The sequence below is a fragment of the Hyalella azteca genome, unplaced genomic scaffold (genome assembly GCF_000764305.2).
Source record: "Hyalella azteca isolate HAZT.00-mixed unplaced genomic scaffold, Hazt_2.0.2 contig17590, whole genome shotgun sequence".
In the NCBI taxonomy this organism is placed as follows: domain Eukaryota; kingdom Metazoa; phylum Arthropoda; class Malacostraca; order Amphipoda; family Hyalellidae; genus Hyalella; species Hyalella azteca.
The window spans coordinates 307,533-379,621 of NW_025947367.1; the positions used below are offsets into that span (position 1 = coordinate 307,533).

Consider the following 72,089-nt stretch of genomic DNA (forward strand, 5'->3'; position numbering starts at 1 on the left):
AGGTACGGGGCTCAGCGTCCTGAGCGGGACTGTGTTGCGGCCAAACTTGTACGGGACTCAGCGTCCTGCGCGGGACTGTGTTGCGGCCAAACAGGTACGGGCCTCAGCGTCCTGAGCGGGACTGTGTTGCGGCCAAACAGGTACGAGGCTCAGCGTTCTGCGCGGGACTGTGTTGCGGCCAAACAGGTACGGGGCTCAGCGTTCTGCGCGGGACTGTGTTGCTAAACTCTGATGCAAAAGTTTGAGGTCATTGAAGTTAGTTGGATATTACCTCAAAAAGGCGTGATTTTCTGGTGCGCAGGAGTGCGCTGTGTGGGCTTCTCCTGGGGCAGAGCCCAGCAGAGCTGCCAACTCTACAGCGACGTGCTGCTGCAGCCCGGCACCGACGCCAATGCTTCCTGCTACTATGACGGTACAAAGCAAATTAATCTGATAAATTTAATGTGGAGTATTCTCAAAGGAACTGTCTCCTCATATGATGCAAATATGATTGTCATTACATAATATGATTTACGCCCACAGGTCCGGTAATATCGACCACAACTTCAGAACCTACTAGTACAGGTAATTGACATTGCATCGTGATTATTTTCCCAAATATGTGAATAAAATTCAATATTATTCTGCTAAAATTAATAGTGGATTCATTTAACTTACTAATCAAAGTTTAAAAACTCGTTCTATGTGCTTTTTCATTTATATGCTGCATGTATCTCTATTTATTTCTTCAAGTATTAATTGTAATACTTCAATACTACATGTATCTCTTCAAGTATTTAAAATAATTGCAATTATATTAAAAAATCGTAGCAATGACTCAGCGCGACGAGCTGCTGCGCAGGCTAAGTCCTGTTTCCTCCTTATTGATTAGGTGAACACGTTTGAAAACTAATTAATAATCTAATACTAATAATCTAAACCTGTCATTTGAACATATTCGACAACTAATTAATGATCTGATAATATCAAGTAATTGATCTTAGGCAACAAAGTTCAGTACAATTCTATGAATATATATATTTTTAAATAATTAATTCTTATTCGAAGTAAAAATTTCTTCCAAAATAACTATGGTCACTCTATGAGCTGTCATCTGTTAGCTTTCTCTGTATGGTTTGAACTTTTTTGTGCATTTTTATGTAATCTTCTGAGTTTAAAGGACACTTCAATTTGAGGGCTTACATTATATAAATCCTGTATTTTGCTAGCATTTCGAGAGGCCAACTCCTTAGTAAGTTTTATAGTGGGACTCAGTTTAAGTACTTATATCATTAGTCTGCTTATATCGCAAGTTCACAAGGAATTTAAAAGCAAAGAAAACGCCAAGAAAATTCACCATATCGATATTGAAAACGTTTCGGAGTCCAGCTCCATCNTTCATTTTTAGTTTAGTCGAACTGATGATGGAGCTGGACTCCGAAACGTTTTCAATATCGATATGGTGAATTTTCTTGGCGTTTTCTTTGCTTTTAAATTCCTTGTGACTCAGTTTAAATTATACATCGAGAAATAAATAACATGAAAACCAACCTACATTTAAAGCTATATTGGGCTAGCATTCTCTTAAATGGGCTCAAACTACAGACAAGCGAATGTCCTCCCGGGTCAACCAATTAACAATGGTAGCGGTTTCAGCGTTTATTAGGCCTGTAGCCGATTCTGAACATTCACAGCTTGTTGCGGTCTCGAACACGCAACTCACTGCTCCAATTTAGATTTGCTGAACCGCCTGGCCTCCTCGCCAATTGTGACCAGAAACTGGCGTATATAGCTGGGTTCGAACCCGCACCTCTCTGCTCCAATCCTGACACTCTTATCTGTAACCAGTGGGCCACCCTGCCGTGATTTTTATTCGAAATCTTTTCGTTGCGAAACTTCCGCCTGGCGATGACAGTATAAACGGATATGTCATCGCACGTGACGATAGTGCAATATTTTGATACTATAATGGATGAGGGTTGTATAATGTATATATCGCTAAACAACCGTTGTACCTATATTTTTGTAGATTGCGAGGCTTTGTCAGACAGGCGACTTGACGTAAATTCTCTTAGGCTGATATAAGAGTCGTTTTAAACTAGATCACGCGTCTGGTGCTTCAAAAAAACTCGTAGCTCGTACTCGAGTTTTCATGGTGTATTATTCCTCTCCTAGCCAGGAGAGGAAGAATACATTTGTGTTACACGTGCTTGAATAAAACACTTGTGTTACACTTTTGTGAATTATTCACTTGTGTTACACTTTTGTGAATTATTCACTTGTGTTACACTTTTGTGAATTATTCACTTGTGTTACACTTAAGTGAATAATACTTTGTGTAGGAATAAAACAATTGTGTTCCTGTTTTCTGTTTTCGTTCGTCGTGAGATTCTCGTCTGGCGGTAAATTCCTGTGATTGACTACAACTAAAAACCACAATAACCATAGGAGAGAATCAAGTCCTGGAAAAAAGTTATAAATCGGATAAATAATTGTGTTCCGGGTATTAATAAACTTTACGAGAAATGTTTATATGAAACGAGTCGCGGCAGTGGTATTTGGAGATGTGAAAACTGGTAAGCATGGGAAAAGGCGATTCTATTTTAATAAAAAATAAATTTCGATGGAATGTTTTTTTTTAATATCGCTTCACTTGGTTGCAATCAGATCAGCGAATGAGATAAAAATTATGACAATATATCCAACGTAATTTCCAAGTCTCTATTCCAAGCCCCTATTTCCTCTATTATACATGGGAACGAGTAACCATGTGCGAACTCATACGGTCGGTCTGAAGTCGGCAGTAGCGAGTCGTACGGCAATTCGACTGTTTGTCAAATTCTACAATAGGTTTCCGAATGAATTAAAAAAAATAATAGTATTACAACAACAGCAGGTCCCCCGGTCACCCTGCCACCGCTGCAGCCCGGCCTCCACCCTGCAGGTAACGAGAGCTGCGGGGCAACACAGCGGCCTGTGGGGGCGTACGCAGTGCAAGTGATGTTACCGACCGGTGACCTCAGGAAGGATCACTTCCTCGTGTACGTGCGAGAACACCCCCACCACCTTCCGAGGAGCCCTGACTGGTGCGTAGGCACAACGAACCCATTCTCAAATTTATATTTTGAGGATGGAAACGAGAATTTGAGTGCTATTAAATTATCTTTCCGATTGAAGCGAGGAACTCTAATTTGCTGACACATTTATTCTAAATCCATAATAATTATTTCCATGGCAGGAACTGCCACGGCCCGAACGTGGAACTGCACAGCTTCCGGCAGCGTCTACGCAGGTAATCGCCACCCAATCTCGCGCTGAAGCAACAAAAATTGCTGATATGATATCCACCACCAAAGTGCGATGTTCATGTAAATAAGACTGCAAATTTTGTGCCATGTGAAGCCGATATATGACTTTGGCTTGCAGGTTTCTCAGGAGGCTCAGGCCCGTGCGCTCCCCCAGCGTCCCCATGTGCGCTCAACACCACCAAATGCTTCGCAGGTGACGCTCGGCTACACACTATGCTGAAAACCCTTGTTTTGATTGACTGACAGAATATTTAATTTCATAACTAATGGCACACTGGCGATGAGATAAACTGCAATTAAAATATTATGAAAGAAGATTGTCTTATCATGAGGAAAATTCGGGTCAAATAGTTGCGTAAATCACAATAAAATGTATAAAAAAATTTTTAAAGACCACGTTTTTCATGTGGACTCAAAAGTAGAAAATAATTTTTCGGCAGCTACTGATCTCTGTTTGCTTTCATTCTCTTGGTCTTTTGTATTTCAGTTAAAATATTTTACAACATCTAAAACGAAAAACGTGGGGCTTACACATGAAAAACGTTGTTGCGAGCCAATTTACTTAACTTGACGTACGTATCGATGATACGCAACGTCAGCGACTGCTCGTCTATAACGTGAGCGGCCGCACGTCTTACTATATATAAATTATATATAGTATATACGCCTGGAAACGTGCAACAAATTATTGATAACTGTATTGTTATCGGGAGCTGAGCTTCCCTAAAAGTTTCAGAGCGCTAGCTAGTGGGAAAGTTGGTGAAATATCGATTGCAAGATTTGATCATCACAGACAGACAGACACGAAAGCGAGCTAAGAAAAACGTAGTAAAAACAGCAAAATTCCAAGAAATTTACCCTATTCTACGTAAAACTGTTTCTGGGAATAGCTCCATTGCCCGTTCGTAAGCAAGGAATGTAAGTAGGACCAATTCGTGCAATTAAATTTACGAGGTAGCAAAACATAAAATGACAATTTAGAATCGAACGAACATAGAAAATTCATGAAAGTGCATTTTCATAGTGAATAAGTACTATAGTTATATCTGAGTGTTTTCTTTAAAAAATACGGAAATGTTCCAAAAACTTTCAGACAGAGGTATCGGAGATGGAAACTAAAATTTGTAAGTAACTTTTGACCACAGGGGTGCACAACTCTGTTGCGCATGTATTATTTAAGCAGAGTTCCTCCTACTCCTGTGCTACGCCAATCTGATGCAAGAGTTTTGTGAGGTTATAGCGAAGTGCGCTGTTGCGCACTACGCACAGCTGTATTCATAAACCAAAGAAAATCGCTAATGGACTAGACTCATATGGACTCATCCTTACGCCGGAAAAGTAATAAACAAATAATAAATGATAAAGTAATAAAACATATAGTTACGCCGGAATTATATGTGCAAGTATTCCAGGTTGAGACAATTGAAGAAAAGGCAACAATTAGCGAGCCGACGTGTATTGATTAAAATTTGCTGATTTTTTTTTACTCGTTTGTAATTACGCAACTTGAAATTTGATTAAAATTGTCCGTTCCTGGAACTTGCCTACAGTGTGTACTCCTACACTTTAGCAGTATTTTTAGCATATCATACGTGTGTAAAACCTAACATTTTCAACCTTCTCCTAGACACATTCCAAACTATTCTATGCGGTTACATTTCCGAGATGCACACATTAATAATTTTCAAACAAACGAACTGAAACAAGTGCGAGCGTATAGAGTAGGGCATCTCAACTGTTTTAATTCCTGCGGTTTAGAATAAATGCGGTATTAAATGCATAAATACAAAATGCATGTCGCTTATTTCTCCTAAATCTTCATGAACGGCAGTGCTCGATTCAGCTTTGCAGCTGGGAATAAGGGCCAGCATAAGGGCATTTTATAACTGGCTGATACATCAGGGGCCATACTTTCAAAACTGGCTAAGTGAACGTAAGTACTTACGCTCTATTTCTTGACTATGATTGGTGGATTTTGCTTGAAAGACCGTCAGTGATTGGCTGATGAACTTACGATCTCTTAACTTTATTTGAAAGTATGGGCCCTGTTCTGCAATCAACTCGCATATCTTTCGAACGTAGTGCAGTGTATCCTTTTATATCCTTTTCCTGTAGTGCAGTAATTCGTAAGTTTTCAAGGAACGATGCTGTGATATCATATTTATTCAATACCTCGCAAGAACCTACTATTAAGTAAAACAACGTCGCCTTGCTGGAGGTCTTAATTAAATGAATGCTTAATTCACAAAAGACGAGTTTGATTTAATAAATACTCACCAACAGGAGACAACCAGGGCGCACAGCCAGTACTACCGTCGGGATACCTGCGCTACTTTGGCTGCCGTACGGTGAATAACCTCCTGAACTACGTGGTGACCTCCGTTATTACCTCCGCGGAGGACTCACACGCTGACCTCATGGGCATCACCTGCTGCTACGCCGGCCCGTGTTAGGTGCTCGGCTGGCAAAACTTATTGCTCTGCAACCACAGCAGACAAAGAGGTCATTGATCAGTTCCCACAAAAAATCCTCGATGTTCAGTTGATAGCCTGAACTGCGTAGGCCCGATCTAAGCTAGTAGTTTACATATATTCTACGGATATATTGTTTTTTAGCGTAGTGAAAAGGTGAAATTAACTAGACATTTGAGAAAAAACAAAAGTAATATATGTTCACGCCGTTTATTTTCAATGCAACAGTTAAGATTGAGTGGAGTTTTAACCTGTTAGAGCAGGCAATTGTAGTGCTTAAATATAGATGGTACATAGTTACGGTATATGTAAGGATATTGCAGCGATTCATTAATTCTATTTACTTGTGAGTTCATCTGCTTGACGCCATCTTTGTTGCGTTTGACGCGGCCGAAGAGCATCATAAGATAGCAGTGAAATCTTCTGTTCTGTCGCACGAGTGCAGTTAGTAAATATTAGATTTGTAAGCGCACACTGTAAGCACGAACCTCTAATATATAAAAGACTAGACGTAGCATCACAATCTTCTCCTTTCCGTAAAAAAAAAATTTCAGAGATTTTTTCTCATGGCTGCATTTAAAAAAAATTGATGTCACCTGCACCCGCTTCTTTCTACCTTACAACTCAACAATCGATATTGATCTACGCTTATTAATGGGCATCGTGAGTTTTGTTGCGACCTCATTTCGTATGGCAGATTATTAATTGAAGTAAACGATGAAAATTTCTTTGTATATAATCTAAACTCTTTAATTATGAATTTTTATAACTACCTTCACCTTAACACCCCTCAGAAAATTATTTGGCCGTTCTCCCTTCACCTCACATTACTTTGCAATTATAAAAGTTATTTAAAATAAATGTGTGATCAATAAATATTTAGTTACTTCCTGAATTTTAACAATACCCCTGTAATTGTTCGGCAGTGAGGTTGAATAAATCATTGAATTAACTGCCATCCAAATTTAGAATTACTCAACCGAGAATTACTCAAAAAACACAGCAACCTCGGTGTGTTCTGTTTGAATGAGGATAAGCTGAGCCTTTTAATTTTCTCTTATATACACCTTCCCACTAGGAATACCCACTTCAAGCTAAAATTTCGAACTATGCTATTGGAGCTGCTTTATTGACAAATGATAAGTTTTCAACATGTTTTAATACTATTTTCTTCAAGAAGCTCTCCGGTGATTAGAAAAAATATAACTCAGTACTCACTGCAGCGAGTGACAGAGAGCGCATTTTCTCGTCGACGAAAACTTGAGGTCACGGACGGACGGACAGACAGACAGACAGACAGACGGACATGGCGAGCACAATAGTGCACTTTTTCCATAAATGAGAAAATGCGCTATAAACATCCCACAGATGATAAAGGACTTATTGTAGGTCCCGTCATTGTGCTTTGCTGTGACATCCAGATGGTTTCATTGAAATTAGAGTGATTGTTACCTAAATTCGTTTAAGGAGGATATGAACACACGATTTTCTGTTCTTTTGTCTCAATAGATGCGGTTCAATTGAGAACCAAAACAATAACGATAACTTTTTATTGTAATTGTAATCCATAATGCCGAGTTAAATTCATAATTAAAAATATCCCACCCTAGAATATAGAACGTGATGTGTCGGTCAGGTCGGCTGAGGTTTTCAATATATATTAAGTGGTAAACACTCACTGTAATCTATATGTTGCTATGGAGTTGACCTTGGAAGTATGGGTTCGGCATTCAGCCTGATGCAGATTCATACATAGTTCACTAACGCAATATTCAATAGCATATATAACATAATGATGAATTTAATGTAAAAATTAAAGTAATTCAACTTAAGAGGCAGCTGTTTATTAAGTACTGATGTGGTCCGACGAACAACGAGATTGAATATATATAACATTCAATAAAAGAACATAAAGCAAACTCTTAACAAATGGTGTAATAATTAATTCAGATCTGAACGTGATTTTATGCAACGAATCGTTTTAAATTTTGGGGGTAAAAGCGCAAAAAAATTATTGGAATTATTGCAATAATATTGCTAGAGTGCCTCTAGGTAAGTTATACTGAACATCTGATATATTTCTTCAGTAAGTACTGAAGATATGCCTTAGTTGTAATATTAAACATATTAGTTATATATCAGATATATATTAATATATGGATTGATAATATTTATTAGTATATAAGCAGCGTTCACATGGAAACGCTGGAATTATGAGCACGCAAAGGGACCTACATGCTGCATGCACCTACATGCTGCATGAACCTACATGCTGCATGCACCTACATGCTGCATGAACCTACATGCTGCATGAACCTACATGCTGCATGAACCTGCACGTTGCAAAAAATAAAACCTGCTCAATTATATAACAGGAATAGTTAACTAGACCTAATATTCCGTTGAGCTCCACTATATCTTGGAAAAATTCTTCCTTCGCTCTAGACATCTCCACATTCTGTACCAATAAAATAGTTGAGTCATGGTCCCAACTGTTTACCAATTATATAGCTCAACCATGATCCCAATTGTGTACCTAGTATATAGTTCAACCATGTTCCCAATTGTATACCTATTATTTAGTTCAACCGTGCTACAAATTGTGTAACCAATTATAGAGGTATGGTCCAAATTGGTTATGGGGTCACAGAGTTCAGTCGGAACATGAACAATGGCCGACATTAGCCGTCAAGAATTAATACAGAGCAATCTATAAATAGTTAGGAGATTAATTACATAAAGTTTGTTGGTAGGTTTGGTTCATGAATTTTCCTTAATCCAGTAGGAAATGCGGATAAATATCAAACTAATGCTAGAACGATGAATTATATCAACACTAAAAACTATATTTTTTTCAGTTGCATGCAACGTAGAATTATAACCATAATCAATAAACGCTCAGATCTATACGTATTTCTATACGTATAGATCTATACGCGTACGATTAACGACTAGAGAATTCGTTGATTTAAATTATCAAAGAGTCGGACAATTCTTCAGATGACGTTGGTAGATCGAAAGGCATATATCAGGAAGTAGTTTTAGTTTATTATCGTATGAATTAATTAGTAGTAGTATTAATTAACTAAAACTACTTCCTGATATATGCCTTTCGATCTACCAACTTAATCTGAAGAATTGTCCGACTCTTTGATAGTTTAAATCAACGAATTCTCTGGTCGTTAATCGCACGCGAATAAATCAAATTCTGCCATCTAAAACTAATTTTTGCAGTATAGATCTATATATACGTATAGATCTATGCGTATAGATTTATGAGATCTATAGGTATTTATCAATATCAAACCTTTAAAAGATGCTCTGAAATTATTTTCGGTATAGCGGCATTTGGGCAGATATACATTGTTGTAACAATTTGGAAATGCTATAAAGAAATGGAAAAATTTATCATTCCAGCTTTTAGTGGATTAACTTTGTAAGGTGCATGATTTTAAGTCATTAACTTTGAAGAAATCACCAAAGGAATTCCAATATGACATCTATGAACTCCATGATCGCTGGATATGTTATAGCGAGCTATGTTTAGCGGCTTTTGGCCAGCATGTACATCATTCAGCACATGATGCCTTCATGTATTCGATAAATTAAATTCATATATAATAAAGTAAATCGTGAAAAAATAAATGCATGTGTAAATCATCGAAAAAATTCCAAAATATAACTGACTCCATGAACTGCACGGTCGTTGTATATTTTATAGTGAGCTATGTTAAGCGGCTCTTGGCTATCATACTCATCTCTCAGCACCATGACGCCTTCATGTATAAATAAATATTTAGATGAATTATTCCGAGCTTCAAGTGCAGCCCAACAATGACTCATGCCGTAATTACAATGCATTTGTATTGAAATAATGGTCAAGGTGCTGGGTCTTCGAAGAGAAAAATATGAAGGTTATTTATGATGAATTGAGCAGGAATAGTTCTAATAAATCTTTAACTGCTGACTTACTCTTATGGAAAATAATTCATAAAATTATAACATGTCATCAGTAGTCATGCTGAGTGACTGCTGTCATTTGGTGAAAACTTTTCACGGTCTTCATGTATTCTTAAAAATAAGTTATGTACGACCTCTGGCGTGACGTCCAGCTTAATGGAAGTCTGAAATATTGACGATTACGATCCTTTATAAAACTACTAGCGTTTGATATAAGTCAGGTCACGATATTGACAAGTACAATACACGCAACCTGCAGCGTTTGATGGAAGTCTGGTCACAATATTGACAATTATAATCCACCACGCAACCAGCAGCGTTTGGTGGAAGTCTGGTCACGATATTGACAATTATAATCCACCACACAACCAGCAGCGTTTGGTGGAAGTCTGGTCACGATAGTTACAATTCCCCAGGGCATTAAGAGGCTCACAATAAAACGATCGAACTCGGAATAATTTGAACTACTCAAGTCATACAAAGTACAAATATTCGACATTAATGATCATGTCTGTGCGCCGCTGTCATTATGATTGGTATCAGAATTTGAGTGAGAAATTGAGGCGAAAAGACGAAGAATGTCGGCCTTCACGTATATATTAACACGTCACGTGTGCAGACACTTACGTGATATGAAGAAACAAAGAGATGAAGAATGACGTCCTTCGCGTATCTATTAATACGGCACGTGTGCAGACACTTTCTTACGAGATGATTAAGCTTTAGAATCATAAATGAAGACAATATCAATATAATGGCGATCAAAAGATCGCTCCCTACTCTGCTTCCTGTTAATTCGGCCCCTTTTTTTTGATAATTTGGAACATTTCTCGGATGAAGCAGTACATTTTTCTGAAAATGCAGCTCAGTTTCTTAATTATTACTGCGTAATAATTAACAAGTTTTTTAATTATTACTGACATATTATTGCGACAACGAGCACGTATCTCTAAAAATAAGTTGCATTTATTCCACAATGCGGCACATTTTTCTAATAATGCTATGAATTTCTCGTAAAATGCGGTACATTTCTTTCATAATGCTAGGCATTTCTCTGATAAAGAAACGTATTTATCTGATAATGCAAATAATTTTTCTAATAATGCTAAGCATTTCTCTAACAATGCAACGCATTGCTCTGATAACGTATTGCATTTCTCCGATAATGCGACGCATTTCTCTAATAATGCGACGCATTTCTCTAATAATACAACGCATTTTTCTGATAATGCGACGCATATCTCTGATAATGCAAAGCATTTCTCTAATAATGCACCACATTTCTCTGATAATGCGACGCATTTCTTTGATATTCGCTAGCACTTCTATGATAATGGGGGCACTTTTATAATAATGGCGCCTACATCACAGAATTGCTTTTCGTAATGCCTCGATATTAGCTGGGCTAAGTGCAAGCTGCAGGCTTAAGACGAAGCACACGGTAATCCCTTTTCTTTACTCCATTATCCCTGCATTATTCATGGAACCTCATCAAGTATGAAATGATTTATTGATGATTCATAGAAGACGTCGAAATGGTAGTCATTTGTATGGCTTATAGTCTGGATATAAGCGAGGTATGAGACTTCATTTGACTGTCTGAGGTAGAACGTGATGGTTGTTGCTACTGACGGTCTTGTGAAGTTTATCTGATCACTAAATCAGTCATCACCGTTTAGGAGTTTTTATAGAAAACGAAAGAAAACCAAACAAAACTGTTGATAATTCAGAAATAATAACTTTTCAACAGGTATTTCCCTTGGGAAGCAGAGTGAGCTCATCAAGGCGGCGCATCAGCGTGACCGGAGACTTAGAATAGAAGTGTCGGCGCTGAAGAAATAGGCCCATGGCCTGTTGCCGATTCTTGAACTTTTCGTGACTTGATTCATAAGGGATCCGGCCTTTGGAACCCGATCTTTCCATAGCTGACGATTGATTGCCTTGGCACAGCAATCAGTAATAAACTCAGCATCCGGAGCATTGCTTTCGGGAACGTTAAACCAAACAAGATTAAGTTTTCTTCTCTCTCTATCAAGCAGTTCACGGGTGCTCTCGTTGGCGAGATCAGAGATGACATCTTTGCGGCCTTTACCTTCTGTGTTATCATTATTTTCTGTTGTGTGCAGATGTGTCCCGAACTCATCATAAGGTCATCTTATTTCTCACGGCGGTTGATCAAATTGAAATTTCACCAGTCTCGACAGTTTTGAAGACTTGATGGCAGATCCGCGCGTGATATTGTTGCTGCTGGGGCTGGCAAGTGTAGCGAGCATTCGCTTCAGTGCCCCACACGGGACAGGCTGCGCGGCGACCACAGCACAGCTCGTACCGCTCGACCTGTTGTGCGCCATGCAATGTGTCTTGCGCAACGGTGAGTCGTAAGTGCATTGTTTAACTATTAGCTGAACTTTTTAAACAATTATTTCTACGTTTTAAACCGTTGAATAAACGTTTTAAACCGTTGAATAATCGTTTTAAACCGTTGAATAAACGTTTAAAACCGTTGAATAAACGTTTTAAACTGTTGAATAAATGTTTTAAACCGTTAAATAAACGTTTTAGACCGTTAAATAAACGTTTTAAACCGTTAAATAAACGTTTTAAACCATTAAATAAACGTTTTAAACTGTTAAATAAACGTGTTGAACAATAAATAAACGTTTGATTGCATTGTTGGGATCAACGCTTAATGGTTTTGGGGTTGGGGTCACCCCATGGTTATGGAGGTCATCTACGTCTAAAAAATTCTGTATTTACTGATCGATCTTTCTGAAACGTCATACACATATGTAAAACACGAATACAAGGACTTTTTTTCCTATAATTTTTTCAGATAATGAAGTAGAACGTGAAATGCATGGATAAAGGAAAAAATGTACATTTTTAAATCTCCTCATTCAATTTACGCGATACAACGCCGAGAGACATATTCGATTCGTAATGCAAATATCTAACGTCTCTAGGAGCCCATTTTCCCAAAAAAGTATGGGATTTTTTCTATGTATATATAGTATACATTTTATATAGTATATATAGTGTATAGTATATAGCATATTGTATATAGTATATATAGTATATAGTATATAGTATGTAGTATATAGTATAGTATAGTATATATATTGTGTACACAGGTACACAATAGATAAATCGGAAAAGGGGCTTCTAGAGCCTGTAGACATTTGCTTTATGAATCGAATGATATAGGTAATCATAGGGAGCGATGGATTTTTAATATAGTGTTTTTTGAAAATTTTTATTGTCAAGGGGGCCAAATGAGTAAAATTGATTGAAAAAAGAAGTAAATGCTAAAAAATTGTTCGATAATGTAGCCCCAGTTGTCCCATCGCCCATTACTCGTATTGAGGATACCATCATGCGTCGCACGATACATTTCTGTCCAGTTTAACGCAAATAATAATCTATATATGCAATTTTTCAATATTTTTTGTAAAAAATTGTTATAGGCTGGTCATTTTGTGCAAAATAAAAACTGTCTCACTCAAATAATGCATGCACATACATATAAGCGTTATTTTTTATTAGACGAGCTTTTTCCGCAGCTATAAAATGAGCTCAAAAGCGCAAAAGAGACATATTTGTCGATTTTTTCTGGTAGACGACCTACTTAAATTATTAATTAGTTCAACCTTGGGTGAGTTCATCGGATAACCATTCGTTCAACTATGGGTGAGTGCACGATTTCCCCTTACTTAAAGTATCCGATTCTCAACGTTTCCCATCACTTAAAACTATCCTATTCTCAACGATCGAAACTTGAAAATCAATGAAATTTTATGTTTTTACCACGAATTAAGATTTAGAGATGAGCATTCCTTGTCACTGGTAGTTGTTTAAATGTTTCATCAGTGCAGACATGTTGTTTAGAATGTGAGTTAGCCCAAAATATTCCGTTAGTATTGTAACTAATATGTCTCAGCAGTGAAGCATCCAAGAATAATGTGCATTTAATTTTAACGTGAATGGAATGAATGTATCGACATTTCATTTGCAGCACACAGGAAACATGTCACTACACAAGTACACAGGAAACATGCTATTACGCAGGTACACAGGAAACATGTTACTACACAGGTACACAGGAAACATGTTATTACACAGGTACACAGGAAACATGTTACTACACAGGTATACAGGAAACATGTTATTACACAGGTACACAGGAAACATGTTACTACACAGGTACACAGGAAAAATGTTACTACACAGGTACACAGGAAACATGTTATTACACAGGTACACAAAACACATGTTACTATTCACGACCAGCAGCTCGTTATTATCTTTCAGTTGGCTCAGGAATTAAGATTTTTATTGCGCAGGAGCGGCATGCGCGGGCTTCTCGCTGAACAGCGCCGCGCAGAGCTGCCAAACGTACGACGTCGCGCCTGATATATACGATGCGGGACTCTGCTACTTCGACGGTGGGGCATTTAGCTACTACAAAAAAAAAAAAATTTGTAATGCTAATGTACATTGTACATGTAGCAAGGTTTACTCGAAAAAGTAGTTCCATTTATCTTATATTAATCATAGGTGCGAAAATTTGGTTCATAAAATATTGATTCGACTTTTTGCACAAACTAGAACGTTCACTGATAGTCTGAGTTTTTTTACAGGCAACTGACAGGATATCAGAGAGTCCGTTTCAAACAAATCACTAGCAATCGCAATTTTTTCCTTCATGACAGACAAATCTGACGATTCTATCATAGCTGTTAGTATTTGGGCATGCAATCGTTCTAATTAGAGAAAAGTTTGAGCAGTAAACTTTAGGCTTCTCAAGTACATGACTTTGAAGATGGTAATTAACATTCAATTAACATTCACAATTAACATTCATTAAGGTATTAATTTAAACTGTATTATATATTATCAATTAAGGTATATTTCAAATACTTCCCATAATTTTTTGAAATCTTCTCTTATACCGGAACAGAGTCAACCGAATAATTTACAAAGCCTCAGCCCATAAGAGGATTATTAATGTACAATTGTCATCGTAAAATGACGTGCGTGTAACCAACTTGGTAAACATAGAAGGTAGAGACTCGTACCTGAAATTTGTCTTTTTGATCCATCGTTATGACTGGATAGACACTTCGAACTCAACCACTAACTGGTCTACGGACTTGATTGCAAAACGCAACCGAATCGCTCATAAGTCCAATTCCTAATGTGTTTCCGTAAATTTTGGAACAGAACTAATTATTAGTGATACTCCGCAACAGGAGATATTACAGATTTTACATAATTTCGTTTCCACTAAAAGCGAAAAATTGCAACTTTTGCGCAACTCAATCGAACATCGCACAAGTCTCTAAATTCTGAACAGATTGACATGAAATTCAGAACATAACTAATTATCACTAATTTCAGATTTTACGTCATTTCGCTTCCAATTGGATGAACAAAATAACTTCAGTGCAACCGAACAGCCCACGACTCCCTCAATTTAGAACATTTTTGCATGAAATTCAAAATATAAAAAATTCATACCAATGCGCCACGGGAGAAATCATTTCGAATTTATTCGTCATTTAATTTTCGAATAGAATAAAATAACGCTTTTTTGCGCAACCCAGCAGCTCACGGCTTTCTCAATTCTAAACCGATCTGTATGAAATTTAAAAAAAATAACCAATGAATAAAAGACACTGTTGTATGAATCGTTGCAAATTCTTCTTACGTTGCTTTGTTTTAGATTAAAACGAACATTGAAAAAAGTAGTTTAGGCTAGGTCACGTTTAGATAGGATAGAATTGTTCGGGTTACGCTTTCTTCATTAAATCATAATGATCCAACCTAGCCTTAAACTATCCTAGCCAGTGATAGTTTAATCTGACATTTGTTCAAGATTCGTTTTAATTAATCAAACATGCAGCAGCGTTAAAATTTGCGACGATTCCTACCGTGGTGTCTTGCTACTAATCATGTCCTAGATTTCGTGCAGATCAGTTTATAATTGAGGGACTGAAGAGTTCTTCAGTTGCGCAAATATTTTTTTCTTTTCATTCGTAAACGAAATAACTTTAAAATATGTAATAATTTCTCCCGCTGCGCATTGGTATTAATTAGTTAGTTGGTACTCACTTGTTGAATGAGCATCAGCGTAAGCGAAAAATTTTAAGAAATAATATATAAGAATGGGAAAACTTTGTGCGTTGAATCTGACGAGTGACGAACGACGTCACTCATTTTGATAGCAGTAGAGCCATGACAACAGAGGAACAGGGTGGCGAAAAGTGGATACATTGTTAAAAAAATAATCGACCTACAAATGCAGGTCCTCCGCCTCCCCTGCCACCGCTGCAGCCCGGCCTTCACCCAGCGGGTAACGAGAACTGCGGGGCAACACAGCGGCCTGTGGGGGCGTACGCAGTGCAGGTGCAGCTACCGACCGGTTCCGTCAGGAAGGATCACTACCTCGTGTGCGAGAACACCCCCACCACCTTCCGAGGAGCCTTGACTGGTGCGTGTTAACTTGCAGCGAGGCTTATTTTGTCAGACAACTGACACAACGAACCCCGTCCCTACCGAGTCTTCCGTGCAGGGCGCCACTGTAGCTTCACTGTAAAACTCGCACAATCTTTTTATATACTGCCATCAGGCCATCGCCTCACACCTTTCTCAGTCGATAAAACAGTGCAAAAAGATTTCGATTATTGTAACTGTACAAACGATGTAGTCTTATTGTCCTCTAGACTGAATTGCAGAATTATAATTATGTTGAGTAGGAACGTGCCTGGTACGTTTCGTACCAGGTAAGTATGGAATGCATTTGGTCACGTTATTTTAAATCAAAACAATTATTTCCATGGCAGGGACTGCCACCCTGCGTTCGAAAAACTGCACGTCTTCAGGCAGCGTCTACGCAGGTAAACTCTACCTAATCTGGTGTTGCAAAGATTATGAATGAATATGAGTATAAGATACATATAAGCGTGTCATTAGTGTTTTCATAACTTCTGGTTTTTCATCTAGCAAGTAGCAGCCTGAGGCTAGTAAGTGACTAAGAATTGGTGCCGCACATTAGAAGCCAACTGCTCAAATCAACACTGGACTTTATGTTCTTTTGCGTGGGCAAGTTCGATAAAGGCCAGAGTAGCCCATGAAGTTGAGTGCTTCAAGCAATACCACCGTAATTCCAAAGCTACCGCTTAGGCATTGTCGCTCATAAGCACGCAGTTCGGCATTCGGGCTCACCTATGCTCACGTTGTCACGACTCCCTACCCACAATAAACCTGAACGGATCTGCTCAGAAGCTGTGGATGTTTTGGAGTCTGAGTAGGTGGGGCTGTATGCAAAACTCCCTGTCCATGAGCGAACGTACTTGAACAATGTCGCTTTGGGATTGCGGCACATTGGCTTTACTGATAGAATATAATAGAAGTGTCGGCATGCGAAACTGATCTGGCTTACTATGTCAGCGCGGTCTTGGGCTTCTAGCACTGAGACCGAGTGTATTCGAGGGTTTGGTGTTGCCTTAAGCGATAATTTAAGGGGAGCGTCTGGGTCCCTGAAAAACTTTTTTATTTACTGACGGATCACTATGAAACTTGTTACACATGTAAAATAGAAATCTACGACTTTTTTCTTCGTGTAGAATTTTCGAAAAAAATGAAAGAAAACGTGAAATTCTTAGATAACGGCAAAAAGGGGGTACCGTAGAAAACTATCTCCTCCTAGGATTTTTAAGCTACAACATTGAGACGCATATCATTCGATGCGTAAAAACCATATCTATCGATTGGTTTTAGCTTTTTTCGAAATTCTCATTTTTTTTGTTTTCTCCCTCCCCTTTCTGCAAAATATTTTCCAAACTATAACGAAACTGAAAAAGGCTAAGACCATCCTCAAGATCTTTTATTTGCGAATCGAATGATATATGTCTCAATTCAGTAGCTTCAAAACTGTAGGAGATAGGTTTGCAGTGCCAGGAAATGCGATGTTCAGGAATGTCCAGGAGAGCCGACAAACGGCCGGCCGGTCGCACCGCGCTAAATATAGCCATTTCCCGTAGCTATGATAGCGAAGTTACGTGTTTTTCCACTTGAAGCGAGTCAGCAATGTAGAGAACGACTGCATGAACACCTTCCCACATGACAGTACGGAGGTAACTAGGCTGAAGGCCGCACCCGTAATACCAGGCTTAAATGTGCAGGTTCCGTTAATATTCCTGGTAGGGTTTTGTGAAGGACTCGACGAAAGGTAACTCTTTCAAACGCATGAATCAACGTACAGAGATGATTTTGGTACCTTTGGATAGGCCAGAATGGCAGCTTTAAGATGGGCATAAAAACATGAAAAGCCGAAAATTTCCGATTCTGAACCCGACGCTCCCCTTAAGAGATTAATTCGTGAGTCCTAGGCTGCGCTCTCGTGATTTGCAGGTTTCTCGGGAGGCTCAGGCCCGTGCGCTCCTCCAGCGCCTCCGTGTGCACTCAACACCACCAAATGCTTCGCAGGTAACGCTCGGCTACATACAGTGTAGCAAACGCTGGTTGGGGCTAATTCATAGAACTTGTAATTACACAATAGATTGCGCATAGAGCGTATTTTAAAGATTAAAGCTGCCTCTTTCATTTGGGGAATAAGTAGCTATAAAATATCGAATAAAATCGATGTAAGTACACCACGCCTGGCTTTATACATAATACAGCAGCATTTCTTGACAAATATAAGATCAGGTTAAGATGTTTTACAAGTGGTGTGCTTTTGTAAACTTTCTGGCACTGCATGATAATAATGTATGGACAAAACTAACCATTATCAACCTCATTCATGATACGGTAGGATCCAAAACTTCTGATAGTTCCCTTCTCTAATGAAAGACAATTTATAATAAGATTGCGCTCAGCATGTATTCTCTCAAGAGAAGGAGAATTGCATTAAGTATCGTCAAATTAGTACAGTTAGGAGTCTCTAAGTCTAAGAAAATTAAACACGATTCTGATTGAATTGCAGATGTTTGCGCATATGCTTGCGATATATAAACGTAGGCAGCTCAAAGGAGATCTCGATTTTGAGTCGCCTCGTGAAGAGACAAAAAAATCAAATCCATCCGAATTTATCTTGGTTCTCAGTTCGACTTTTCATCCAATATACTTATGTGCAGATCACATTTCCTCGATCCAACTCCTATATGTTAACCACTGTCCTCAATTCGCTGAATACCCTCAACACAATTAAGATATTTGAATTACAAACAGAAACGACTAGCAGCTGATTTAACAGTTCTTCGATGCCGAGCAAGACAGCCGCTTGTTAGAACCACGATGACGAATAGCTTGAAGTTGTGAGTTTTAATGATGCATTTAACTTAAGTTCTGCCGTTGTTTCCATATAATTTATCATGCCGCTAACCAATAGGAGACAACCAGGGTACACAGCCAATACTACCAAACGGATACCTGCGCTACTTTGGCTGCCGTACAGTGCATAACCTGGACTACGTGGTGACCTCCGTCATTACCTCCGCGGAGGACTCAAACGCTGAGCTCATGGGCATCACCTGCTGCTATGCCGGCCCGTGTTAACCGCTCACAAGCAATGTCCCGGCGTATAGTTTGTTGGTCTCACAACATAGCGAACATTAAAGCAATTCACTCCTACAAATTAAAGGGCAGGCATAATATCTTCAATACCCTGCTATTTTGCAGGCTCCCCATAGCTGTGATATATGTCCGTCATTTGCTGGGAGCTACCGAAACAATTCAGTTCAGTGAGCAAACAAAGATGGAATAGTTTAAATACATCAAACACATATAGAAAGGTTCTAGTTTCATTAAATGACGTATAAAACAAACCAATAATATAATATTTACATCAATTTATTCTAATAGTTCTGAAATCGCGTTTCAACTATCAATCAAGCACGTAATCGTTTTTGGACGATACATGGCAGTGTGGAAAACAAAAAAAAATATATCTCATTATCTAACATTTATACAAGAACAATTTCTAGAAAGACGCTAATCCTATACGACGGTTGCAGAGTAATTTTTCTTTCGAGACGCACTACGAGTGAACTTAACATCAAATTTATTTAAATAATTACCTATTAACATGAAGTTAAATAGCAATTCCCCAATTTTTTTCGCTCCGGCTTAATAGTTTTTCCGTAATTTTTTAGACAAACGGCAGTTTCAAATTAGAACGTTATCACCAAAGTTAAAAGAATGAAATGTTTCTCAATGCAAGGAATGAAAATTTTCTCCTCACATTACCAATTATTAAATTAGCACTAATAATCTATTACTAATGGTAAAAATGTTTTATTTGCATTATGAAATAAAATTATTTCAAGGCACCAAGCCAGATTCGTTTTATTAAGTATGCAGAAATCCCAATTAAAATAGAAAAGCCAGAGAGCTTCAATATTTTCCATAGAGCGACGCTACTTGTGCCCTCGATGCTACGTACAACTTTATCATTAAACTCAAACACCCTTTTACTTTCAGCTACAAGTTTTTCGCGAGTTTCCTCATCTAGACCCAGAGCAATGTTATTCATTTTATCAGCAATGAGTTTCTTCATTTTGAAGACTGGCATAGATGTGACTTCAGTGACAGCAAGTCCCTCATAAGAAGCTTTTGGGTTGAACTTGAGGCGGGAGAGGAGGGCTCGCTTCTTCCTGAGTATCTGCCCACCGGATAGCAGCCCCATGTACATGTGGTAGGCATAGGCCAACAGAAGAACAGGCTCGGTGCTTTTAAGGTGCTTCAGGTGATCTTTGTACTCCTGTACACTGGGACGAATGGTGTAGTTCTTAGACCAGTCTTTGCCCAGGTAATATTCCAGGTCCTAGAGTAAAGCAAGGTCAGTAAAGCCCTGCAATTACTAACAAAGCATTGGCAAATACGAGGGCAAATTCTACACAATACTCTTCAGTCTCTTGTATTGTGTAGAATTTGGTCATAAGTAAAAACCTATTACAAATCAAATACTTGATTGCAAATTAAGCCAGTTCTTATTTTATTCATGATATTCCAACAACATTAAGAGTAGGTTAGGAAATAAGTGGAAATAAGTAATGGGTAGGAATCATTTCATAAACCTTGATCAAGGATTGTTTAAATTCGGTATAGAGTAAAGTATTGAGTAAAGCGTTGGCTTAACAAGCTTTTTCAAAAATCAGAATGACCAATAGAAAAAGACTTAAAACATTATGGATACACATTTCACATTGGAGTTTTGCCCATTACCTTTTCAAAAAGGTGTGTCCTCCTGATGCCATCAATATCAAACTGAGAGAGTTCAACCTCTGGGTGTTGGTCCATTGTCTCTTCAAGCTGTTTGAAGACTTCATAGAACACAAGCAGCCCTTCAGCCCACACATCATTGCTACCCATTGCTGTAAGATACAATCTGTTCAATAAATATGAAAATAAATCACATCAATAAAAAAATAAATTGCTGTATTTCATTTCATTCCATTGGTGATAAATTGACTTCAGTGTCAATTCAATGTTGGATTGACTTGTGAATATTGCTATTTCAACTAAATATATATTTCAAACAACAATGAAGTATTCAGATACTAACCAATACCCAGTTTGGCATTAATAAGGGCATCGCTCAAAGAATGAACTTCTCTTGTGGCTTCTCTCATTTGCTTGGTAAATAATACATCATCAGAATTTTGGACTTCTCTATGCTTTGATGCCATTTAAATAAAGCAGTAGCTTACAGGAACATGTAGCAAAGAAAGCCTTTAAATGCTTTGCTGGGGAACAGGGGGTGTGCAGCTTAGCACTAATTAGGTGGGCATGCACTCCTGACTCCTGAAACTAAAAACAATCAAATCCTTACACATTTGGCTTGCTTATGGACATGCATATATATTCATTCACACTTTGCCTTCTCAGCATTATATGACAGAACATTTTCAAAAAATATTTGGGCAAGAGGGCTATCATTACTAACTAGGCAATATAAGATATGTTCAGAATTACACCAAATAAATTCAAGTAAAATTATCAGAAGCATTTAATTTTTTACACATAACATCACTTATTACATATGAAAATGATACAACATCCTACATACACCATTAGTCCATGTAGATGCAGTAGCATTGTCCAAAATAAGTGTTAATATTAATGATTAAATGGGATAAAATTAATTTTTCTACTAAAAAGGCTTCATGAATGCTTAAAATTGATTAATTTTTAATTTTTACAATGAAATTTAATAAAGGAAAAAATTCATAGCTTTTTTGCTCTTATTAGTAGGTATTTTACTTATATTTATATGGTACTCTCTAAATTTTTTTCTCTTTTCAGAAATTCAGATGCATAATTTTCATTAAGATCAGTGGAAAACATTTTTTTTTTGTCTATATAATTTTATAAACCTACAAGTATAACATCAAGATATAAAGTAATAATAAACCAATTTCATATGTATAATAATCTCAGATAATACTGGTATCCATGTCGGGCATGTCCCATGAACGCCATGATACTTTACTCAGTTTACTGGTTTAGGTACTTTTATATCATATAGGACTTAAAAATAAATTGAGCCTTAAAGGCTCAACTGCTCAAGTTTATTTTCAAGTCCTCAAAGGCTCAGCCTTTGAGGCAAAGGGACTAGGGAGAGTCTAAAAAACTCTCTGCTTTGGCAGCTTTGCCAGTTGGCAGTTGCCACTACCAAGTCTACCACTATGTCACTCAGGGTAAATGCGGTATATTCCGACACATTAAGGACGCATCGAGAAATGAAAAACTATAAAAAAAAACCGTATGCATTACGTAAGTTCTGTTGCCTTTACATGACTCTCAAAACACTTCACTACGCGTCAGCAACGATGAAACGTCACAAAATGTTGCCATATTTATTAAAAAGCCTTTAGAATGGAAACCTACCAAATCCCTATATTCCGTCATTTTGTGTGGCAACATCCGACACTTGGTGAGTCGTATTGCATCAGCGCTTCAAATTTAACTGATACGCATTGCCGACATCCACGTGTTCGAATTCCGTTTGCTGTGTGAGCTGTATTGGGATACAACACGGCTTTGAATTAGAACACTAACGAATATTGAACACTACTTAATTACGCTTTAATTAACAGCTATTAGGCTTTTAATTAAGCAAATTTCAATTTTTGCACAAAGCTTTGAACGATCTGTGTGTGTCCAATTCAAGTTGTGTCGGAATTAGTTTTCATGTGTCTAAATTCAACATCTCAACTTAATCATCTATTAATTTATTTACGACTTGAAATCAGCAAATACAAGTATACTTAAAGGATTCCTAATATATTCACAGACGTATTTAAAAGTCTCAAACCATAATATTCTTCCTATAAAAACAGTTATTCACTATTTGGTAGAGCCATGTCAACTGTCAAATTTGACACATTTTTCGATGATCTCACCACGTGGCATGCATTGTCTCTCTTTGGATCTCAATATTTTCCCACTAGATGGCCAAGACCTAGTGTTTTGGCAGTATTTTGACTCGCAAATGCATGACATCACCATTTCAACCATCAAGTGCATCAACAAACGCATGGAACTAAAACAAAGCTTAATATAAAGGAAAAGCTGGAGAGGTGACAGAATTACCTACGATGTCGGAATATACCGCGTTTACCCCACTTTCTCTTTCTGGACCCTGTCGGCTGTCAGACAGTCAGACTCAGTGGAGGACAATTATTTATTATTACAATCTAAGTCTAGTCGGCTATTCGCTCCCGAGCCTCCCGTCAGTCAAGGCCCAAAGGTAGCCTATCTGCCTATTCACTATTCAGTATGGTGGTGTAAAGCAAGCCGCAAGGTGAAGCCAATAATATTCTAAACAAGATGATGTCATAGAATAGAAGTGCCGGCACTGAAGAAATAGGCGCCATGGCCTGTTGCCGATTCTTGTACTTTTCGTCATGGGCTGTTAACTGACGACAGGGTGGACATGCTCAATCCGCGGCTGGTTGGTGCACAAAATTGGTGGTGAACGGCTGCTTTTTCACATCCCACCACACGATCCTGAGTAAATAATGTGAAATATGTCCAGACTCCAGTCTGCAGCCGCGGAAACTTCAATCATGGACGGTTTTGTATTTGAGTTGTGGAGTTCCGGCTGTACGCACTTACGACTTCGAGAGCCTCGCAAAGTTCCATGCTTGGTTGCGTGGTAGCCAAAATCTGAAAAAATTCCCCCCGCAAACTACTGATATTATCTACTCATATTTCAAATTTGAATAAAATCTGTTCATAATTGAAGGAGTTATGAGTGCCAGAGTTGAAAATGAAGTTAGGTTTTGCATTCGAGCTCGCAGGCGAGTTCGCTGAAGTGTCGAATCGGTGGTAGACTAGCCGGATTGCACTCCTGATATAGAATAGAATAGAAAAATCGGCGCTGAGGAAATAGGCCTATGGCCTGTTGCTAATTTATGAACTTTTTGTGATTTGTTCAGAGGAAATCTGAACACTAGCCTTTTTCATAACATAATATAGTGATGTCGGCGCTGAAGAGGAGGTGTGATGTGGCCTGTCGCTGATTCTTGTACTTTTCGTGACTTGTTTACAGAAGATTTATAAGCATGCTCTTTGACCGGATCTTTTCGTGACTGACGATAGTTACAGAAGATCTTCAAGCATGACCTTTGACCGGTTCTTTTCAAGACTGACGATAGTTTGAAATAGCCACTAGAATTCCGCAGGGTTCAATATGGTGCTAGGCATTTCAAGTATGAACATATATTTTTTCCGTAGATTTATCTAGTCCGTTCTTGAACGCGTTTATACTCCGAGTGTCAACGATGTAATCGAGGAGGCTGTTCCACATGTCGGTAATTCGAAGCGAGAAGAAATGTTGCCGCGTGGATGAGTTGCAACGCAGTATTTTTTAGTTTATAGTCCTGGCTTTTGTTGTTGGTTCGTGTTTCAAATTCTAGAAAACCTTCTGGAACCTTGTATAAACCATGAGTATACTTGTAAGCTTCAATAAGGTCCGTCCCCACACAGACTTCGATAACAGAGGCTTGGAAGCTTCATAATCTTCAACCTTTCATCATAGGATCCGAAAGTCCTCCCTTCAAGCCTCTAATTATCCTTGTCGCACATCTTAAAATACTCTCTATTAAATTTTTGAAATTTGATGTCTCGGTGACTACACGGCGTTTCCAAACTATAGGTTCGGGCGCACGACAGCAACAAACAACGGCTTCATGGCGTCTGCATCTAGGAACTCGTAAGAGCGTCTGTCGTCTGATCAGTCCAAGAAGTTTGTTGGATTTATTAGATTGCGTTTCAACATGCTTAGAAAATTTCAGCTCCGTTTCGGCATAAACTCCCAAATTTCTTTCCACACTAGACTTTTCAATCATCACTCTCTCGGTGAAACCATGATAAGTCTTCTCATATTGTTATCTTGCTGTTCATTGTTTTGAAGTACTTTACACTTGTCAGCATTAAAAACTCAGCTGCCACGCACCAGCCCAGTTAACTAAACTGTTAAGATCACCTTGCAATTGCAATTTATTTGACGCATCCTTAAATGTATTATAAACTTTTGTGTCGTCAGCATACATGGAGCACACGCTTGACGCTACATATGGCAGATCGTTTAAAAAAGCAACTAACAAATAGGCCCAAGAACGCTTACTTGTGGCACGCCACTGCGCACTGAAGCCCAGTCTGACACGGTTCCGTTAATGCTGACACGTTGTCGTCTACTTACTAGAAAATCTCTGATCCATTGGAAGGGAGCGCAGCCATGGGTAACAAAATTGACTCGTAAACAGGCCCTGGGCCCAACGCCAACCATCAGCATGCAATATCTACACATGGCTGCGTTACGTTCGGGAAGGTATATGAATCGCACTGTGGACTTGGGCTATGCTGACCTCTAGCTATCCACCCCATTGGAATACGTTTCCCTAATTCCCAAAGACTTCACTTTACGTAACAGCCGCTCATGCGGAACACTGTTAAATGCGTAAGTCCAATCGTTCAACGTAGACAATAAGTAAGTGGTGCAGGATCTGCCGGCAATAAAACCATGTTGACAATCTGATAGGAGATGGTGAACAGTCAAGTGATCGATAATCCTATCCCTAACAACAGATTCCATTACCTTACAAACATAACCCTTGTCAGACTGACAGGGCGATAGTTCCCGGGGCTACTTTTGTCACCTTTCTCTTGCGGGTTGTACGATTACGATTGCTGAATACAAAATTTTTGCGATTGTAAAATTTATCATAAAAAATTAGATGTTTTTTGTTTTGTCGAATATTCCATGCTTCATCGATGAAAAATTTACTGAATGAGATTCGTTGTTGGAAATGAAATTTTTAACTAGAGTTTTAAAATTTTCCCGAGTTTGATGCATCATCGTGGCCACTTCACTGCACGGTGGATTTCTCTCTTACTGAAAAGCCGGAGTAATAGTAAATATAAGTTTTTCAGTAGATTTACGTTTGTTCAGCAACTCAAGTACTACCACTTTTACCTATATCAATAAATATACGTTGATTCACCAGCCCAATTAAACCCTCACTCTAATATGCATCAACGTACGTACATACGTCATTCATAAGGCCGTTAAAACTCCCAAATTAATAAATATAAATAAAAGTCCGTCTTTCGGGTTTTTAAACAAAAATACAACACGTTTATCAAGAAGATTCATGACTCCTACTCGGATGACGTAACTCATCTCGCAAGAATCGTAATTTATCGTTTCAGAATTTATTTCTGAAATTGATCAGAAGATGAAACGGCCAACTGCATGAATTATTATATTTTTATTGTTATCACTGGAACATTTCCTCATCAGTAAAAACACGTGTCATTTATTTAGTTAGAAATGATTTTTCTCGGACCATCAGTGGCTTTTGCATTACAATTAACTATCCAGCCTACCTGATAGCATCGTTGACGCTCCGAGTATGAACGCCTTCAAAAACAGACTAGACGAAGCTATGCAGGAGCATATGTTCAGTCTTAAAATGCCTAGCAAATTACGGACCAGGCAATAAGATTGTTATATTATCATTATTATAAAATTGGCCACTGGAGTTGATGTGACAGCACGACGCATCCGTTAAACATTGCATGACTCGAAGAAATTCAAATACATGACGAGGAAAAAATGTCCCTGTGCTCCAACAAAAGCATATTATCAACCGACAAAAATTTTCTGAAAAATATTTGCTTATTGGTAAGGGATGGCACAAGATTACCTTCAGTGATGAAAAAAGTTCAATCTTTATGATCCAGATGGACGGCAATGCTATTGGCACCACTGGAACGTGAGCCTTAATTTTTTTTCAAGCGGCAATCTGGTGTTGATTCGGTCATATTTTTTAGGGCGTTTAGCTGAAAGGGGAAATACACTCTAGCTATTTTACATGGGAGATAATATTCCGATGCTTACAAGCACACGCTGTTTTACCAACTTCTCCCTTTTGCCGATGAGAAAAATGAGGGAACATATATTTTCCAAAAAGACAATGCTTCGATTCACACCTCAAAATCAGTAAACATGCGGTTCCTAGTGCAGAATATTACTCTGTTGCCGTGGCCGGCGCTTAGTCCTGACCTCAATCCCATTTAAAACTTATGGGTCATCATGACGAGAGATGTTTACCAAAATAAGCGCCAGTTTCAATCTGTGAGTGACCTGAGCACGGCTATCCTTCGTTTTTGGGATAAAATTTCTCAAAAGACACTGGATAATATGGTAAATAGCGTGGGGAGAAGATGCATTGAGGTAATTATGGCGAAAGGAGGTGAGATTGCCTATTAAAATGAGTGTATGTGATCCACAAACGGAAAAACATATCTTGGTCTTATAACCATTTCACCTAGGTTTTTCTAATCTTCATAATTTCTTTCCTTATATTTTAAGAAATTATTTTTATCGCATTGCGTTGGAACCGTTTTTAAACGTAGTTTAACCTCGTGCAATTAGAATATCTTATATTATTGTGCAAGAAAAAATATTTGTAGAAAACTGGGTGGTCGTATAGCCATTTCCGGCACTGTATGTATGTATCATGCTGGTTTTAAAATAATATTCAATACTATTGAGTGAAATCTAAAGGCTTTGTCTATAAATGTAGCGGTAGCGCTGTAGCGGCAAAACCTCGTATCGCTACTTAAATATGTAGCGGGTGCTACCGCTACCGCTACATTGCCTTAAATGTAGCGCCGCTACCGCTACTGAAAATGTAGCGCGCTACTGCCCACCCCTGCCGTTAGGTCATAATGAATGCGTGTACCAAGTTTTATTGAGCTGCGTTCATTCGTTTGCGAGATAGTCATTGGTCATTGAATTTGGATATTGGCCGTGAGACTGGCAGCGAGTCCGGCCGTAAATTTGTCCGACACCTATAATCTATAATTGTTAGCCTTTTAACAAAAAAGCTATATTATTATGTACTTTAGGGATTTACACTTTTGAAGATGGAATATTTGATAGTATTTGTGTAAGATTTCGTTAATTAACATACATGGTATTTTAATTATTGTAAAGAGAAAGTTTGACTCATTTCGATCATAAATTTAGCGAATTTTCTCGTAAGCCTTGATTTTGTCGAAGAAATAGTGGCAACAACCTTGTAGCAATTGGAATCGTACCATCAGCCGGTGACCGAAGGCAACATCAAAACAATGGCAGGGGTTGCTACAAAAGTTTCTAATTTAATTAAACGTGAGTTCACACTATATATTTTCATGGTGATTTTCTAATATTGTGATGAAGCTGTTTTATATTTTTTTTCATTTATGGCGCTACTTGAGTCATTGCCTAGTAAATGGGTGTCAAACAGTCAGAGGCTACCTAGGCATTGAATTTTCTTCAACTTTTTGTTTCAAGTTCTTGAAACCCCAATGACAGTATGACACTAGAGCTGCATAGCAGCTAGACTGAGCTGTCATGTGTCATGAAGGCAATAGTATTCGTGTTACCTGTTCTAGTAGAGATGATCTATTTTTTGTACAAAGAATTGATTATAGTAATATTTGCTAGTAAAATTTAAACAGCTTTGCAATTTTAATGTGAAATTTGAAAATTTTTCTGTGAATTCTGTCAATTTCATATAAGTCACCACTTGCCTTGGCAGAAACTGTATAAACCTTTCCATTTATCACTTAAAACTGTATAATACTGGTCAAAAGTCAAAACTAGAATTTGTTGGTTTCAATAACTATTTAATCTAGATTCCAGACTAGTTACCAACCACAGATTTTTTAGAATTGGTCCATTTTTAATTTCCTCAGCTAATTAAGATTAAAACAAACTTCTTGTGTATGATAATGCTGGCATCCAGGATTGGAATTTTTCTACTTGTTTCTGAAATCTAACGGCTCCAACATGACAAATTTTCAATACATTTGGAATCTCGCGGCTCGATCGTGCACTTTTGTTAACAATTGGATAGGAGGTAATTCATCTGGTGGAAATCTTGCGGTTTCAGAAATGGCGGGAAACCTCTAGTCGCAGCCCTGAAGGCAGATGTTTTCCATGCTTGCTGGCATCCATGATACTTTACCCATCTACTTATAGGATGCAGAAATGAGTATCTAAAAAGTCTCCCCTTTGACACTAATTTAATAAAGACAGTAAAGTTTTGCACAATATGGGTTGTGGACACCATTCACACCAACTTCATTGCCTCAAAGAGACAAAGATGCCTAGGTCCAATTGAAGCAGACAGCATTTGCCAATAAGGCAATGAATGTCTATAAATTAGGATCAATATAGCTGATGCAAAATGATTAGTACAGGTGATTGTGCATTACAATCATTACAGCGAACACACGTTAATTGGAATGGATGAATGCACTTTCCAATATTTGCAGCCAATGGGCAATGATCAGCATGGAGGACATACAGGCATTCCAATTGTTATGGCTGATGCAAGATGATTGGCATTGTCAAATGCGCATTACAATTATTGAAAGTAACACAATCAATCAAATCAATTGAGAGATACTGGCAATGACAGCATTGTTGATTGCCCTATTAGTATTTCACAGTATGTGACTGATCATGGATGCCAATTCAAGGTCAAGATGAATGATGGAGAGCTTTAAAGACACCAATATCTAGAGCTACATCACACACAAACAAAAGACGCCAAAATCTTGAGCAACACTGAGCTACACAAACAGACTACATCATTTGTCTAGTCATCTGAACTATGTGCCATGTGCAACCCAATGGTCTAACCAAATGCAACTCAGTGTCACCTAAACCAATTCAATCCAAACCAAGCCAACTTAATTTAACCTTCTCTAATTCATCCCAACCAAATTCAACCTGACCAGATTCAATTTAACGAGGCCATTCAAGCCATACCAGCCCAATTCACACCAAGAAAGAACAAAATGTATATATGTTGATAGGGGTGGAATAAAATCAAGTTGAAATATGACTACATGCACCAGATGACATTTATAGATAGAAAAAATAACAACCTAAAGACCCACAGAGATACATGATAAAGTAAAATGCTCTGGTTAACCTTAGTGAAAGGGATGGGGTAGTGTAAGGATTTAGGTATGTAACTTAGTTGAACTTGAGTATTTAGCTAGAAAAACCTATTAGCTGCAATTAATTTGTATTTACCATATTTTGTTTTTTGATTTATAATTTGTCATTAATTACTGCCTTATCACCTCAAAAATTGTGGTTACCTTTTGAAAATTCTACATTAAAATCCAACTACGGCTGAAATTCAGGTTTTAATTTCAATCTTCAATGGCTCTGTGCCTACTATCAAAATTTTTCGTTTGGAAAATCTTTTGTAGATTTTTTTGGCAGTTATTTACCTAAAAGATTAAAAAAATGATTTTCAGTCCACCATAGTGAATATTTGATGTTTCAGTTGGAGTGGAGGGAGCAGGCCCAAGGCTTGGCACATTCCTGTCCTATGCCAAGGTGGAGCTTGTGCCTCCCACTCCCTCAGAGCTTGGAGCTGGAATTGGGGGCCTGGCTAAGCTGGTCAAGTCTGCAACCACGTTGAGCTTCATGCGCCTCACAGTTAAGGTTAGTTTCTTAGCTTTGTATATCTCTCTTTGTTTATGAATTCCAATTAAAATAGTCAGCAGGTTCATTCTGTTGTTTTTCTTTTTTATATTCCAAGTTTGTGACCAAAGAATGTTAGGCATAATTGCTTGTTAACTCCTGACTACTCTCATAAGTTGTTTGCTAGATAGCATAAAGAACGTATTGCAACCAGTTGAAAAAAAATTTTATAACCTGCTTAGCCAACGCATTTATCGTGGTAGTGAAATGTATTTTGGCAGTGAAATGTATTGTGGCTCGTGCAATCCTCTAATGCTTCATTGTTTTTTGGACATTGTAACCAAGTGCTTACTAAGCAGTAGTTTTTTTAAGTTCTATGAATAATCTGGACAATTAAGTTTCATGTGCGCTGTGTAGACAATCTACACAAATAAGTAATCGTGAGTGAGTTGATGCAGCACCGAAAAAGTCTTGGACTCTTCAGTACCGTCAACTGGGGTGACTTCGGCCGCGTTTTTTTTTTTTTTGTTTTGCAAACAAACGCGGGGTCATAAACGATGGCCAAAGTCACTCTGGCGTTTATGACCTCGTTTACGACCCTGGCGTTTATGACCCCGGCGTTTACGACCCCGCTTTAGTTTGCAAAACAAAATAAAAAACGCGGCCGAAATTACCCAGGCAGCCGAAGTCACCCCAATTGATGGTAATGAAATGAGCAAAAGCAACGATATTTTTCAATTTCAAACACTTCACTGTAAACACTTCCTCTGGATTTTTAAGGTTATTACACTAGAATTTGATGAACGATATTCAAGAAAGACGAGATATAAATTTTTTATAATTACCTAGTGTGCAAAATGCAGTTAGATAGACATAAGTTGAGATAGACAGTTAGATAGACAGCTTCGAGTAATGTAGTTTCGGTGTGCAATTATCCAATGAGGAAAGGGACGTAATAATGCCTGATTTTATTTACCCAATGAACTTCTCCGGACCTTGTATAAACACTAATTTTGATGTCCGCATTTGTGACTACATAACACAGATCAGCAACAGGACAGAACTTCAATGAGATAGTGTTTGACAATATGAATAACTCCTAACACGTTTGAAGTGGAATTAATTTTCTGGACGACAGGCGCTGTTGAAATTTATGGTTACTATTGCACTGATATAAAAAATTAGGCGCTACATTACATTGAAATAAATTCTTAAGGTGAAGTCGGTCCACGCAAAATTCAGTAGAATAAGTTCTCCTGCATTAAGATCGGCCAGACGTCAGTCAGCGAAACTTCCCCATTAATTCAAGTGATATGATACTATGACATATTTCTTGCGCAGGAGGCTTGGGTGAACACTCTGGTCGCCACTGAAGTCGCTTGCTGGTTCTTCGTCGGCGAGTGCATTGGCAAAGGATCCATCATTGGCTACCAAGTTTGAATGCGGTAGCATTTGTCGAAATCAAGAATGTAACATATATAATACAGAGTTTTCATACTTAATGATGTCCGTGTATATTTCACGCCGTAACAGAATTGAGAAGTGTAACATCAATGTCCTATAATTGAAAGCCTAAATTGTGTTGGGATCAAATGACTCAACATGTACACTTGTCAACAGTTTACTGCACGATTAGTTAATAGTTGCATAATCTGAACATATGCGATGGCATGAATGAGAAAATGGCCATGATTGCCAGCTTCTGAGTCGAATTACACTCCTGCAAGATGGCGACAGACGAGAGGGAGGAAACAAAACGAACGCCTCGAGACAATACAGTGCAGGAATGTGTCGCGCTGTAGCACCGCGCAACATTGCGTTTGGCTGAGACGACCGTACCGAGCTCGTTGCTCCACAAGGGCATTTATACATTATGCACAATTTTTACAGCGCGTTTTAAGCGGAGCCCGGAGCTCGTAGTTCAGTCAGTTTATCTTCGAGATGCAAAGAATATTAGTGGTAATCTGAACTAAGACAAACGTGCTTCATCACAAATTAGGATAAGCGGTCAGAAAATACATGGGCAGATAGCTCTATAGCCGTTTTTTTCTACTCGAAACTTAAAAAAATACGAAGGAAAAAAATCAACTACAATAAGATCTAATAACTTCGAGCTGCATCACAGGTGCGTAATATTGTAAGAGGTGAAATCCTGTAAACTCGGTTCGCCTTAATCGCTCATCAATCTCTTTCAAACTTAATGCCTTTCATATCACAAGCTGTGTATCACCGAGTTTATCCTCACGAACTTTCAAAAAACGACTAGTGAAGAAAATCGGTACTACTCAATTTGATGATCGCAAAATAGTACCGGTAATACAATCATGAGGCCAGATCTGGTACGTAGGCAAAGTCGAGCGAGGAAATGGCCGTCACAAAGAATCATAACGTATATTTCCATAAAAGCCAAACTTAAATCGCAAGATCCTCTATATTCAATTCTAGCATCGACAATCAATATTAAGCTATCAACAATCGTCGTCTGAAATAGCGCAAATGCAATCAACAATAGATCCTGTCACATGCATACAGATCTGTTAATTACATCCGCGTTTCAAGTGTAGATGCGCTAAGATATTCAAAGTATATACATTATGTCATGAACGAGCAGGCTAGTATATAAGCATATAACTACGGGACATTCTGCCGTAATGGTATGCGGTAATATCGTTAATAATGAAAGGTCTTCAGAACGTAGGAATATTATCTACGAAAAAGACTCGTTTAAATGATTGATTAAATTCTGCAGATATTGAATCAAAAGTAAAATAAATGTTAAAGGAAATATAAAAATGCACGATCTTCATATCTATATAAATGCCAAGTACTATTTATAGGCGCACATGTTCAAAAACGATCGATATAATTTAGAAAAAATTATATTAATCAGTGATTTTTTGAAAGATAGACATGCAGAATCATTGTGGTCTGATGCAAATAAGAGGACACATTGTGCTAGTATGTTGGGCAATATGTCGGTAAACATTCATTAGGAAAACAGCATACCGGCTACGGAATGACGAGCTCAGCCGTGCAGGCGACTAGAAAATATCGAGCCGACGCCTACTTTAAAGTGGCCGTATAAACGGCATGGCTACTCAACAAGTGCGGCCAATCAACGTAGTAAGGAAAAAATCGCACATATATAGTAACTTCCATTAACTGACTTCATCACATTAGATAATAGAACCTCTAGAGGCCCATAGAATCACATAACTTATACTTGAATGAAGCAGGGAACTTGTATTGCAAGGGATATGAAATTGCTGTAAAATGAACAATATCTTTTCACCGATCTAAAACACTTAATCATCATAAAGGCTGCCGCTTAAATCAACGAAATTAACACAAGGAAAGCGAAATAATTAATCAGAATGGTCCCGATAAAAAAAAATCAGTGAACTTTCCTCAACGTTGGCTGATCTTTTTAGAACAAATTAGACGAGCACAAATAGAATATATCCACATCCAAGAATAAGCTCATCCACAAAGGGGAGGCCACAAATCAAAGCCAAGGCCTATTTTAATATGTCACATAAATGGCATTAATCATGCTTAACCTACTAAAAAACTAACTGAAATTTACTCGAAAGTTGCGTTCGAAAGGATATGAGGAAAAACAAATCTCGAATGTCATGTATATCCAAAAATAAAATCAGAAAACATTCCTAATAATCCTTGAGCGTGAAACAAAGATACTACGTCAGAAGAAGGAACAGGAGCACTAGAACTGTGAGGGGCTGGGCAAGGTGATGCCGAGCCTCTGCACCACCTTGATCTGCGCCACAGCCGCGTCCCTCAGCGCGCAGTAGTGAGCCGCCTCCTGCAGACTCTTGGCCAGTGGGATCGCTCGGTTGAATAGCTCAACGCCGTCCTGCAGGTTCCCACTACAACAATAAAGCCTAATTAGAAGCAATCCGCTACAATAAATTAAGCTGATATACGGTACATTTAATGGGAAAGAAGCATTAACTGGTGGCACTGTACAGAAAACAATGGCAAAATCTGAACCGTAGAAGAGATGGAATGACAACTGCAGGTAGAATTAAATAGGAATAAATTAATTCGAAATAGAAATGAGTGCAATGACACTGGAATAATAGGCTAGACATTAAGTTATAAAAGAATAAAATGAATGATGTAACAACGTTAAATTGTAGAAACAACATACAGCTTTAGTGACTGCTTTACATTTCAACTTTAATTTTCATTCGACCAAACAGAGCCAATTTTAACAAATTTATATTCAGTTGACTGAGTGAACAGCAATTTATAATCATGGAGCGGTAAGCAAACGAAGAATCTATTACCCCAAAATATTAACTTTACATAGAGTAAAGGTTTTCGTGTCGAAAATTCAATACTTCCAGTACTTTCTTCTTTTAAATTAAAATGAGAGGTGAAAGCTATGAATGAGTTAATGCGAATTCAACCAAATTCATAATTAACTGATCATGCAGAAGATGGACTACGATTGCAATTACGCCAGTGCGTTTTCAAGCGAGTGACAACGAAGGCTCATGTCTCCTCCTTACTAGGAACCATTGGAATAAATCTCATTTTGCAAACAGACTATCGGTATCACGGCAAAGATTATTTAATCTCTCTATAAGAAGCATGGTTTGTAGCACTTACGTTTGAACGTGAATAGTAGCGAGGTTTTCTAGCGCCAGCTCGCACATGGGGTCCACTTCAAGAGCTTTCCTAATGAGCTTCTTAGCGCCGTCCAGGTCACTCTTCCACTGCACCTGCAGCATGGCGCGGTACACAATGCCTAGTGGGTTCTCCGGCTCGTTGGCAAGCAGGGTTGTGAACTGATCCTCTGCTTTGCTGTATTCCTCCTCGTCGATGTAGATCTGAAAACAACATGTGTAAATTCTACCTGCATCTCGGCGTACATCTTAACCAACGTACCTACAGGATATTTGATAACTCAAGGCGGCTATTATTCTAAGGACGAAAATAATGCATGGTTACACGATGCTTAAACGTTACTTGATGAAGAACTGAGGTGCAAAGCATCCAACAAGTATGTCTTGACTGCGTAAATAGAAGAATTCACTACATTCAATCAACTATTCATGAGTGTATTTTAGAGGACACACACCTCAAGTTACACTTCCCCCGCACTTATTTGATCCTTGGCGCTTAACTGGCAGTGGACTTGAAGAAATGTAATCCGATAACATAGTCCGTAGTTTTAAGCTTTTCCGTCAGAGCAACAATGATGTCGAAATACTACCTTACAATTCGAACATTCGTAGGGAATGTAAGCTCAATGTAGGTAAAAAATAGAAAAAAACTTTTAAAACCCGTTTTCTTACGGACAAAATAGAAAAACATTTACTCTTACATAACATTACATAGCATTTTACATAACTTAAATGTTATGTAAGAGTAAATGTTTTTCTTTTTTGTCCGTTAAGAAAACATGGTTTTTAAAAGTTTTTTTATTTGTTTTATTTTATTATTTTTAGTTTTGTAAAAAGCAGAAAAAAGTTGTTTTTAAAAATATTTTTATATTTATTTATTTTCTACTTTTTAGTTAGCAGTTTTAGCAATTCAAATCAATTTCCAGGGTTGGCACGTGTGGATGTTTGAGAAAAAACTCAATTCCAAACAGTGAAGTTTTAGTGTTTTTTTTTTGTTTTTTTTTTACAAATTAAAAAAAATTTTAATTATTATTTCTGATGATCAAATCTTTAATTGTTAGGCAGCATAAGCATGCATGCCAAATTTCAACTTACTAGGATGTTTAGAAGTGCTCTAAATACGGTTTGAATTTTTGATGACAGACAGACAGGTAAAAAAGGCTTCAGCATCAACTTAAGGCACTGAGCTCTTGCGGTAACTCACATTAGGTAAAGGTAGCATTAATGTGTCTGTTAACAAAGATATACAAACATTTCGATCACGCGTAGAAGTGAACACTTGAAAAATGAAAGTGCACACATCCAGGAGTCCCCGTTACCTGGGCGAGCAGGAGATAGAGTTCAGTGCACTTAGGGAACCTGGTCCTGGCCTTCTCGAACTCGGCGATGACTTTCTTGGCCTCAGAAAGGTCATGTTTATAACACGCATGCCTGCACAGGGAGCCTTGCATCAATGCAACTTCTCACTGTTAAGTATTCACTATCCTATCAGTAAAATACAATGCAGCATATATGTTACTTACAGTTCAGAGAAGATTTTCAACAATTCGAAGTAAACAGCAACTACTTGAATGGCAAATATTGCAAAAGATAGAAAATTTATGGATTTTTAAATTAATGATTTCTGAATGAATATTATTGATTTTAGCCTACAAAATGAACCGCAAAACTTTTTTTCAGAAATAGAAAGTTAATCAATATTTCTTCACTAAGGAGTTTCAATATTAGTGTGGGACACGATCCATAAAAATTAATTTAAAATCTCAACTAAATCATGTAATCTACAATCCGAAATTCGCGAAACAATCGAAGGCAACAGCCAATGGAAGCGTTAAACATGCAATACTAAATTCAACGAAGACATATAACTTTATGCGAAATTATTAGAGCTAAGAGTTGAAAATTTCAGCATGGTTTCTGCACCAATGGGCCGGGTGGCGGTTATTACCTGTAGTCCGTGTGAAGTTTCTGGATGAAACCTATGGCAAAGTCAGGCGCAAGCTCGACGACCTTATTGAAGTTCTCGATGGCTGCATCAATATTGCTCAACATCAGGAACATCTGCGTGTGAAGGTCACAAATTTGAAACCAAATATTGCGACGAACGACGACGTTGTTTGCTTGCACACGTTCCTTGATGTCCTTCAAACAAGGCTTATATTCACGCACAGAATTTTCCCGTGAAAAGTGCAACTAATGTTTATTCACCAGGCATAAACGGTTATATGGTTTTTAGGTTAAAGACTAAAGCAGTTGCGAAAGATCGAATACATGACATAGATATATTATTTACCTGTCCCCTCTGATGGTAGACATCAGGATTTTTGTCATCAATATTGAGGGCTCGGTTGTAGATGACGAGAGCCTCGTCGCTGTTGTTGAATGCCACCTCCATGCTCCCGAGCTTTGCAAGAGCCACGGTCCTGAACTGCGAACAAATGTAAGAGTCAAATGACTTACTCTCTTACATAGTACACCATTGTAATCACATAATACTATGTATGAAAGTAATTTGGAGTGTTCAAGTCAAAATTCAAAATTAGGCGAATGCTTACGGTATTTCTTCCATTGGAAGCTCTAACCTGCTTTCTTGACTACAAATGGAGGAAGTTTATTGGCTGGAAAATATTGAAACACAGCCATGATTAATGATGCTCTCAAGAAATGTTTAAATAAAACACAAGCATGAATCTCACCTCGGACGGAACAGACTCCATAGCAGCAATTTCATTGAAGTCCTTCTTCGCGTTGTCCCTGTCTAGCATGAGGACATACATGGAGCCCCTGAGCAGCAGTGCGCGTGCCCTGTACGGCGACAGAGGGTTGGCGAGCTCGTTGCTGCAGCACTCGAGGATTTGGTCGTAGCGCTCCTCCCGCATGTGCTGAACAGCACGCAGATACCCGCTGACGAGACAAGCAGGGAAAACAGTTAATTTATTGTCTCTGGATCTAAAAACTTTGGGACCGATCTGCTGACACTGAGAATAGTAGTTAGAATAATTCATTATTTCTGGCAGCAAATTCTCCATATATTTCTTGTTCAGAGTGAGAATATCGTTGGCTCCTTGCTGACAAACTGGATAAATTTTTCGAGTCTAAGCTAGCATTGTAACCTTGTTTGATGCGTAGTTATAGATCACACAGCAGGATACAAATCAGCTGTCTAGTTAAAAAATGTTAACGTTGGTCGTTGTATGAAGAAATAAGATGATGATTATCAGGTGATATTATTTTGTTCAAGTAACCAGTGATAAAATCTGGCATATAGCTATTAAAGGAATATTAATAGGTACATATACTGTATGAATATCAGGCACAAATTGAAAATGATTTAAAATAATTTTGAATCCTTAGCAAACTAACTGGTCGAAGTCACATTATTTACACAAGTTAGACAATTTGTTTCACATGTTAATATAAGAGAAAGTAATTTATGGCGGCCACATTATTTCGTCAATTGCTGAGCATCTGATGAGCCTGACTTGCAATTTTGGACTTCCTAAACTTTCAGAAGGTATGAACAGGAAAAAATCATCTCCAAGCTATTGCCAACTGCTGATACCAGGCAATGAGGTATTTGGAAAAAATAAGTCCTAACTCATCTGGATCCTTCTCATTTAAATGTTTATAAAAGATCATGGTTGAAAAACGTTAAAAATAATTTCTCATTACCTCATTAGAATTCTGCTGAGAAAATTCACCAACTAATCTTAGAGCTTGTACCAAAATTTAATTGTAGTTCTTGCTCCCTTTTTTATCTTGTCTTTATGATGTCTCATTAGTAAAACCCATGAAAATAATCTAGATCGGTCAATGTAGTTCAGCAAAGTAAATGCTACTTTTCACAGCAGCTGATGAATCAATAAGTGCAATGACAAAAAAGTATAGGTACATGCTCATATGCAGGAATTGCTCTTAGAGAAGCGTGTCTTTCTTGAACATAAACTTGCAGATTTGACACCTTTTATACTTTGTGCAATGATAATCCAAAACTTCATTTTACTCATTTGATCTATAACGCACTAAGCTTGTCAGTACAACAAAAGCAAGTTCGAGTAGTCCATTTGATTATTTCAAAAAGATAGCTTAATCTAGCATGGCTGGAGATACCCAATTCCTGAGATTAGAGAATCCTGTTACATCAAACTATTTTATTCTGAAACTAGCTGCTAATTTTCAATCTAACCATATATTAAGAGGATAATGACCCTTTCAAGCACCCAACTATGATAGAATCAGGGTTCGTACCGGTTTTTAGAAAAAAAATTCCATGACTCTCCATGACCATCAATATAATTTTCCAAGACTTGTATACGACAGGTTTAGCATGACTGAAAGACTAACCGTGCATATTCTATCATCTCCTACAGTTGACAAATAGCAAACGTGTAAATGCATAGCTCTTCAAATGTGGCATGGCTCTTCAATGCTGCTTCCCCCATATTTGACACATATTTCCCCCATATTTCAGGCACAATGTACCTGATATTGCCACACCTTCATGCTTTGGATGGCGAGCAAGCCAGTCACGATAAGCTTCTATTTTTAATCACAAGTCGTGAAATTTACACTTTCCAGGAATGGTGATGTAGAAATTGCACGCTGAAGATAGAACGCTGCAACTACAGATCAAAATGTTGTCCAATGCAACTGAGCTCGGTGACCAAGCTCAAGTGATTGGAGAACCAATCACAACGTACCTAGGAAACAAATTACTGCACTAACAGTTTAACATACAGATCAAAGAAAAACACTTCCTTTTTTCTTCTTTAATTTGCAAATTTCATGACTTTCCATAACCTAAAATGTGCTTCAATGACTTTCCCGGCCTGGAAAATGAAAAATCAAATTCCATGACTTTCCATATTTTCCATGACCGCTACCTATGAACCCTGTAGAATTCTCTGTTAAATACCATTTCGATAGTTGTAGGATGAGCAAATATTGGCAGATGGGAATGTTCCCATGAAGAATACAAGACTTGCTTGTAAGTTTTGTGCTGCACTGAGACCAATTAAAATTTCCATTATATGAATAATTGAATTCAACCAAAGGGATTCAAAATCCTAGAACAACCTAGCTCAAACTTTTTTATTTTGATTGTGCATGCATCAAACTGTTTTGCTTTGCAGCACAAGTCATTTCAAACACACAAGCTGTTTAATTTATAAATTAAAGCCACTGACTTGGACACAGCATGCTTCTCAGCTTCTTCATCTGCTGGCTCTTTTTCACTGAGCACCTCTTTGAAGACAGGGTCACTGCAAAAGCCATTAAAGTAAGGCTTGATGTGGTTCTTGGATGGCAGCTGATTTCGAGGAACACCAAATACCTCTTTGGCATGAGCCATTCCTGTAATATTTAAGATAGATAAGAAAAATGAGTAACATAAAGGTTTACCTTTCCAATGAAGATAAAATGATTTATATATTTCATGAACATTAGTCAATGGCTACAACATCATCAGATCACAAGCTTAAACTATTCACTGTAACCAAAAGAGTCTCACCAATTTCCTTTAGTATTCTATCCACAAGAACTAGGCTCTCTTGATTGGCAAAAGACTCAATGATGCAGAGTGCAGTGTAGTCTTCCAATGCTAGATCCAAATCAAGAAGAGCTTCAGCTGCCCTTGCACGTCTTGTTAATGCTTTCGAGTATCGAGGGTTCAGTTCCAGAGCTGAACTGCAGGAACTTAGAACTTCAGGCCAGTTTTGCTAAAAGAATCAGATAAATACATAAATTTTTCCACAACAATGATCTATGGTTTGACAAAGCTAGAAAACAGTGCAAATGAATTTTATTTCATAAAAAAATCTTAATTTACAAAGAAATCTAGTAATCTGCTCATTCACTAAAGATCAAATTTTTATACTAGTTTAGGTAGGCTCAGTGTCATACCTCTAAAAAAATTGCCTTGACAGTTCTTAGTTGAACAAAGCTTTACTTATGTCCATTCTACAGAGCTTCTGCAATTTATTTTTATTGTTATTTCTTATACTCATCAATTTGATTGCACCTTTTTAGGGTACAGTATATAAAACACATGAAGGAAATATAGGTCAATAGGAAATTTTTTATTATTATTCAACTAGTGAGAGAATTGCAAAATGGGAATGTTGTTTTTCAAATGAAAGAACATTTGAACATTAGTCACATAACAAATGAACATTTTCATTGTCTATGAACATTTACAAAAAGAAATCTGTTGGTATGTAAATTGCACTTTTGGAACAAATCAAAATCACATATAAAAGTTCCACTGAGAGGTAAATTTTTGGTTGCTAGATTTTTTAATGAACACAAACTTTTTAGCCATGGGAAATCAACATAATGACACCCTAATTCAACATGAAATTTCCGTAATTGAGCAATAGAAAATAAACCTCTAGATTCAGGAAGACTTGCCATGAAATGACCTAAACACACAAGAATATAATATTGATTAACTTTCTTGCAATTATACACATGGGTTAGACAATATAAGGGAAAAGCCTAAGAAATCCACAAAATATATTTTAGTACGGTTTAGGTCCACCTTTTGCATCAATTATGGTGTCAATTCTCTGTGGTATTGATTCATACAAATTGTGAATAGTTTCCAAAGGAATTTTAACCAATACTTCAGTTAAAACATCCTCCAGTTATTTCAAAGATGATGGCAGCAGGAATCAACGTCCAACATGCATCTCTAAAATTGACCATAAATGCTCAATAATATTCAGGTCAGGTGATTGTGGTGTCCAAATGAGATGCTCAACTTCATTAGAATGTTTCTTGTTCCATTTTCAAACAATTCCAGCTGTATGGATGAGGCATTATCATCTTGAAAGATGGAGTTCTCCTCTGTAAACAGTGCTTGAACCATTGGGTGAACTTGGTCCTCTAAAATTCCTAAATAATCATGGCTGTTGATGTTGATTCTTCCATGAAGAGAAATCGTTGGTCTGCCAGATATCCAAGAAATAGCACCCCAGATCATTACAGATCCCCCGCTATATTTTCCAGTTGGGAGGAGGGAGACGGGATTGAATTACTCTTTTGGCTGTCTCTAAATGTAAACTTGGGAAGAGGTTGGATATAAGGTAAATAATAATTTGTCAGAAAAACTTATATTTTTCCACTGTTTGAGGGCCCAATTTTGGAGGTTTTTACACCACTCTAAACATGTTGAAGCATTTGTATTTGAAACCAGAAGTTTTCTAATTGCAGCTCTTCTATAGAAAACAGATCTGTGCAGCTCTCGGCAGACAGTTTTTAAGGAAACTGGGTTTTGTTGGTGTCCATTGAGGTCTGCAGAAATTTTAACAGCCGTGGTCTTTGGATTGTACCTCACAATTCAATTTGGGAACCGACCTCTTTCAGACAACTTTGATGTTCCTGTGCTTTGCTTAGGACATTTTCCCTTCTTTTTCATAAGCAGTCATTTCTTTTGAGACAGTAAAGCATTTGGCAAGTTGGTCACACAAGCACCAGCCATATGGGTACCAACAATTTGGCCTCTTTGAAAGTCAGATAGGTTTGCCATTTATAGGTTAGGTTATAGACACATAAATGTACTAAAAATATTTGTGCAAGGATAGAATATCAATTCGCAGCAGTAATAAACAATAAAACATAAAAATATGGTCTGTTTCTATTGTTTTTAACCTGTTCAAAAATTAGGATATCAAATTGTCAGGCATTTCCCTTATTTTGTCCAACCCCTGTATATACCTATGTCTAAAAAAATGTATGTGAAGCTTCCAGGTGCTTAATTGAGCATGGCTGACATTAGAATTTTATTAACAACCTCAGGAAAAATTACTTTTGCAGAGGATTTTTTAATTGAATTTAAGCATGTTGAGCAGTCAGCCTCATTTGACATGGACTTCAGGGGGCTGTAACTCTCAAACAATCTATACCAGAACACAGTCCTACAATTGACAGCCATTTACTTACCAGTGCTTCATTGGCAGCAGCTTTGTTTTGGTAGAAAGTAGCTAGGTCTTGTGCGGCTTCAGGTGGACAAGCCTTAATAGCAGCATCGTAGCATTCAATGGCTTCAGTGTAGCGCTTGTTCAAAAAGTGGCTGTTCCCTGTAGATTTATGCTTCATTGCTATGCCCAGAGGAGTCTGTGGAAAGAAATTTTGTAGTTCAGACTTATGATAAAATAATTCATTAATTTAAGCAATAAGCATAAAGTTCAAGTTTATCGACATAAATGAATCTTAATTTTTGGAAGAACTCTATTATAAAACCCACAATTTTTCAAACCACTTCAACTGGTTCATCTGTCCAGTGATTCATGATTCAGCTTAACAAGAGATGGCAGATCATTAAACATGATTGGAGCTGCTCAAAAGTTTTCAATGATCCATTGCTGCTGAAAAAGAAAATTAAAAAATGCACAATTGAAAGGTAGGAGACCATAGGAATGGTAGGTCATTCCTTGGCTTTGTTTCTGATAACCACTCATTTTTTATCAATTTACTTTACATACGTAATTAGTTACATGGTATAGTCGTATACTGTCAAATGGGCTATTAAGGGACGGTTTTGAATGATTTTCATTAATAACTTCTTACCATGGAACATTTCATAAATGAGTTTGGACTCATTTTTAAGGTCTTTGCAAGGGCTATTGCATGGCATCTTCAAAAAATTATATATGCTATTTGTAAGGTGCTAGATGCAAAAGAAAAGCATCCTGAATTACCCCTGGGAACGGGGTAATTTGGTACACTTGAAATAAAACTCAATTTTAAAACGTTTCAAGTATGCAGAGTGTACTTTTACATTACCCTGTTTGACTGTCCTTTATTACCCCATTTGACATTAGTATAGATATATAAGCAAGTTACAAGAATACCACTACTATAAGTGTTACCAAGTACCAACTTACCCTGGCACACCAGTTACTTCTGATCTGTGCAGTTTGGTTTGTAAATTGAATCTCAAATCTATAAATGAATTTGAATTTAAGCAATAAATTAAATGAATTTTTCATTTACATCTCTTGAAAGGTGCAATGCTAATATTTAATCCAATTACAACCTACTGGGATAATACCCCATGTAAATTTTTTATAGTGTTATGCCATGATTGAATTTTATTGGATTTTTTTATCCTTATGATTTGAGAATCATTTTAAATAACAAAAATATTTTGTCTCTATTATATATTTCCAAAATTTTAGTCAATGGCCACAACATCATCAGACCACCAGCTTAAACTATTCACAAAGTCATAAAAAGAGTCTCGCCAATTTCCTTCAGTATTCTATCCACAAGAACTAGGCTCTCTTGATTGGCAAAAGACTCAATAATGCAGAGTGCAGTGTAGTCTTCCAATGCTAGATCCAAATCAAGAAGAGCTTCAGCTGCCCTTGCACGTCTTGTTAACGCTTTTGAGTATCGAGGGTTCAGTTCCAGAGCTGAACTGCAGGAACTTAAACTTAAGGCCAATTTTGATATTTCAGGCCAGTTTTGATGATACATTACTGTTCTACATATAGAACTCAAAAACAACTTATGAAAGAGTCTAAAAAGTCTCTGCTTTGACACTATGCTGTACCATAATACTGCAGTACTAACATACCGTAGGTGTAATATATGTTTGGCAATGCCGTACTTCTGTGAGCAGCATTGGCATTGCCATGCAGTTGCTAGTTTGCTGTCACTGTGCATTTAATGAGGGATATTCTAGAGGGATATTAAATTAACCAGTACACATAGCATATTGGAAAGCAGGACCTGAAAGCTTGGAAAGGCCAGGAACTTTCCACTTTCAGACAATTATATACATATCCTATCACTTTCCAGCAGTGATTGGTTGATGGGATTGTGATTTTAGCCCCTTTCAGCTTTCCAGCTGTGATTGGTTAATGGAAATGTAATGTTATCTGCTTTTTAGCTGTGATTGGTTGATGGGGATGCTTTCAAGCTAAGATTGGTTGATGGGGATGCTTTCAAGCTAAGATTGGTTGATGGGGATGCTTTCAAGCTGTGATTGGTTGATGGGGATGCTTTCAAGCTGTGATTGGTTGTGCCCATAAGCCCCACCCCCACATATGGTATATGTACTGTCAACTGGGGCTACTCGGGATGATTTCAAAAGTTTTTCATTCATGACTTCTTACCATGAAACATTTCATAAACAAGTTTAGGCTCATTTCAAAGCTCTTTGCAAGGGCTATCACATGGCTTATCCAAAAAATTGCATATGCTATTCGTAAGGTGCCAGAAGCAAAAAAAAAGAGTGTCCCGAGTAGCCCCGTCAAAAGTGGCTACTCGGGACACTTGGAATAAAACTTCATTTTAAAACATTTGAAGCATGCAGAGTGTACGCATCCATTACTAACAGTACTCTGAAGTCCTCCTCTTTTATTGTAGATGATGTAAAGGTAGAATAAATGACATTTTTTTTATTTTTACTTGTTTTCATTTTATTGATATGATATTACCATATACATTAATTACCGTATTATTGATGCGATATTACCATATTACTGATGCAATATTACCGTATCCATGAACATGCCATTGAGCATTTACAACAACCTTGTCCACTGCAAGCTTCATATCAGCAGCCTTATAGCATTTTTTTAAACATCAATATTTGTGTTATCAGTGCTCTCCATCTCATTCTCTTTGCCTTTTTTGCAGACCATTATTTTATGTGTCAGTGGAGATTGATTAAAATTTCAAATCTCCTATCCGCCAAAATATCGTACTCACACTACTGCCTGTGGTTGGTGAGTAGCTGCCAAGATATACCTTTTTTAATCACTGCTCATATATTCATTGATGAAGATTTTAAAGTTGTGTTTTTGAGAATACCGTTATAGATGAGGAATATATTTATCTGTTATCCTGCTTGATAGTTTATTGTGTATATATGTTTTGAAGTTTGTATTGATGTTGTGTTTAATAATAGTGTGTTAGGTGTTGATAGTGTTAATATTTTACAGAAGCATCTTCAAGCACTTTCATGAGCGGCCCATGCCCCGTCTGCCTGGTTGCCCGTTTGTCTGGTTGTACGGTTGTACCATTTGCCTAGTTTTACAGTTGCTGGTTGTCCAGTTTAGGAGTTATATGGTTATTTGAGTATACAGTTAACAGTTTTCCAGTTACCCAGTTATTTGACTAGGTTTTTTGATTTAGGTTTCCCTATCTTATTTAAATTTTAAGTTCCTTAATAATTAAATCTTGTATTAGAATTAAATAAAGTTGAACAAAAAGAGGAAAAACACCTGGTGGACAGGGATGGCTATAAGGGGAGTTGGGAGGCCATCTTTGATTTAACCCTTTGAGTCTTAATTAGTATTTTTGAACTTCCTTTATACTTTTTTATTATTTTTATTAGTGAACTTGTTTATTTTTATTAGTGAACTTCCATTCTTAGATTTCCAGCCTGCTGTGCAAGCATGCATGAGATTTTGCTCCCACACAATAGCTTTTATGGTGCATCATGTTCAACTCTCATTTGTGGCATGATTTGTTATTAATTTGTAAATGCTAAATTGTTGTGTTTGACTGGGTGACGAATTGCAAATGAATTAATATTTACTCTAATTTAAATCTTAAAGTGTTGCAACCTTCACTCTTGATTCTTTCAAGTGTAACTTTGATCCATCCTATTTTTATCTTCTCAACCTTAACTAAAATTTTTGTATCAGAAAATGTGATGGAGGTGAATTGATAATAATATATGAACCTCAATTTTTAGAATTCCATCCTGTTGGCAAGAATGAGGAGGCTCTTCCATGCGCCTCAATGCTGAACAGTGCGACGTGGCTGTATCCAAGACAGAGTGATTTAAGGATACTTGGTTCCACTTCTGGCTGCTCAGATTTGAGAATTTTGGAGTGAATGGAATCTTTACATATCTCCAAACAAAAACCACATCTCAATAATGTGTTTAGTTCATATTATCTGGAAAACGTGGAAATTGTAAATCTCTAGGCTTTTGCATTTTAGGGTTTTTTCTTAAGTTTTATTCTTTTCGTGAACCCTAGGACTAAGTTGTTTCAATCAAGTCCTGTATTTTGATATAATGTTTAGCATTGTTAGGTCTTGTTTAGGTTTTATGTCTGTCTCAGAATTTTGACTTATAAAATGATTTTATTCATTTTAGTTTGTCAAACTGATGATGGAGCTGGACTCCATTTACTCGAAAATGTTTTCAATATGTATATGGTGAATTTGCTTGGTGTTTTCTTCAATTTTAAATTCCTTATAGGGTAAACGCGGTATATTCCGACACTGTGGGTAATTCCCACACTTCTCAACTTTTTCCTTTATATTAAGCTTTGTCTTAGTTCCATGCATTTGATGATGGTTGAAATAGTGACATCACACTATCAGTGTTGAATTCCAGAGGGGTAATTTATAAACTGATAAACATAGCAAATAGGAAAGCAGGACCGAAAAATCTGGAACATCCAGCACACTTCCACTTTCAGTCCATCATCATCACTGATGAGTCTCTGCAAGATGCCACAGCTGTTTCATTGAAAAAAACAGCGCTTGCATCATTACAGTAACAAGAATCCAATCAAGGCTTGAAGACGTCCAACGTAACAGTCACAAGAATCCAATCAACGCTTGAATGCGTCCAACATACTGTCACAGGGATCCAATCATCGCTAGAACGTGTGCAACGTCACAGCCACTGGAATCCAATCAGCGATAGAAAGCTAGAAAGGACCGCCTCAAATGCACATAATGTTTACGCACTGATGCTAACTTAAGGCGTAATGCTGCAATTCTTATTTCAAGAGCGTAATACAATAGTGTAGTTATGTCATTATTGATGGAAATCGCAAAGAATAACATCTTCACTATGTACACTCACTCACAAATACATGAAAGACTGCCTATTATTCAATCCACAAATACAAAACTGACCACCGATGCAATCAGCTAAGACATCCAATCTCCTTTCATTGCGATCAGCCAAACAAAAAAAAACGTAAACAAAGAAGGCAGCAGGGATACCAACCGCACCGACAACCAATGTGAAACCGACATCAATATAGTCATGTGAAAAAATGAAAGATATGAATTCTTCTATATTAAAAATTTATCAGTAACTGACACTCAACAGAAATCAGAATGGTTTAATAACTTTCGTAAACATTATACATGCATGCAGAATTGATCATGTGCAACAGTGGCAGGAATCTAATGGTTAGTGGTTAGTTTCCATCACGCGATTGGTTGGTGAGGTAACTACAGATCATTACTGCAGATAAAGCTCCTGAACTTTGAGACAATAATTGAGTGAAAATTTTGCGTGATATATTGTGAGCCTTCTAAAGTTTTAATAATGAAGAAATCACAAGGTTCACAGAATCTAAAGGTTTGAATGCTAAATTTTTTACTTTTGAGTACTCAATTGACTATTGAGTCTATTCTAGTCAGTCAACTGTGAAGTGTCAAGTTGTTTTTTGTGCATTGCCTTTTCTTCGAGAAGTTTCTCCAACTGCCGATGAGTTTCTCCTCAATTTGAAAGCTGAGGTAACGAATAGGTGCCATAAATGTTTTTTTATATTTAATTTGAAACTATTATGTTGGGAGTAAATAGTATTTCCTTCTGTAGATACATTCCTCTTGCTCATCTGTGAGTGACGCGCGCTATTAACAATCTTGCATGGGACCTTCTCTGTGTTGCCTGACTTGACGTTCATAGGATCATAGCTACCGTAACCGAAGCCGATTTCTGACGGCCTGCAAACCTGTTTCTAGTTGCCTGGAACGTTTTTTTATCAAGGCGGAACGCTTTTTTATGTGATGTGAACCACGAATTTTAGAATTCCAGCCTGCATACTATTGCTTGCCATACTATTGCCAAAACACTAGGTCTGGGCCGTCTGGCGAGAAAATGCTAAGATCCAAAGAGAGACAGTGCACGTCACCAAGGAGAACATCAAAAAATGTGTCAAAATTGATAGTAGACCTTGCTCTATCAAATAGTGATAAACTGTTTGTGTAGAAAGAATATTATAGTTTGAGATTTATAAATAAGTCTGTGAATATATTAGGAATCCTCTAAGTATACTTGTATTTGCTGATTTCAAGTGGTAAATAAATTAATAGATGATTAAGTTAAGAGATGGTTTTAAACACATAAAAACTGATTTCGACACAGCTTGAAATTAGACACGCACAGCTCATTTTGAGCTGTGTGCAAAAATTAAAATTTTCTTAATTAAAAGCCTAATTAAGTAGTGATCAATATTCAATAGTGTTCTAATTCCCAGCTGTGTCATATTCCAATACAGCTCACAGAGCAATCGGAATTCGAACACAAGAGGGTTGGAATTATGAATTGGTAGAGTTTGAAGCACGGCCTGAACCTGAATTAGTCTCATGAAATGCCAAATTTAGTCACACACAGCATCGGAATATATGGATTTAGTAGGTTTGCATTCTAAAGGCTTTTATATAAATATGACAACAGTTTGTGAAGTTTCATTGTTGCTGGCAAGCAGTGTGGAAATCCAGAGGGGTAATATATTAACTGGTAAACATAGCAAATCGGAAAGCAGGACCAAAAAATCTGGAACATCCAGCACACTTTCACTTTCAGTCCATCATCATCACTGATGAGTCTCTGCAAGATGCCACAGCTGTTTCATTGAAAAAAACAGCACCGGCATCATCACAGTAACAAGAATCCAATCAACGCTTGAACGCGTCCAACATAACAGTGACAAGAATCCAATCAACGCATCCAACGTACTGTCACAGGGATCCAACCATTGCTAGAACGTGTGCAACGTCACAGCCACTGGAATCCAATCAGTGATAGAAAGCTAGAAGGGACCGCCTCAAATGCACACAATGTTAACGCACTGATGCTAACTTAATGCATAATGCTACAATTCTTATTTCAAGAGCGTAATACAATAGTGTAGTTATGTCATTATTGATGGAAATCGCAAAGAATAACATCTTCACTATGCACACTCACTCACAAATACATGAAAAACTGCCTATGATTCAATCCACAAAAACAAAACTGACCACCAATGCAATCAGCTAAGACATACAATCTCCTTTCGTTGCGATCAGCCAAACAAAAAATGTAAACAAAGAAGGTAGCAGGGATACCAACCGCACCAGCAACCAATGTGAAACCAACATCAATATAGTCATGTGAAAAAATGAAAGATATGAATTCTTCTAGGTATATTAAAAATTAATCAGTAACTGACATTCAACAGAAATCAGAATGGTTTAATAACCTTCGTAAATGTTATTCATGCATGCAGAATCAATCATGTGCAACAGTGGCCGCGTTGCGGGAATCTATGATGGTTAGTTCTCATTAAGCAATCGGTGGGTAAAGTACCTACAGAACATTACTGCAGATAAAGCTCCCAAACTTTGAGACGATTATTGAGCAAAAACTTTACGTGATATATTGTGAGCCTTCTAAAGTTTTAATAATGAAGAAATCACGAGGTTCACAGAATCTAAAGGTTTGAATGCTAAATTTTTGACTTTCGAGTACTCTATTGACTATTGAGTCTATTCTAGTCAGTCAACTGTGGAGTGTCATGTTGTTTGTTGTGCATTGCCTTTTCTTTGACTTCGAGAAGTTTCTCCAACTGCCGATGAGTTTCTCCTCAATTTGAAAGCTGAGGTAACAAATAGGTGCCATAAATGTTTTTCTATGTTTAATTTGAAACTATTATGTTGGGAGTAAATAGTATTTCCTTCTGTAGATCCATCTCTCTTGCTCATCTGTGAGTGACGAGCGCAATTAACAATCTTGCATGGGACCTTCTCTGTGTTGCCTGACTCGATACAATCATAGCTACCGCAACCGAAGCCGATTTCTGACGGCCTGCAAACCTGTTTCTAGTTGCCTGGAACATTTTTTTTTAAGGCAGAACGCTTTTTTTATGTGAAAGACAAATTTTAGAATTCCAGCCTTCTGGCAAGAGGGGTGTAGAGCGGTGTTTTGAGAGTGACGTAAAGCAAACAGAACTCGAGTTGTGCATAAGGTGATTTTTTATACCGTAAACTGGGGTAACTTTGACCACTTTTCTTTTTCAAAATGATGCCATTTTTTTGCTAGATAAGTTTAACTTAAATTGAAACATGCAAAATACAGGTCTATACTCTAGCTTTACTCACCATAAATTGCTGGCTCCTGCCTCTCATAGTTTTGATGTAATTAAAAAAAAATTGCTGGTCTTTTTTACCCCAGCTCTGGGGGTATCTTTGACCGGGTGGTAAAATCAATTTTATTTTTTAGTAAAATAACTCCAAATAACTCCATGCATTGTAGTAGAACTCTTCTAGTTACATATGCAAAAGAAAAATTTTAGGAAAGTGTCATAGTTTGCAAATGGGGGGTGCCGCCCCCAAATGGGCAAAATGTGACCATCTAATGGCAGCCGTGACGGGGTAACATTGACCAGTTTGGAAATTAGGTTAAAATTACCATATATAAGACTCTGTAGAGTCTGAAACATGAAGAAAAAAACATTATAGGTGTATCAAACATAAAATATGTTATATAGGTACCTATGGTAATTTTAACTTAATTTCCAAGCCGGTCAATGTCACTCCGTCACGGCTGCCATTAGGTGGTCAAAGTTACCCCATTGGGGGGCAGCGCCCCCTATTTGCAAATTATGACACTTTTCTCAAATTTGTCTTTTGCATATGTAACTAGAAGAGTTCTACTAAAATGCATCAAAACCTGGAGTAATTTTGCCAACAAATAAAAAAAGTGGAGGGGTACTCTGACAGGCTTTAAAAAATAGTTTTTTTTTGTGGGTCACATTTTAATTTTTTCAACCTATTAGATATGCAAACTTTTTAAATCTTTCTATTTTGTTACGTAGCCTCAGTATTAGGTCTTTAATGCCCATTGACAAAATTTTTCTATGTCAAATGGTTTTTGAGTTTTGGGGGTTTTTGTTAAAAAACCAAAAGTGGTCAAAGTTACCCCGGGAGTCAAAGTTACCCCAGTTTACAGTAACCATTCATTTTTTGCTACGTCCTTAATGTGTTGGAATATAGGATAAACGCGGTATATTCCATCACATTAAGGACGCATCGAGAAATGCAAAACTATAAAAAAATAACCGTATGCGTTACTCAAGTTCCGTTTGCTTTATGTGACTCTCAAAACACTGCACTATGTGTCAGCAACAATGAAATGTCACAAGATGTTGCCATATTTATTTAAAAGCCTTCAGAATGCAAACCTACCAAATCCCTATATTCCGTCACTGTGTGTGAGGCGTATTCCGACCGCGCTTCAAATTCTACTGATACGTAATGCTGTCATCCACGTGTTCGAGTTCCGTTTGCTGTGTGAGCTGTATTGGAATACAACACGGCTTTGAATTAGAACACTAATGAATATTGAACACTACTTAATTACATAGGCTTTTAGTTAACAACTATTAAGCTTTTAATTAAGCAAATTTTAATTTTTGTACACAGCTTGGAACGATCTATGTGTGTCCAATTCAAGTTGTGACGGAATTAGTTTTCATGTGTCTAAATCCATTTCTCAACTTAATCATCTATTAATTTATTTACGACTTGAAATCAGCAAATACAAGTATACTTAAAGGATTCCTAATATATTCACAGACGTATTTAAAAGTCTCAAACCATAATATTCTTCCTATACAACCGGACTGGAATAATGGGCAGGAGCCACCCGTAGAAGAGCAAAAATCACCCGTGCACATTGAACAATTTCACCCGTGGCCATGGATAATTTCACCCGGTGGCCAATGGCCATGGATAATTTCACCCGTGGGCATGGATAAATTTAACCATGCTCGTAGAGCTACAATTTCAACAGTAATGGCCAAAAGCCCTTAAAAAGCACATCACCAGAAATAATCGATTACATGTAAGGCTGTGCTGAATTCGTCGTACCTTCTTTCACAGATAGTCACGCAGCACTTGCAAGAATCTGTTGCCTTCTTGGCGGGCGGAGTCTCTCATAATGCGGATTGCGGACATGCGAGCAGCTACATCAAACCCTTCATTCTTCAATAGCAAAATCTTTGAATAGGTTCGAATAATAATATATGATTCATTTGAGTAGAGTTACGAATTTCAAGGAAGCGTAAATCAGAACATTAAAAATCCATGCTAAGAATTATGATTTTAAAATTAACCTCATGACAAACATGCGAACATTTAACTTTGTTTTAGCACATTTGTTTGGACATCAATCATGTTCAGCTAGTGGTCGTGTCAGAAAACCTGAGAGAACAATATTCACTTTGTTTTATAAGCCAATACAATACAATACATAAAACCAATGCATTCGATTAGAAATTTCTATAATTAGTAAAAACGCGTCTTACTGATCAACTCATACAAATTTTGATTGATTAAACACATTAGACAATCCTTGTTCATATTAGATCTGAATGTCACTCCTTACATAATTTTTATATGATTATTACGTACACAAAAATTACGTTTTAATTGATAAGAATGATACGGTTAGCAAAATTAATGCATAACGACTAACGCTTATTTAAATTATTATCATGTTAATTACACATGGCCCACAGAGCTGGGATCGAACCTGCAGCACTTCTCTGGCCAAGTCCAGGTACTCTGAACAGTAGCCTCTGGGTTACTGTTCATTGGACATCGATCATGTTAGCTATAGATAAAGCTATGGAAAAATAGGTATATGTTCAGATTTGAACGTTCGGCCGCTTGGCGCGAGAAGTTGAGATACAGTAGGGAGCAGCTGTTCACGCGCGATTTTGTAAAATCGTCCGAGAACAGTAAAATCTCACCCGCGATTTTCGAGAAGCACCAGGGAGGACAAAAATTTCACCCGCGATTTCCCAACTTCACCCTTGAAGAGCCTCTTTTTACCCACGGTATTCTGAAAAATCTGCCCATTATTCCTGTCTGGCTATACAAACAGTTATTCACTATTTGGTAGAGCAAGGTCAACTGTCAAATTTGACACATTTTTCGATGATCTCACTGGGTAGCGTGCATTGTCTCTCTTTGGATCTCAATAATTTCCTGCTAGATGGCCAAGACCTAGTGTTTTGGCAGTAGTTTGACGTGCAAATGTATGACGTCACCATTTCAACCATCAATGAACGCATGGAACTAAAACAAAGCTTAAGATAAAGGAAAAACTAGAGAGGTGACAGAATTACCCACGATGTCGAAATATACTGCGTTTACCCTACCGCGTTTACCCTAGCTAAATTCCTTCAACTGATAATTAATCTTCAAATCTTGCAGCTTCAAAAAAAAATGGGAAAAGCTTTATTTTTTGGCTGAGAAAGTAGAATCATATCATACTTGAAGACCATTAATAAAATAATGAAATACATAATAGGAATTTATAATTATAAATTATTAGCGATTTTTCATCATAATTGAATAATATTTACAAATCACTAAAAAAGGATTGCAAAAAATTCTAAATTCATAATAAATATGTTGCTTTGCAAACTGTATATTTCAAATTGAATTAGCTAGGGTAAACGCGGTATATTCCGACACATTAAGGACGCATCGAGAAATGAAAAACTATAAAAAAAACGTATGTTACGTAAGTTCTGTTGCCTTCACATGACTCTCAGAGCCACAGCTGTACACTGTACATGACCTCAAACTTGCAACTTTGCAATTGCAAGTGTTCCATTTCCATATATATATATATATATATATAATATATACTAACAGTGGCATATTATAGACGTTTACAATTAACAGGTTTCTTAATTCATAAACGCTCTCACTGACTTGCAGGCTTGCAGCCATAACGTATATACAGCTCTTGCTGTTTGCGCTCGATAGCCGATACCAACTCTGAACAACTAATACATCAAGTGCTCTTAATCAACTCGTATATAGGCAACTTTTGCATTCGAGTATATCGGCAAGATCTAATGGAACTTTTTTCAGAATCAAGAGTACATCCTTTACTGGCTGCAACGTTGTGAGGCCTCCTCAAGATATCCTTTGCTCACTGGAGAGTGACGCGTCTCTACCAGCGACCTCGGAAACGTTCATGCGGGGCACAAAGCTTATGCAGCCTTCCCAAGATCTCCCTTGCCTTGCTCATTGGTGACTGTGAGTGATGAGTCTCTACTGGTGTCAGTAGCAACCTTGTAACTTCTACCGAGCACAATGTGCACTCTTCTTTCAGTAGATTCCTCTTGCTTATCCGTGAGTGACGCGCACAATTAACAATTTTAGGATTTTCTCTGTGTTGCTGGACGTAAGTCACGTAAAACGTTCATGCCAAGGCCGATTTCTGACGACCTGCAAACCTGTTTCTAGTTGCCACTTGTCTGGAACATTATTTTTTTCAAGGCGGAACCCTTTTTTTTAAGTGAACCTCTAATCTTAGATTTCCACTCTGAATACAAGTATACTTAAAGGATTCCCAATACATTCACAGACATATTTAAAAGTCTCAAACCATAATATTTTTCCTATAAAAACAGTTAGGTATTCACTATTTGGTAGAGCAAGGTCAACTGTCAAATTTGACACATTTTTCGATGATCTCACCAGGTGGCATGCATTGTCTCTCTTTGGATCTCAATATTTTCCCACTAGATGGCCAAGACCTAGTGTTTTGGCAGTATTTTGACGGGCAAATGTATGACGTCAGTCTCACGTCACCATTTCAACCATCAACAAACGCATGGGAACTAAAACAAAGCTTAATATAAAGGAAAAGCTGGAGAGGTGCCATGGTCAGGAAGATGTGCCAGGTGCACGGGAATTTATTTTGTCATTTTAACGACCTGCGCGGTGCGCCATACTACGTTGGTAAAAAAATGCGCCGTGCGCCGTACTTTAGAAAGCTTAAATAGTTCTACTATTTTAGTTGACAATATACGCGAGTATATTGACTTACGCGAGTATATTGACTACGCGAGTCAAACTGACAATAATAAAATGTAAGACATGTCCGGGTTACTTCTGACCCTTCCGGTTGTCCGCCTTGTCGGATACAGAACGTACGGTAATCGTAAACTGCGTCTGTTATACATATGAAATGTAAACAGACGGTGTTCAGTGTTGCCATATGACTTTGGAGAAAATTTCGGTATTATTGCAGATTAACTACATCCAAAAAAAAGGGTGTTTTTTTTTTAATTATATGTTTTTTGGGGTGTAGATTACGAATCTGAAATCCATTTTTTTCGTCTTCTTTACCCGTTGCAGTGCAACGGGTTAGGCATTTTTAGCGCGATTTTTGGGTCGGAAAAAAATCGGTTTTCCGATGCCGACCGCCAAAAAAGGATTTCAGATTCGTAATCTCATAGTGACAAACCAGAGATTTTTTAGAATCAGTTCATTTTCAATTTCCTTATTTACTCAAGATTTACACCTATTTCTTATGTATTATAATGCTGGTATCCATGATACTTTGCTTGTCTACTTATAAGACTCAAAAATGAACTTGAGGTAGAATCTAAAAAACTCTCTGCTTTGCCACTATGCGTAATCTACACCCCAAAAAACATATAATTCAAAAAAAAACACCCTTTTTTTTGGATGTAGTTAATCTGCAATAATACCAAAATTTCTTCTAAAATAAAGATGGCCACGATTGCGCAAACACGTGCGCAAAGATAATCAATTTTCATTACATTGCGCCAACTGTGCACAGCAAATCAGCAATAGCTTAAAAAAAGTGAAAATGCGCAGGAAAATTCACCGAAAACATACATCATCCTGAGTGTGGGAGAGGTGACGGAATTACCTATGATGTTGGAATATACTGCGTTTACCCTATATGCAATTCTGGAGCTACCGCTTATTAATGTACTCTTGTATATAAACATAAACCACAGTTTCCTTATAAAAAAAATTTGGAAAAATAATTTTCAACTTACTTGGTCATCAACAGTGGATTTAGCAGTGCCATTCTTTGCTTTAGAACTGCCAGAGGTCTTCGATGGCTTTTTTGGTGGTTTCTTGTCTCTAGTTGATTCAGAATTGGCATAAAATTTGTAATAAATGCCTGCACATAGGAAGGCAGCTCCTCCGAAAGCTAATGCCAATTTCCATTTAGATGTACCAGAATCCTCCGCCACGATATATTTAGAAGCAGACATCTTCGTGAAGTTTCTTACTTATTAATGTATTCAGAAAAAAAGGCGTTAAAAATGTATCCGTCACACAACAGGTCCAATATGGCCAGTAACAACACTTAAGTCTATAATCAATCGTTAACAAACTTACAACCGGTCACACGAAAGCACTAAGTCGGCAAGTCGAAAACAATCCTGGATGTGTGCTTGCAGAATCATAAAACCGTGAATGTCATCAGTAGAGCTGCAGCAAGTGACTTTACTTTAAAGCCAAAGTCTTTTATATGCCAAATGTCAGTTATATGGAAATTTTACGGTTGAATTTATTGATCAGGTGATTGATGATTGGATATAATAATTCACTGACAATGATAATTCCAGGCTTGAAGGGCAAGTCATATGAAGAAAGATTAAAGATTACGAAGCTTCCAAGCCTCTGTTATCGACGTCTGCGTGGGGACCTCATTGAAGTATTCGAGTATACTCATGGTTTATACAAGGTCCCAGAAGAATTACTAGCATTTGAAACAAGAACCAATACCAGGGGCCACGACTATAAACTAAAAAACTGTTGCATCTCATCCAAGCAAAATTTATTTTTGCTTCGAATCACCGACATGTGGTACAGCCTCCTCGTTACTTAGTTAGCGCTCCGAGTATAAACGCGTTAAAATTTATGTTCAGACTTGAAATGCCTAGCATCATATCGAACCCGGTGAAAGTCTAGTAGTTATTTCAAACTATCGTCAGTCTTGAAAAGATCCAGTCAAAAGGCATGCTTTTTGATCTTCTGTGAACAAGTCACGAAAACTAAAAGAATCGGCGACAGGCCATATCAGACCTACTTTTCAGCGGACATCACTATGTTTCTTTATGTATAAAAATAGAGCTTGTATAGATAGATCATTTTCATATTCTCTCTCGTGCGCTAGCAAGCTACTAAGTTGAGTAGCCTATGCATTTGAGCGCTTAGAGACACAGGTACCGTAAGCTAGCAGCTGCTACTCCAGCCAGTATAGTCTTCATGGAGGTTGCACCCTAGCATGCGCCTACTTCTACTCTTGCCTCGAATCTACACACAAACAAACATTTTCGGACCTAGCATAATCTCATTGGCTGCATCAGGGTGGAGAAGCGGGGCAACTGGAGGACAGAAGCTGGCCATTGGCTGTAGCAATGTGGGGATTCGGAGTGAGTGTGGAGGTACACGCAAGCTGGGATGCAGCCTCCATGAAGACAATACTGGCTGGAGCAGTGGGTGCGGTCAAACGGCGCTAAAATTAGCATTGATAACAGGTTGATTTCGTTGCAGTGACGTTTGATCAGATATATATCAACATCAGATGTCTGGTGGGAAATGATCAAAAGTTCTGTGTATATGCCTATACTTAAATTACCAAGCGTTACAGGTATCTGAAGGCAGACTTATTTAGTGCAGATAATCGGAGTTTACGACGGCATCAGCAAGCAGAGAGAAGATGAGCATCCACAAACGCTACACGGACCTCTTCAGGAAGGCGTGGCTGCCGTGCGAGCCCAGCAGCGCCAACAACATCCATGCCAAGTGATTGGCAAGATATTTAAATATTATTTAAGACACTGCAATTAATTAAACGCTTGTCTACCGATGCATTAACGATACTATTCCTATCTAAAGTCATAATCAGATGAAGGAATTGGTTATATTCAGAGCTGGGCAGCTCTACTTTGAAATGTAGCGGCCGCTACCGCTACCGCTCCCTGCTCTAAATGTAGCGGGCGCTACCGCTACCGCTACATACACTAGATTGTAGCGAGCGCTACCGCTACACCCACTAGATTGTAGCGAGCGCTACCGCTACAGTAAAATGTAGCGCCTCTACATTAGCCGCTACAATGGCCAAAACTATTGGAAATCTCTAAACATTTATTGTTCTGCTATTGGGATTTACTCATAAACATTTAATGATAATGAAACATTTTCAAAATATATCAATGCAACTTTATTGCAATTAACCTAACCGAACTAGTACGGGTTAGATGCAGTAAATAAAAGTTACAATTATTTTAATGTTTTACCTTCCCTACATGGATGTCTACTTTAATCTACCAATCACAAAAATTATCCACATATACATATAAAAAATAAGTATTTTATTTGTATATATATATGTGGATTATTTTTGAGATTGGTAGATTAAAGTAGACATCCGTGTAGGGAAGGTGAAACATAAAAATAACTGTGAGCAAACTGAAACATGAAAAAATACCTGTAAGTGGTATCACAACGGGTTTAACTCTTCTGCTTTGATCTGACTCCAAAATATCATGTTATAATAATTAGTCAGTCGTCGAGGATACAATACTGATTTACACTAATTATTTCTTTATTCCATTCGAAATTTTCAAGCTCCCTAAGGTTGACCATCGAATTTAATTTGTCACTTGCAACGTTAAAATTTTACCATCGTGAAAATCGAGTCCGACTGGAAATAAGAGCTACGGGCGGCGACACTCGAAAATTTTAGAACTAACAAATAAATAATGGGCTATCAAATATCTAACATAATTTCGACTCTACAAACTCCAAAATATAAACATATGAAATCTCACAATATTGATAATAGCATAGAATAGAAAAGAAATGTCGGCACTGAAAAAATAGGCCTATGGCCTGTTGCCGATTCTTGAATTTTTCGTGACTTAATTCACAAGGGATCCGGCCTTTGGAACCCGATCTTTCTATAGCTGACGATTGATTGAGATAGCTGATGGACTTATTGCCTGGTCCGTAATCAGTCAAATGATCTATCAATCGATCCCTCACAACAGATTCCATTACCTTGCAAACGACACTTGTCAAACTGACAGGGCGATAGTTGCCCGGACAGCTTTTGTCGCCTTTTTTGAATAACGGTGTCACTTAAGCTTCTTTCCAGTCAGCCGGCAAGATCCATTCGTTCAAAGTTTTTCGAAAAAATGACGTCAAAGGGCCGGCTAGGACAGTTGCTAACTCTTTGAGTAATCTGGGGTAGAAGCCGTCTGGTCCACATAAGGCGCTTGGTCCACATTTAGAGCGATAAGGCGCTTGAGAACCTCTTCTTCTTGTATTTCAAAACTTGTTAATTTAGAGCCGACTGGGCACTCCTCAATAGCTGGAATACTGTTCAAGTCCTCTTCAGTGAATACGCTACTGAAAAACTGATTAAGAACGTTAGCCTTGCCCTCATCAGAGGATATCTTTCGTTGATCTACTTTCAAATCAGAAATACCGTCCTTCATCTTGCACTTCGAGCTAGCGTTCAAAAAGAAGGCTTTCGGGTTCTTTTTTGCTTTTTTAGCAATATTTTTTCGATAGTTTTACTGCGGTGCGACAGCTTTCTTTAGCTTGATTTCGAGCTCTTGCGTATAGGTTATAGTCAGCATCGCTACGAGTATGTAAATAACGCTGGTAGGCTTCCTTCTTTGTTTTAAGCTTAGCTAGAACTGTACTGTTCATCCACTGAGTCTTTTTGGCTCCACCAAGCTTAATTTTAGGTATACACGCATCAACTGCAGACATAACCGTGTCCTTGAGAAATGACCATGACTCAGCCACATTCATATCCTTAATACTGTTCGAAATATTCACTGCATTCACTGCCTCACGGAGTTTATCATAGTCGCCTTCGCAAAATTCAAACGCTCACGCTTTCGTGGTGTCTTCTCTGTACAACACTTTAGACTGAAAAGCAATGATTGGTGATGGCTTTTGCCCAATGGAGCCTCGTGACGAAGCTCATCTAACATTGATTCATCATTAGTAAACACCAGGTCTAGAATATTGGGAGTCTGTTTTCTTCTATAATGGGTTGGCTTAGTAACGTGCTGGGCTAGGAAGGAGTCTCTCAATGACTCCATGAACAAGGATGCTGGGTTATTCTCATCCCATGGAGAGGATCCATCTGTCCAGTCTAGCTCTGGATGATTAAAATCACCAACGATCAACGTGTGTGACATACTGTCACACACGTATAATGGCCGTCTCAGCGTATATAATAATGGCCGTCTCAGCGTTCATTTGTATATGCATTTTGTTAATTCAAACATTTCAATTTGAAATTCGTTTCAATTATCCTTTGGTTCGCTGTTGTCCGCTGTCATGTTCGAATTTCACATATACCACACATGGTACTTTTTCATTATTTCATTCATGCTTATCTCTGAAACTCGAAAACATAGGTCGGGGTCCGGGTTTTAGTTACTTTGGCTCCAGGGCTGATTTGATTTTGATTGTTAATTTGGAGTTCTGTTCTGACCGCTGAAGCGGAAGGTGCAATAATAATAGCGGTTTCAGCGTTTATTAGGCCGTAGGCCTGTCGCCGATTCTTAACATCGCAGAATATTCACAGCATTTTGAGGTCTCGAACTCGCAACGCACTGCTACAATTCTGCTGTGCTTAACCGCCCGGCCTCCTTGCCGATTCTGACCAGAAACTGTATAGAAGATAACATGATACCAAAATTGTCACGCGTCTGTCAAGTGAGGAGCTCGGTCCGTTGAAAATGAAATGTAAATGAAAGAAAAAAGTAAATGAAAGAGACATGAGTGAGAAGTGATTAAAAGAAATTTGTGTGATTTTGGACTTTGGTGGACGTGGTTGGTCATGAATAGCTAACTGACTAAATTGTGTGACTAGTGACTACGGCCATACCTACTCGGCGTCGGCAACTGCAAGTCTGCAATCTGCATAATTGTCACCTATTCCATGCAGAAACTAACCTTTTTTCACTAGCTTCTTACTGTCTTTTTTCACTATGATGTAGNGTGGGGCTTTCTGCCCTGGAGTGGGACTTTCTGCCCTGGAGTGGGACTCTCTGCCCTTGAGTGGGACTCTCTGCCCTGGAGTGGGACTCTCTGCCCTGGAGTGGGGCTTTCTGCCCTGGAGTGGGACTTTCTGCCCTGGAGTGGGACTCTCTGCCCTGGAGTGGGACTCTCTGCCCTGGAGTGGGACTCTCTGCCCTGGAGTGGGACTCTCTGCCCTGGAGTGGGGCCCTCTGCCCTGGCGTGGGATTTTCCACCCCGGTGTGGTCTCCACTTTGGCGGCCCAATTCTGCAGTCATTCAGCCGTCGGGAAACATGGACAACTCTTCAGAACACCTAAATTTGTTGCTGAACCTAATTTTTCCTTACTAACACCGTAATTTCCTTAAACCGTCCTGTCATGGGGCCACATTGAACTAGTATTCAGAGGCTCCCATAAACTTTAAAATAAATAAAAAATAAAGATTGTTAATTTGCTGGTCTACGGCTGCGCACCCGTCCGGGGTCCTCAGGGGTCCCGATCAGACCTGACACTTTTTAAAGTAAATTGGTGAAAATTTAATGAAAATGTTTTATGTTTATGAGCGTTTCAAGACATTCTACATCGATAAGTTCGAATAAAAAACCCATGTTCTGGTCAGACGGAAATTTTTTAATTAAATTGGATGTGCAAAAATTTTCAACGATTGGTCGGAAGATAACATGATTTGAAGCCTTTTATTTTCCCTAACCCTGATCCGGCTGACCAGTCCGGGTCTAGGTGACTGGGTCTTTGGTCAGTTGTTTGCGATGTCTGTCGGTGTCGCCCGAGGCTCCGGTCGCGGTGTCGTAGCGCGTAGCCTAGAAGCCCTAGATCACCGCTGCTTGTGAAGTTGTAGGCAGCCTTTAATACTTCTTGACTCAGTTGACTGTAACATTTCCAGCTGCAAGCCACCCGACGATCCAGAGTCCAGACGGATCACATCCGTTGAATTAGGTAGATCAATCAGACCCGTGAGATCATAGGAAAGTAGCCTGACATTTTATGGCCTATCATTGTCTGCCTAGTGCCTAGACTGCCTTACAGAGTTACGGCTTACTGGCACTGGCCACTCGGCACTCGCCACTGGCTAGAGTGGCTACAACTTGAATTTAAAATATTTGGCTATAAGAGTGGGATCATTAAAAGAGCTGAGAGCAGTAAGGAGAAAATTTGTTTCATTATTTAAATGTAAAAGAAATATTTAAAACCTTCATCTGTTCATCAGAAATTGTGAAAAAGGTTGGGCTAATTAGGCTACCTTGAACTAAATATATTGTTAACACTTAACACCATTTCACATGAATAGCTAAATGACATGATCATTTTGGTTTAATATGATTGCAAACAAGGGAAAGAGATTGCCAAATGAGGCTTCCTCAATCAGCCCCCCTCACTTAGTTATTAATTATTTCAACCAATATTTTTGAAAAAATTTAGAGGTAATGTTTGTATGTCGTATAAAACACTTGGAAACAGTTTATTGATATCATGATGTGCATTGCTGCTGCACTGCATTGTTGCTGGATTCTGGAATCTGGGAGTGGGATCCATATTGCATATAGGCCTATGCCGCCTATCACATGGGCTAGTTGCATTGCATGCATACTTTTGCCATGAACGCGCAATGTTATTACTTCATCTAGGTTAATTTTTTGTGTTCAACTTAGACAAATTGTCAATGAAGTAATATTTATTACATTGTCTAGTTAGAATCTAAGTGTTTTATCGTTTTTATTTGTAGTGGCAGTAGTGCAATTTTCATTCCTCCTATTTTAATTCCTTTCTATGATTCTATCTTAACTAAAATTTTGTACAGAAAAACCAGCCAAGGTGGATTGAAAATAAAATAATAACATCATTTCTAGAATTCCATCCACAGGCCACAGCTACAGGCTACAATCTACAATGGCTTCAATGCCTGAACTTGTTTCTGAAAGCAATGTTGGCCAATTTCTGGACAGCTTTGATGCATTTATGACAGACTGTGATGGTAAGACACTAATATGTATAAATGCATTGTTACTTGAGTCTTGAGAATATTTTACTTAGCTTGGGTGGGGTAGGCAATGATGTTTTTTGAAATTTTTATAATAAAAATATTTATTTCAAAAAGTGTTGCTGGGTAGACTAAATGACTACTTTTTAATTTTTGTTCTCTTAACCAACTGGTAAAGCCTGTTTGGCTTTTGATCCTATGCTATGGGTGTAGTATATACCATCAAACAGGGTAATAAGGGACAGGCCACCTGCCACTGTGCAGAGAGTGGATGAATATTGCAAAATCTTTGGCAATGCTTCAGTAGCAAAATTTATGCCTTCAGAAGATCATGCAGACACATTTAGATTGAAATTTTTACATTTAATATATTTGTCAGTCTTTGGTCAACTATTTAAAAAAAGTAAGGTTTCCGATATGTTGGATGGATCACGATGCAGTGAAGCTTGTCCGGAAATCAGTTGCGATGAGTTCCCGCCAAAAAAATGTAAACATCAAGCTTACAATTACGTAGTTGCGGTCACATTAGAAAATAGGGCAGTCAGACTGCATTATCACATGTTCAGTTGACACTTGCTGTACAATCGGACTGTTTTTAGAAGAAATTAGTTATTTGGGGTAACATGTGCATCACGGTGCATGCAACCTTGTAAATAAGTTCATGACTTGTAAATAGTTTTTCATTACTCAGCGTAAATGGATTTTCATTAAAAATTACCCGGCGACGCATCTTAAAATTACCCGGCGACGCTTAGGGCTTAAAAACCCATATATTGGCGACGCTGCATCCACCCTCTGCGCCCTGGGGGACAGGTGGGGTAATAGAGACAGGCCTCCAACATTTCGTAGAAATGTTGTAGCAGCTAAACTAATTAAAAATATTGCAAAACAAAAAATAGTGGCAAAAAAAATGATGGTTGTCACTAAAATATTCCTTTCTGTTTCAGGTACGGTATGTTTTTTATGATCTTTTTTTATCGTAGTGAATTCACTTGACTAAATTTAAATGATGTGATATTACAAGCCATCCTGTAAGCTTACTTACAGAAGAAATGCTACATGGCTGCTGATATGAAGCTTGCAGTGGACTAGGTTGTTGTCAATGCTCAATAGCATATCCATGGATTAGGTAATATCACGTAAATAATACCGTATGGTAATGTATGGGTGAGGTAATATCATATCAATAAAGGAAAAATCACAGAAAATTTCATTTATTCAACATTTACATCATCTATAAAGAAGAGGAGGACTTCAAAGTACTGTTAGTAATAGATGAGCACACTCTGCATGCTTCAAATGTTTTGAAATTGAGTTTTATTTCAAGTGTCCCTTATTACCCCATTCCCAGGGTTGGTTCAGGAGGATATTATTTTGCATCTGGCACCTTACAAATAACATCTGGAATTTTTTCAAAGATACATACCATACGATAGCCCTTGCAAATACCTCTAAAATGAGCTCAAACTCGTTTATGAAATGTTCCATGGTAAGAAGTTATTAAGGAAAAATGCTCAAAACTGTCCCTTATTGCCTCGTTTGACAGTAGGTAATACACATACGGTAAATATCTATTTGCCAAGCTGCAACTCAAAAAATAACTTAATTTTAGTAACTTATAATCCATGAAGAAATATTGGAGCTGCAAACTCATTTGCCAAGTTTTGGTCCATATCATCCTACATAATTTTTTCAAGTTTGGCCCAGTTATAAATATAATATATGGTAATATAAATTGTCATAACTTGGAATCATGATTGAAAAAGAATCACGAAAAACCTATTTCTTCAAAAAAATTTCCTTGTTTTAAATAGTTTGTGTAAGTTCAGCAGATATTCACAAGCAAATGCCTAATTAGAGATGGGTTACCTTGAATGCTGTTAATGCAGTATGTATATAATTGAGATTATAATTTTCCTTGTCTATCTACTCATCCATAGGCATAGAAATTATCTATGAGTGATCTTGAATAAGCTCTTTGTTCATGGAAATATAGAATCAGAATATCTTCAAGATTACTCCAACCAGTCCAAAAATTTGCTCATCTAAATGTAGCCATGACTTTGTCAAAACATATACCTAACTGGAAAAAGATTGTCTTCAGATTATATTTAAATTAAAGGCTTTCAATACATATCATAAATTGGTTATTGTCGGTTTAGCCTTAAACAGTTCTTCTCTTGTTCTGATAAATTTGTACCTTTGCCTAGGAGTGTTATGGTCTGGAGATACAGTTCTCAACAATGCTAACATTGTTATCAACAAACTCATCTCCCTTGGCAAGCAAGTTTTCCTGCTCACCAACAACTCCACTAAAAGTAGAGATGATTATGTTGAGAAGTGTGTAAAATTGGGATTTAATGTTACCAAGGTATGTACCTAATGTTTTAATGCTCAATTTGGTACACTTGGGTTGATCATATAATATAGGTACTTAGGTTGAACAAAAGTTCAATGTGTTCCAAACCTGCATCTCAATATTTACTCTGGTAAAGGTTTTTGACTGTAAGATATTGTTTCATTGTTGTTTTATTGCAAGGCTATTGTATGTGCAAATAAATCGGTACCTACCCCAAGTAGCTATGCCACAAAGGAATGTACCTGATGGGGTGGGAAAAGTTTGAAAAATGTGAGAAAAGTTTCTCAAAAACTGTTGTTGAAAAACTGTAAACATATTATTCAATAAAATATATTTCCTTGTTTCCATTTAGTAATTGTTTATTTCATTCCAACAGGAAAACATTGTAAGTTCAGCATATGTCCTCGCTCTTCACCTGCAGCAGCTGGGATTTGAGAAGAAGGTTTACATGATGGGAACAACTGGCCTGGCCAAAGAACTTGATGCTGTTGGTGTGAAGCATGTTGGACTTGGGGTTTGTAACTAAATAGTGACTCAATTTCATATTTTTTAGTGCATTTTCTCATTTATGAAAAAAATTCACTATTGTGCTCGCCATGTCCGTCTGTCCGTGACCTCAAGTTTTCGTCAACGAGAAAATGCGCTCTCTGTCACTCACTTCAGTGACTACTGAGTTATATTTTTTTATGATCTTGCTGATGGAAATTATATAAGAAAGTGAAAATTCTGCTCTTCAATCCATCAAGCTTATAAAATATTTCTCACACATTAACAATTTGTGATAATTTTTCATGGTCAATTGTTATCACAAATGTTAACCATGAATGTTAAATGTCTCAAAAATGTTATTTCACTGCGTTCAATTGGTAAATGTAACTTAGCAAGCCTACTCTCAGCCAGATCCTCTGTTTGGGAAAACGTTTGAAATGATCGACTTAGTTGTGTTGGACCCTGAAGTTGCTGCTGTTGTCGTGGCCTTCGATCCATATTTCTGCCTGCCTAAGATCTTGAGGGCAGCATCTTATGTCAAGTCTGTCCCTGGATGCCTGTTTCTGGCCTCCAACACAGATGAAAGCTTCCCTTTTAAAGGATCAAATTTAACCTATCCAGGTAATTGGTCATGTTTTAGTAGTCTTTTCCTGTGATAGTTATTCATTCGTTTGTTTTGTTTCTTTATCCATTTTAAAATTGTCACTAGAAACGTCCGTAATGACCTCGTTTAATAACTTGATTAGGATTGAAATTAAAAATTAGGTTATCTTTTCTGAATCTGTCCTGGGCTTGAATAATTATAACTGGCGTTTTCGTTGCTACTTTTATCTCTTTTTATGTTTAAGGGACTGGGTGTTTCGTGCGATCTGTAGAGTGTGCCGTAGGGCACGCCGCGCAAGTGATGGGTAAGCCTGAGCCGCACATGTTTGAGGTGCTCAGGAAGCGCCACCACATCAAGCCTCAGAGAACCATCATGGTTGGTGATCGGTGAGTGCTTTAACCTATATTTTGTGAGTGGTTTGAGCAATGATAGGAAAATTTTGTTTGATCACGAGATATTTACTAAAGAACGGCTGGTTCAATTTTTTCCAATCATTGTTTACACTAAGATTAGCCTTCATCATGCCCATCTCGAAAACTATGTTGTATCTCATTAGTCATTGAATCGAAGCAATTACACACAATGAGTAACTGATGGCATATTTTGCTTCCTAATTGTCTCTTTATTCCATTGAATGTTACTGTGATGCCCATTTTTGGTTAGACGTTTGTCAGTGTTCAAATTTCGACTGCTTCCTGTCTTCCTTGTCAAAATTCTATCTCAATTTTACCATTTCCCCATGTCACACGTTTCTGGTAGTTGTGGCATTTTAAGGAGCAGCTCGGAGCCTCTGCCCCTCTTGTCTAACCAAACTATGAGAACGTTTCTTTGCGGTCAGGTGCAACACCGACATTCTGCTGGGCACCAAGTGCGGGTTACACACGCTGCTCGTGCTCACGGGCGTGCATAAGCTAGACGACGTCCAGAAAATGGTCGACGACCCAAGTCTCAACGACCAAGTGCCCCAGTACTACTTGCCTTCGCTGGGAGATCTGCTCGAGTTTCTCAAATGAAATTATCTTTGATTTTGTTGAATTTGCTTCAAACTTTAGAAAACATGTGTTATTAATTCACGTTCCGTTTATTCTGAGTTTTGGTGCTGTGTTCTAAAATTCTGCTTCCCTTACCATTTGCTTCTCACCGACTTTCTAGTCACTCTCCTCCTTTGTTGATTTAGTTTTTTAGTTTCAATTTATTTTAGTTAGTTTCGTGATCATGTTAACTTATAGACCACCTTGCTACGGTCAGTATGCTTCAATAAGGGCGTTTAGACCGGATTGCTTTTTTTTTTTTCGTTTAAACCGGACCAGACGGCTTCAGGCTGTCTGATAACTCAAAACCGTGAGGAAATCATTTAAAAAATTTATTTCCTGTCATTCTAAGGCTCGAGATTAATTTTTGATTTGATAAATTTGCTTTTACTTTCAGTGGTGTATGATTTATCTCAAATAACCGACACATGTTTTGCTCCTCATCAAATTTCACTGTCAATAAATAAATCAAAGATTTATTAAAAAACATAGTGCAAACTGAACATAGTTTTGCTCCTGCAATATCCCGACTCGTCACTGCCTTCGCTTCTATGATGTTGAAATGTGATGATATATTGTAGAGCTTTAGAATGATATTATCAAACAATGAATGATTTATTGTACAGCTTTAGAATGATATGATCAAACGATGAATGATTTATTGTACAGCTTTAGCATGATTTGATCAAACAATGAATGATTAATTGTACAGCTTTAGAATGATATTTTCAAACAATGAATGATTTATTATACAGCTTTAGAATGATATAATCAAACAATGAATGATTTATTGTACAGCTTTAGCATGATATGATCAAAGAATAAAATGCAGGCTGTGCGCTTCCAATTGATTATTTTGAACTGGCATGTTCAAAATAAGAGACAACATCCTCCCTTTTGCATTTGATTGAGGATTTTACATTTTTAATGTGATTAGTAACCACTTGGAGTATGAATAACGTTAAGATTTTTTAAATGCACGACGGACATGAAGTTTTCCAAGTTTTATTGTTGATTTACTTCGTACGCGGAAAATATTTTATGTCGCTTATCTTGGTTTCATTGTTGAGTAGTCAATAGTAAATAGTATCTTAAGTGTTGGGCAAATACACTTCAAGACTTCTTTTTGTACCTTTGATTACATCAATTTCCTTGATCAGTCAAAAGTGTGCAAAGTCTCAAGTTCGAGTTGATATTTCGCGTTAAATATTTCTTGGAGCATTTGTATATAGAATTGCTCAGTTTATAAGGATCCCCTGAATGTGGTTGCTCGGCTCGTATGGCTGCCTTGCATATCGTTTGTCTTGAAAGTGGTACCGAAATGATACATAAGTTTAGATCTTTTCACTAACTCGGTTTGAAAAAAATCTAATTTGCATTAATTGCAGAGATATTCGCTGAAAATGTTTTGGTATTAGACTTATCAGCAGACTTTTGATCGTTTACGACTTTACGTAGAATTATACCGCACTTTGCATTGGCTGCATAACATTAAATTTTTTTTTAAAACCAATGGCTGAAGGTGTACTCAGATTGCTCTCAATTCGTTGAAGCGGGCTCTCAAACAGTCCAAAGTGATCGTTAGAAGTGAATTTCTATATTAAAGGTAAGCTAGGGCCTGAGTAAATTGCGTGAGGCCATTTAAAGGGCCAGTTTCTGGTGCCAGATTGGCTTGTAAGTTTGCGTAGCGTCCGTCACGCCGAAACACGACCGCTCCGGACCCTCGGAACGCCCATTCCGTGTCGCCGTCGCCGAACCCCCGTCGAAGTTCTGCTCTGTTCGACCATTTTGCTTCATCGCCCATTGAATTTTACTTATTGCATTTTTTACATGCAATCTTTTACGTGCAGGTTATATTGAACATTTTTAGCGAGAGGGAGAAATAGTTTCCGTTTTACATCTTACTTATATAACATTCATGTTCAGATCATCGTTCATACTTCAATGCATTCGGATGCGGGTTAGGTATTGTTTTGCTGAGACCGATTTGAGCCGTCATAACCGCTAGGAAAACCCAAAATAAATAAAGACTTCATCTGTCGTGGTCTACAGACATGGTTTATTTGAAGTGGAATATTGAACCATAAATTAACCAGATTTTGTTAGGTATTAAAATTACTACAAAGTTTTTGTATGGTCTAAAACTTACTCAATGTACATTTTTGCTGTATCTATTCACAGGCAGGCTAGAGCAGGTCACGTGACTAATTATCGGCCGTATCGCCTGCAAAACTATCAAGCATGTTCTAGTTCACTGACCGCCACTCACTACTGGCTTCAGCAGCTGCCAGTCGCAAAACATTCTTGGAATCATGAGAGGATGTACACTGCACAGGAAGTAATGCACAACAGAGAGAGAGGTGTTCATGTCGGAGAACTGCAAGCGGCTGACGGATTAACGGCGTCAGTGTTTGCGTTCGAATTAAGAGACCGCCTTTGCTTCGGAGGACAAGATTGGCAGTTGTAGATGTTTTTAAATATAGAAGTGCTCAAGCTAATTGATGTTCGAATCATGAAGTACGACGGTTATTTGTATAGCTTGGTATCTCCGTATAATTTCTTGCGTTATTGGAAGCTTCATTTTCGAGCGACATTGACTTCTGCAACACATGCGTGTAAATATGTACATTATACTAGGTAGCTATGTTCGTTTGCAGAATGGTAGTCGTATAATATTTTACGTACTTGAAAGTGCAATAATTGGAAATTGATTAGGCCGCTGATCGTGATCTAGCTTATAATTATCTGTGTATGGCAGTTAAACGCGTTGATGCGGGTATCTTGAATTCAGTATAACATACCCGCGATTGGCTGTGAAGTAAGATATTACGTCAATGAAGCCCATAGATATTGTTAAGGAATATCGTTCGAATGAAATGGCTATTTGCTGACTAGCGAATGGTTTTCTCTTAGTCGAAAGTCAGGTACAAATATAAGAAAATTAATCTTTAGAATTATTTTATTGTTGATTACATACATGTTGCTAGTTCAGACTTTCATTTCAATTAGTGTACTTTTATGCATGATTGTAGGAACAAATAAGACAGGAAATGGAACTTGCGTTCATAAGGCACTCATATTAATGTGTCGATTCGATATGGCCGGATTTGAGAAAATGTGTTTAGTATTATAAGTTAATTATTGATCATCGTTTGATGAAGGGCAGAAATCGGATCGTATTTAAGTATGAACATAAATACTCTTATACAAAACTTCTCCACGATTGTTTCGACTGCAATCATATCAATAAACATTAATGTCATTACACAAGAGAAAATTTATTCGTATGGTTCTTTTCGGAAACTATAACGTTCATATTATACAATGGTGTGTCACTGTCGATGATAAGCCAGGTCTAGTC

At 37.7% G+C, this 72,089-nt stretch overlaps 5 protein-coding genes across 5 annotated transcripts; 3 read left to right on the plus strand and 2 right to left on the minus strand.

Moving 5' to 3' along the window:
* Positions 1–12,046: 12,046 nt before the first annotated feature.
* Positions 12,047–20,172, plus strand: LOC108668430. Its single transcript, XM_047885321.1, has 6 exons — positions 12,047–12,089; positions 14,059–14,160; positions 16,023–16,208; positions 16,561–16,614; positions 18,131–18,205; positions 19,110–20,172. Exons 1-6 carry the CDS (start codon positions 12,068–12,070, stop codon positions 19,274–19,276), a joined length of 606 nt encoding a protein of 201 aa, XP_047741277.1. The 5' UTR covers positions 12,047–12,067; the 3' UTR covers positions 19,277–20,172.
* On the minus strand, positions 19,508–21,697 carry LOC108668444 (heme oxygenase 1). The gene is made up of 3 exons (XM_018155669.2): positions 21,285–21,697; positions 20,945–21,093; positions 19,508–20,543 (listed from the first exon to the last, which is right to left on the minus strand). The coding sequence occupies exons 1-3, from the start codon at positions 21,406–21,408 to the stop codon at positions 20,037–20,039; spliced, it is 780 nt and encodes a 259-aa protein (XP_018011158.1). The 5' UTR covers positions 21,409–21,697; the 3' UTR covers positions 19,508–20,036.
* A 6,616-nt stretch (positions 21,698–28,313) lies between these two features.
* On the plus strand, positions 28,314–32,228 carry LOC108668435 (ATP synthase subunit g, mitochondrial). Its single transcript, XM_018155661.2, has 3 exons — positions 28,314–28,406; positions 30,586–30,746; positions 32,067–32,228. Exons 1-3 carry the CDS (start codon positions 28,367–28,369, stop codon positions 32,163–32,165), a joined length of 300 nt encoding a protein of 99 aa, XP_018011150.1. The 5' UTR covers positions 28,314–28,366; the 3' UTR covers positions 32,166–32,228.
* An 872-nt stretch (positions 32,229–33,100) lies between these two features.
* Positions 33,101–57,681, minus strand: LOC108668434 (mitochondrial import receptor subunit TOM70). Its single transcript, XM_018155660.2, has 10 exons — positions 57,247–57,681; positions 43,319–43,492; positions 40,887–41,094; positions 40,564–40,729; positions 38,074–38,281; positions 37,671–37,805; positions 37,326–37,438; positions 36,697–36,808; positions 35,361–35,581; positions 33,101–34,612 (listed from the first exon to the last, which is right to left on the minus strand). The coding sequence occupies exons 1-10, from the start codon at positions 57,466–57,468 to the stop codon at positions 34,450–34,452; spliced, it is 1,722 nt and encodes a 573-aa protein (XP_018011149.1). The 5' UTR covers positions 57,469–57,681; the 3' UTR covers positions 33,101–34,449.
* A 6,290-nt stretch (positions 57,682–63,971) lies between these two features.
* LOC108668442 (glycerol-3-phosphate phosphatase) lies at positions 63,972–69,853 on the plus strand. Its single transcript, XM_018155668.2, has 6 exons — positions 63,972–64,239; positions 66,456–66,616; positions 66,981–67,118; positions 67,501–67,714; positions 67,942–68,083; positions 68,536–69,853. The coding sequence occupies exons 1-6, from the start codon at positions 64,155–64,157 to the stop codon at positions 68,708–68,710; spliced, it is 915 nt and encodes a 304-aa protein (XP_018011157.1). The 5' UTR covers positions 63,972–64,154; the 3' UTR covers positions 68,711–69,853.
* Positions 69,854–72,089: the final 2,236 nt, after the last annotated feature.

Bases quoted from the DNA above. Each gene is read 5' to 3' on its own strand.
- LOC108668430 (XM_047885321.1), top strand. From the start codon at position 12,068: ATGCAATGTGTCTTGCGCAACG. The intron at 12,090-14,058 runs GTGAGTCGTAAG...TTTATTGCGCAG, and splicing joins GCAATGTGTCTTGCGCAACG to GAGCGGCATGCGCGGGCTTC. The intron at 16,615-18,130 runs GTAAACTCTACC...CGTGATTTGCAG, and splicing joins TTCAGGCAGCGTCTACGCAG to GTTTCTCGGGAGGCTCAGGC.
- LOC108668444 (XM_018155669.2), bottom strand. From the start codon at position 21,408: ATGGCATCAAAGCATAGAGAAGTCCAAAATTCTGATGATGTATTATTT. The intron at 21,094-21,284 runs GTTAGTATCTGA...TGTATCTTACAG, and splicing joins TAATGCCAAACTGGGTATTG to CAATGGGTAGCAATGATGTG. The intron at 20,544-20,944 runs GTAATGGGCAAA...GCTTTACTCTAG, and splicing joins GGACACACCTTTTTGAAAAG to GACCTGGAATATTACCTGGG.
- LOC108668435 (XM_018155661.2), top strand. From the start codon at position 28,367: ATGGCAGGGGTTGCTACAAAAGTTTCTAATTTAATTAAAC. The intron at 28,407-30,585 runs GTGAGTTCACAC...TTGATGTTTCAG, and splicing joins AGTTTCTAATTTAATTAAAC to TTGGAGTGGAGGGAGCAGGC. The intron at 30,747-32,066 runs GTTAGTTTCTTA...TTTCTTGCGCAG, and splicing joins TCATGCGCCTCACAGTTAAG to GAGGCTTGGGTGAACACTCT.
- LOC108668434 (XM_018155660.2), bottom strand. From the start codon at position 57,468: ATGTCTGCTTCTAAATATATCGTGGCGGAGGATTCTGGTACATCTAAA. The intron at 40,730-40,886 runs GTGAGACTCTTT...TAAATATTACAG, and splicing joins TAGAATACTAAAGGAAATTG to GAATGGCTCATGCCAAAGAG. The intron at 38,282-40,563 runs GTCAGTGGCTTT...TTGTCTCGTCAG, and splicing joins GAGAAGCATGCTGTGTCCAA to CGGGTATCTGCGTGCTGTTC.
- LOC108668442 (XM_018155668.2), top strand. From the start codon at position 64,155: ATGGCTTCAATGCCTGAACTTGTTTCTGAAAGCAATGTTGGCCAATTT. The intron at 66,617-66,980 runs GTATGTACCTAA...TCATTCCAACAG, and splicing joins TGGGATTTAATGTTACCAAG to GAAAACATTGTAAGTTCAGC. The intron at 67,715-67,941 runs GTAATTGGTCAT...TTTATGTTTAAG, and splicing joins ATCAAATTTAACCTATCCAG to GGACTGGGTGTTTCGTGCGA.